General features: G+C 36.2%; 1 long non-coding RNA gene across 1 annotated transcript; it reads left to right on the forward strand.

The window, feature by feature from the left end:
* Window positions 1-6,189: 6,189 nt before the first annotated feature.
* LOC138740738 (uncharacterized) lies at window positions 6,190-34,708 on the forward strand. Its single transcript, XR_011343145.1, has 3 exons — window positions 6,190-6,527; window positions 8,911-9,040; window positions 34,313-34,708. It is a non-coding gene; the product is annotated as an uncharacterized lncRNA (long non-coding RNA).
* The last annotated feature ends 37,381 nt before the right edge of the window (window positions 34,709-72,089 follow it).

Here is a 72,089-nt window from a genome sequence, read left to right on the forward strand (position 1 = left end):
CAGAGTAAAATATATCCAACATTTAGGAGAAGCTCTCCTGATGTCTAATACAATAGACGACTTAAGCACTTTTGAGCCACTATGAACCTTTCCCTTAGCGAATTCATCTGACCTTTTATGAGTATATTATTATGAACTTGATGGCCTTTTTAAAACTGCCTTGTGAAAAATACAGAAATGAAGTAATGAAGACAGCTGCTTTCTATCATCCAGTTTTCCCAGGAATTTAAATTGTTTGCCCTTGTTAGAGCTGACATGATAGAAAAATAAATACTTATGCCCATACCAGAACTTTTTACATCTTGGGAGTGCTTACATAGATGCTACTGCAAAAGCTGCTGTTATAAATGGTCCCTTCACTGTTTATTCACAGAGTGATGAACTGCTTGAATAGAATGGTCTTGATTGATATGGGGATGAAGCACAAGTTCAGGGGGATGCCAGAAATCAAATTATGAACCACCCCTGCTGGACAATCTTTGTACCAAACTCAATTTCTTTTACTTGAACTACTTAATCGTATGTATATACATATAAATATATATATCTATATATATATACATATATCTTCAGCATGATGCTGAAACAAGCCATGAAAGACCTCAACAATGAAGACGCTGTTTACATCCAGTACCGCACGGATGGCAGTCTCTTCAATCTGAGGTGCCTGCAAGCTCACACCAAGACACAAAAGCAACTCGTCCGTGAATTACTCTTTGCAGATGATGCCGTTTTAGTTGCCCATTCAGAGCCAGCTCTTCAGCGCTTGACGTCCTGTTTTGCGGAAACTGCCAAAATGTTTGGCCTGGAAGTCAGCCTGAAGAAAACGGAGGTCCTCCATCAGCCAGCTCCCCACCATGACTACCAGCCCCCCCACATCTCCATCGGGCACACAAAACTCAAAACGGTCAACCAGTTTACCTATCTCAGCTGCACCATTTCATCGGATGCAAGGATTGACAACGAGATAGACAACAGACTCGCCAAGGCAAATAGCGCCTTTGGAAGACTACACAAAAGAGTCTGGAAAAACCAAATGAAAAACCTCACAAAGATTAGCATTTACAGAGCCGTTGTCATACCCACACTCCTGTTCAGCTCCGAATCATGGGTCCTCTACCGGCATCACCTACGGCACCTAGAACGCTTCCACCAGCGTTGTCTCCGCTCCATCCTCAACATTCATTGGAGCGACTTCATCTCCAACATTGAAGTACTCGAGATGGCAGAGGCCGACAGCATCAAATCCATGCTGCTGAAGATCAAACTGCGCTGGGTAGGTCATGTCTCCAAAATGGAGGACCATCGCCTTCCCAAGATCGTGTTATATGGCGAGCTCTCCACTGGCTACCGAGACAGAAGTGCACCAAAGAAGAGGTACAAGGACTGCCTAAAGAAATCTCTTGGTGCCTGCCACATTGAACACCGCCAGTGGGCTGATATCACCTCAAGCCATGCATCTTGGCGCCTCACAGTTCGGCGGGCAGCAACCTCCTTTGAAGAAGGCCGCAGAGCCCACCTCACTGTCAAAAGACAAAGGAGAAAAAACCCAACACCCAACCCCAACCAACGAATTTTCCCTTGCAACCACTGCAACCGTGTCTGCCTGACCCGCATCGGACTTGTCAGCCACAAACGAGCCTGCAGCTGACGTGGACATTATCCCTCCATAAATCTTCATCCGCGAAGCCAAGCCAAAGAAAAAGAAAGAAATATATATATCTATATATATATATCTATATATCTATATATATATATATAGATATATAGATATATATATATATGCAATAATATAGATTGGCTAAGGAGGAGTGGTATAGGAGGGGCACATCACTAATCTAAGAAAGTAGGATATTCCAAAGGAAGGAATTATTATGATCCTGCTAAAGAAATTGAATGCCTACCATTTGAGAGTATATGGATTGATTTTATAGAATTAAGTATATAACTATAAGTATAGTCTTATTATTATTAATTTGTCTGGATCCTTAAAGAACAAATTGACTAAGTTTTCAGCAGAAACTGGGTTGAATTGGATGAAGGAATTGGGGATTACAGTGGTTCCACTACTCCCATTAACCTCAGGCAGCTGGAATAGCGGAATGAGCAAATTAAAAAAACTACTATGGCCAAATTGACTGAGGAAACAGGGCTAAAGTTGGCTAAAAAGTGCTACCCCTAGCATTGTTTTAAATACAGATGACACCATAGGCTAAGTCAGGGCTATCTGCTGCAGAAATAGTCTACAGACAGCCAATAGGGATGGATTTATTATCATTAGATGAGGACATAAGCAAATATTTGACAAATCTCACTAAAATTTTTGAGAGATGCATTCACAGGTAAAACAAACACACCTAAAGGAGGCTGATCCAACAGATCAAAGTGGTGAACATCCTAATGTCAAACCTGAGAATTATGTTCTGGTAAAGAATTGGATCGGAGGAAATTGGGAACTCGCTGGAAAGGGCCATTCCAGGTCCCGGTAATAACACTGGCTACAGTAAAGCTTGAAGGGCAGCCTCACTAGATACTTCAAACAGACTTAAAGAAATTTTGGGTGACAGCATAATGCCTTTTATATGTGTATTACTTATATGTTGATAAGATGAATGTTTATAGCACCAATCAGAATTTAGGACTATTGGCTAATGAATCATCAAAGTGGTTCCAAGCAGCTAAAGGAAGGTGTATAGAAAGCCAGCCACATCTATTTGATCAGATAGGCAGTGTAACTAGAGGAGGTTGCCAGGGTACTCTCTTTACAATGCAATCACTTCTGAATTAACACAGCCAGCGTATTTCTTAAATAACAATTACCCCATGTGTTTTGATGGTCCAAGATGGGGATGTGGGATGGTAAAATTGAAAGATGACTTGCCTTGAACACTGCTGGGAACATGATAATGAGATTAAGGAAGGATACTTCTCATGCACTTGTTTAAGGAAGGAATGTTTGAATCTAACGAGAAACTCGGGTAGTTTGTGGGGATGCTGCTGAAAAAAGAAAAACAATGGGAAGAATAAAGTAAGGGTAGGAAAAATCACCCTTGAATTTGCTTAGAGAGACAAAGAGAGAGAGAGAGATCCCAGACAAATGTACTGAGACCCCACCACATGTTATTAGTTAAAGAAAGCCTACAGGAAATAGCCTCCCTGCCTTGTTTGCCATTGGGACGTTAGGACCTCTTGTCATCCCATGCCCAGAAAATGCGAGAGTCAGGAGATGGATCATCATCGAGGAGTGTCAAAGGTCCATAACAATCCTATTACCCTAGGATCTGACATTGGATGGCGAGTCCTCAGCTCCATATCCCTATGAAGATCAGCTGGGTTGGTGGCTACCAAGAATCGCAATCATCGCATCTGTGGCTTAACAGCATTGGGCAATAAGGCAGTGGCCTCAGTTCCCACCTACATGTTCCTGCCGAGTGCTGCAACGTACATGGTTCATATTCCGCCATCCCATAGAGGCAAACCCATTCAAAGGGCCATTGCTCACAGGTTTTCGTTAAATGTATCTTGAGAATCGAGGCTTTTCTCACAACAAACCAGATGTGCAGTGGATTATCAGTTTGCTACCTCGGGTGGGGTATACTCGATTAAAGGGGATAAGTGCATTACAAAGGATGCAGATTAATCTTTAGAGTTGATGCAAGATATCCATAATTAGACAATTTTAGACAGGGACCGAGGGACAGAATGGATGGCTTGCTTGAATATTTGGAGGGCCACGTGGGGGTCATATATCTTACATCAAATTGTGATGTTAGCTAATTAAAAATTATAAATCAAAAGACAAAACTAAGAAAAGGAATGTAGTATTAAAGTAAATAAAAACACAAAATGGAAGCCTGTTGTCGAGATTGAGAGAGGCTCCTTGAATGATATGAACTGGTATCAATATATGGCTTTGGAATGCAGGCAGTGCAGATAAAAAATACATGACAAGTTCTCTTTAGATTGCTTGGGAGACCGTGGTCCGACTCAAAGGGCAGAGGAGAGGGATGATCAGACAATCCCATTGGCAGATACTTGGTGACTTGGAGAGGCACGACGTAAAAGATACACAAGAGCAGTGCAGCACAGCTGAGAATAGTCTGTAAGGATTCCTGGGTCTTTTTTTCCCCCTGTCTCAGACATGAAGGGACAGGTTTTTGGCTCAGTGGCTTAGGGAGTGGAGAAGAGAATACTTTGAAGACTGAGCATGAAATTTTGCAAATAACCCAGTTTTAGGGATTTATGTGAGGCCATTTAGGTCTCAAAGGGGGAATATATGGAAAATATATCTATGTACTATTGATTATGTATTCATTAATCCATTACTATATAACAACTTCGAGTTCTTCGAGCAAATTTTCTGGTATCCAGTTTTTCATGGGGACTGGATAGATGAGAGAAACAAGATACATTCAACGAAAGCCTGTGAGCAATGGCCCTTTGAATGGGTTTGCCTCTATGAGATGGCAGAATATGAACCATGTACATTGCAGCACTCGGCAGGAACATCTAGATGGGAGCTGAGGCCAGAGACCAATATGGTTATTTCTGAGATCAGGAGAAATGCTGTTTGTATTTCAGGGATCTGTGCAGTCTATTTGGATGGGATTTTGCTTCAGCCCCTCTACATACCGTACGGTGCAAGGCATCCAGCACTTGGCACCCACAATGAATCTTCCAGCCTTACATCACCTGGTCACTGTTCACCAGGCATCCACTGTGCCACACACTTAAAAAAAACTAGATGGCTACAATCAAGAGGTTTGATTAAGCATATGCCCTTTCCCTGAGGGTTACCAACCCCCATATGATGATCAGGATATCTGCATTTAGAGATCAACAAGGGGGGAGATGTAGAAGAAAAATTATCTTATTATATTAAAAGTGTTGCATGTCTGTTTCTTTTGTAAACTGAAAGCCATTTTTAAAATCTTTTGTAAGTTAAGAAACCAGCCAGTTTCAACTGGTCTGCAAAACCCCTGAAATGGGCTACTTTGGAATGTGCTTTGAGTGTAGAGAGAGATAAGAGTTGCTTGCTTGCTCATTTGTATGAAAATGTGCTGTCTACCTTCTGGGGTCAGAGTCTGTGCCTGACACCAGTTAGGATGGTCTCTCCGTGATATCATGTAATAAATCTCTCGAAGTGAACTCTGAAGTCTCCGCCTGAGTTATTCTGCCAAGAGATTTCCCTGACAGACTCACTCAGGGCTACCTCCACAGCCCCTCTATCTGCCCCAGCCTAATCTACAGTTTCCAGTCAAATCGTCTCACCCCCCCCCCCCCACCTTTCCATGTCGATTGCCCATCACATCAAGGATGTCCTTATCCGTGGACAATCTGAGACCAATGTCTCTGAGGCTCTTCAGATACTAATGGATTTCCTTTGAGACAGGGGGTGGACCATTAATATGCATAAGATCCAGGGGCCCGCCCATGAAGCCCATTTTGTGGGCATTCAATGGCACTGGGGACACAGGCAGGTACTAGAGGCAACCAGGAACAAGATTTTAAACTCTGCTTCCCCACTGATAAAACCAGCACCCAGAGCTTTGTGGGTCTCCTGGGCTATTAGCGATGACATGTACCCCACCTCGCTATACCTGATACTATCAGCCAATGTGCTCAAAGCCTTTTTGACCCACCTGATACCACTTTAAAGGTACCATGTCCCTGTACTCCTGGAGCCCTCTGCTCTGCAACACTACACAGATCCTTTCCATTCAAGGTGCAGGTCCAACCCATGTTAGACCTCCCAAAATGCAACACCTCACATTTTTCTGTATTAATTTCCATCAACCATTCCTCTCCTCACCTGCCCGACTGAACAAGATCCTGCTGCAATCTTTGGCATCCATCTTCACTATCGACAATTCCAGACCCTTTAGTGCTGTCCACAAACTTGCTAATCATGCCATGTACGTTTTCATCTGAATAATTGCTCTATTGTAGAAATCCAACACCTATGGGCACCCCACAACCACACCTCCAGTCTGAAAAATAACCTTTCATCCTCTGCTTTCTGCCATGAAGCCAATTTTCTATCCATTCTGCGATCTGACCTTCCATACCATGCCATCTAGGTCAAAGCAGCCCACCCCCGTACAACCTTTTTAAACAAAACTCAATCAGAGGCGGGTGCCCAGCTCCGTTGCAACCAGTTGGTGTGAGAGTTGTCCACCAGATGGCAACCGTGACCGTGCGTGGCGACAGAGGGGGCAGGAGTATCCATGTTATTCAATGCAAGACCTGGAGCGGCCAACCTCTGGTCACTTCCACAGCAGAACACGTCCGGAGGCTGCAGTTCCCGGCAGCTCGTCTCGTCCCCGCGCCGGGAACACTGAGAGCAGCCTAACCTGCAGGGAACGGGGACGGATGATTGTCGTACATGTCCTCCAACCAAATCAAAGTGAACGGAGCGCCGGCCTATCGGGCAGCAGCGAGGCGTTTCAGGGTAGGTTGAAGTGCGAGGCTTTACTAAAGGAGAAGGAGGCGGCGCAGCGAGTGAGAGCAGCGGGGACAGAGCACAGGTGAGTAGGGATCTATCCCAGATGTCGATCAGCACCTTATACAGCTGTTTGCTGCTACATCCTCCTGGCAATATGGGGTTCTGAAGTCAACGATTGGCAAATGTGTTTCTGCGTGTCCCTGCGCCCGTGTCGGATCGCGGGGTGGGGGGGGTGAGGCCGTGTCGGATCGCGGGGTTTGGGGGGGGGGGGGGATGAGGCCGTGTCGGATCGCGGGGTTGGGGGGAGGTGAGGCCGTGTCGGATAGTGGGGTTGGTGGGGGGGGTGGGGGTGAGGCCATGTCGGATCGCGGGGTTGGGGGGGGTGAGGCCGTGTCGGATCGCGGGGTTTGGGGGGGGGGGGGGATGAGGCCGTGTCGGATCGCGGGGTTGGGGGGAGGTGAGGCCGTGTCGGATAGTGGGGTTGGTGGGGGGGGGTGGGGGTGAGGCCATGTCGGATCGCGGGGTTGGGTGGGGGGGGCTGCGTTGTGAAATATCACTGGCAGACTGACACAAACACGCAGGCACTTTAAACCTGACCCACCTTTCTTACAAAGAACTTTTTTTCAGGACTTAAAGTCATTGGGGAATTTTTATGGAAAGGTAAATTACCAAGGGTAGCATTAAAGTAAACTTACTTGGAAGTATGCGTTAGGTGGGTTGCAATTACCACATTTTCAGAACTATTATGAGCAGCCCAGTTTAATTTATAGGATAGGAGAGCTGTGGGATAGGAGAGCTGTAGGATAGGAGAGCACGGGAGAATAATTTAACTTTTGTTTTTCCTGAAGAATATAGGACGGATATGTGTCATGATAGTGTTACTAGATTGACGAATGCACAGTATGGAATGGTTAATTATAATTTTTTACATCATTTATATTTAACTCCTGAGAAATTGGAAAAAATATGGTTTCATTAATTCAAATTTCTGTTTTAGAATTGGTACATGTGTTGGAACTTTTTTATATGCTCTTTGGTCCTGTGGTACAACCATTTTGGGAAGAAATTTAGCTAATTTTGGAAAAATTGTATAAGTTATTAGATCCATCCATTTTTTTTATTGGGTTATGTAATTCCTTTAAAGGGATTGGGGTTGGATAAATTTCAAATTGCATTTGTAGATTTATGATTGTCCATAGCTCGAAAATGTGTAGCAAGTACATGGAAAGATAATACAGTGATTAACATAATGGGATAGGAGAGCTATCTGGGCTATTATTATGGAAAAAATTACCTATGTTTTGCATGATAATTTTTTTTGTTACTAGGTTACCATATTTGAAGTGTATGCATTTAGATGTACCTTGATTTATCTTATTTTTAGTTTTTCTTTATATATTTTTGTCTCTCCTTAAGAGAGCTTGCTGAAGGGGTGGGTGGGGATTTAATTTTGATATATTTTTTTTCTTTTTATTCTTAATTTTATTTTTATAAATATATATATGTTATTGTTAGTATTATTACTAACAATTTTTCAAATAAATACATTTTTTTAAAAAACCTGTCCCACTGCAGCAGGGAGATTAACATGTTAACTCATCCCCACCAAGAGCCGGAACCGGTTGACTTTTACCTGCCCTACCCGGCTGGGACTTTTCATATCGATAGATTACCTGCTATGGTCCCGCTAAATTGGCCGGTTGGATCGAGCTTTGGGAAGAACTCAGGTTGTTGACCAACTCCTCCGACAATGCTGCTTACAACTCAGGCCCTTCCAAATTCAAACCGACTGACACTGGCAAAGTTCTTGGTGTCTGTGGCAACACGAAGGGGAATTGTGTGGTGGTGGGGTGGCCACTCTCCTCGGGGAGGGGATCTCATTCTGCCCCATTGAAGAAAAGCAGCCTCGCGGGGCAGGAGGGTGGATAGTGATCGACCCCAGAAACTGGCCACTTCTCTCTGTGCTGTTGCCCTTCTGTGGGATTGGCCTGAGGGTGAGGAATGGCTCCAGCTCATGTGAGAGGAGGTATTTTGGAGACTGACAAACCAGGGGAGTCAGTGAAGGTGACACCCAAAGGTTTGCAGATGCTCATCCCCTTCCCCGCCCCAGACCACTCTCATGTCCCCCATGCCCATGCCCTTCCCCACCGCTCTTAGGTCCTCCTCCCCACCCCCCCCCCCCCACCCGGGGCAGCCTTCGGGTCCTGCCCCACCCCCCCTGGACTGCTCTCAGGTCCTTTTCCTCTCACCCCCTCCCCCGCCCTGGGACCACTCTCATGTCCCCACACCCTCCTCATCCTGGACCACTCTCACATTCCCCACCCCCCCTGCGTGTCCCCCCACAGACTGCTGTCAATGCCTGTGGATGCTGCGTGACCTGTTGAGATTCTCCAGCACATGTGCATTGCATCCAGCTTCTGCAGGTTTTCCTCTAAACCTCCAATTTATTTTCTCTTTTGTGCTAGTGAGCTGGAAAAATGCTGGACAAACCAAGCGAAGACACGAGACCCAACATGGCGGAGGTGAAGAATTTTAAGAGGGACAGCTTGAAGAAAGTTGAGACCAGAATAGAATCGCATATCCCTTCCCAACAAGGTGTGTATACTGTGTACTCTGATGGAGAGAGGGTGTTCCAGCTGAAGACCACATTGGGATTGACAGCTTGCTGAGCAACATCTTTGTGGAGAGAGTCCATGTTTCAGATCATGGACCTGCTGAATAGGCTCAGCACCCTCTGGTTATATTTCCGTCAACTGCCATCTCAACTATTTTGCCTTTTTACATTTACTCTGTATAGCCTGAATAAAAGCTCTCATGACTGGAGGGAGAACAAATGCTTTTATTAGCTAAAACTATGGGTGGGGTTTCACAGTTGTCTTCAGAAGGGTTCTGGGTTTAGGCGGGAAACCAGGGTTATATGGGAGCAGATGGGGCGGAGCATTCACCCCTTCGTGTAGAATTTAGGGTCTGAATGAAGACAGAGAACATGGGTTGAAAAATATACAGCTATTGACAAGTTTAAGTTATCTGGGGGTCTGGAGATCCTGGTGGAGCGCCTTAGCACCAGGGAGCTTTGGACTCCTAGGGTCTCCTGGTCCCCTTGTGAGGGAGGAGAGGCGGGCTGGGTCTCCGGCTCAATGGTGGAGGGGGATGCACTTTCCTCGTGAACCAGATCCCCCGAGGCCCTAACTGTGGGTGATGAGAATGAGCTCCATGACTCGCAGGGTACCTGAGGCACGGACCCTCTGTTCTGGCAGGTGCCAGGTCCCTGATGGAGATGGTGTCCACTCTGCCATCCGGGTACTCCACATAGGTGTACGTGGGATTGGCATGGAGCAGTTTCACCATTGGGTCAGTCTTGCTTCTTCTCACATGCTTCCTAAGAAGGATTGGACCAGGAGTGGTGAGCCATATTGGGATTGTAGTTCCCGATGTCAACCTTCTTTCAAAAGTGAATAGGAGCTCGTGAGAGTAAAGTTGGTCGCTGAAAATAGTAGCGACCAGATGGAAAGGCACATCTTAGGAAGAACTTCCTGTCTGTGTGAGTCTGGAAGGCCTTTTGATATCAGGGCTTGTTTGACAGCCTTCCAGACCGTGGCATTCTCCTTTTCAACCTGCCCATTCCACTTGGGGTTGTAGCTAGTGGTCCTGCTGGATGCGATGCCCCAACCAGCAGGTACTGACGAAGCTCGTCACTCATAAAGAATGAGCCCAGTTGCTATGAATATAGCTGGGATACCTGAACAGGGCGAATATGGCATCAAGGGCCTTTATGACATGTCTGGACATGGGATGGCGAATGGGAAGCAGGAGTACTTGTCATTAATTGAGAGGAAGACGTTCCAGTTCGTGGAAGGAAGAGGTCCCTTAAAATTGACATTGAGCCATTCGAAGGGCTTGAATGACTTGATCAGGTGAGCCTTTGTGGGGCGGTAGTAGTGAGGCTTGCACTCCGCACAGACTTGGCAAGACCTGGTCATTTTCCTGACATCTTCCATGGAGTAGCACAGATTGCGCGCCTTGACAAAATAAGCCATGCGGGTAACCCCTGGATGGCAGAGCTCACTGCAGTTGGCCGGTGTGTGCAGAAGCACAGCTTCTTCTGGATAAGGCACCTGGAGGGTCATTAAGGGCTCCTGGCTGATAGACAATGTCATAATTTAGGGAGAGAGCTTGATCCTCCACCAAGCAATTTTGACATTCTTGATTTTGCCCCTCTTGACATTATTGAACATGAATGCAACCGAGCGCTGGTCAGTGAGAAGCATATAATCTCCTACCAGCCAGGTAGTGTCTTCAGTGCCTCACGGCTTCTACAATGGCTTGAGCCTCCTTTTCCAACAATGGCCTTGTAATGTCCGCAAAAAATGCAACAGGCTTGCCCACCTGGTTGAGGGTAGCAGCCAGGGCTACATCCAAAGAGTCGCTTTCCACTTGGAAAGATGCATTCTCGTCCACCGCGTGCATGGCGGTTTTCGCAATGTGGTTCCGGAAGAAGTTAAAAGCTGTTTGGGCTTCAACCAAGAGTGGGAAATTAGTGGCTTTTAAGAACCAATTGAGGGATCCACTGGGCGTAATATGAAAAAAAACCCCAGGCACCTCAAAGCCTTTGTGGTTCTGAGGATGAGGAGCTCTAACTGGGGGAGCATCCTATCAAGATCGGGGCCAATGATGCCATTCTCCACCACGTAGCCAAGGATAGCCAGCCATTTAGTCCTGAACACGCACTTATTAGACTTATAAGTGAAATTCAGGGCTTTCGCCCCGTGGAGTAAACTCTGGAGGTTGGTGTCATGGTCCTCCAAGATGTGGCCACAGATGGTGACATTATTGAGGTAGGGAAAGGTAGCCTTCCACCCATGCTCATCCACCATTCCGTCCATCTGTCTCTGGAAGATAGAAACCCCATTAGTAATACTGAAAGTGACCCTCTGGAATTGTTAGAGATGACAGTTAGCCTCAAATGCCATATATGGACGGTCCTCAGAACGGATTGGCAGCTGGTGATAGGCACCTTTCAGGTCAATGGTTGAATAGACCCGATACTGCACAATATCATTCATAATGTCCAAAATTTGAGGAAGGGGGTAAGCGTCCAGGAGTGTGTACCGATTAATAGTATGGCTATAGTCAATTACTAGCCTGGAGTTGTTTTCCCCTTTTACCACTACCACTTTTCGTCGAGCAGATGTTGTGTCTCAGACTTTAAAATCTTGGTCTGCTGTACTGTATCTCCTGCTCTTGGTAGCAATGGGTTTGGAGTCAGAGGACAGATTCGGGAAGAGAGGAGGGGGATTGATGTTCAGTGTTGAGAGGCTACATGTGGATTCTGATTTTGGGGGCCCTCCGTTGCGAACCATTACAGGAGGAGGGGACCAGAATACTCCAAGGTCACGCTTTTAAGGTGACACAGGAAGTCCAGACCCAACAACTTGACACATATAAGCAAAATTTACAGAATTCCCCCCTTCAAATGACAAATGTACTATACAATGTTGTTGAAAACATGTAGAATGCTAGGAATATGTGATAATTGGGAGGATACATCTTTAGATTGTATTCGTGTACAATCCGTGAGTCTATGAAACTTTCAGTAGAGCCCGTGTCAATCAGGCATTTAGTGGAATGTACGTTTACCTTCATGGTCACTATGGAGTGTCTGAGCTGGTGAAGTCTGTCCTAATCTCATCTCCTCGCTCAAGTGTCCCCCACTGTTCTGGGTTGCTCCGAGTGGATAAGATGCATCAACCTCGTGGTGTGGCAAGATGGCCATTCTCCTTCCTCCAATGATGATGGCGCCGAGATAGAATTCGAGAATTTTCATGCTGTTTCCTCACCGCAACTCTCTGTCAGCATGTCGCGCAGCGTGGGTTTGGGTGAATTCAAGGCAGATGGCTTGGATTTGGAATTGGATCCAGGAGCTGTACAAGCTGCGGACTTCCCTGGGCTTCCCCTTGCACGACAAACCCTCATCCAATGCCTTTTCTTGCTATAGCTGGAACACACTGAGTCTTTAGCCGGGCAACAAGATCGGGGATGCTGGCTCTTGTCACAGAAAAAGCACTCTCTAGCATGGGAAGCGGCAGCCGTTAGGGCTGGAGTAGCGGGAGCAGCTAGTCCTTGGAAGGGGTCACCTGGGTGAGTGAGCTTGCTGGCTTGGAGTTCGTCGTACTCGAGCTTGGCCTGTTGCAGTGATTTGGCCAGCTCGACATACTCTTCAGGTTCTTTTTTCCTGACTTGAGCAGTCGCTGCCTCCTGTACCTTGAGCGGACTCCCATGACTAGAGTTCTCTGGTCTGTTCTTCCTCACAAACACGGCCCATAGCTGCTTCATACCTGCACTTCTTGGCAAGCGTCCACAGATCCAGCAGATAGTCATCAATGGTCTCCTGGCTGCTGGCGACGTAGGGCAAGTCAGTGCCGTCGGACCTCGTTTTGTGACTTCAACGCCTCGATGGCAGGGTCATATGTAGAACAGTCCCTGATGACTGCACACCCTTTCGTTCGTACCCTTGAAACGAGTGCAGACATCCTGAGTTCATCAGTGTGAAAGACGTCTCTGGTCATGTTCAGGTAGGCCTGGAAGCAGTCTAGCTAGTACGTGAACTCCTCAGCCACGTCCTGGCTTGAGTAGCGCTTCCATCATTAGGGAATAACCTAATAAAATTATAACATGAATAAAAGCTCTCACAACTGGAGGGAGAACAAATGCTTTTATTAGCTTATAGCTATGGATAGGGTTTCACAGTCGTCTTCAGAAGGGTTCTGGGTTGAACAATTACAAAAATAGACTGAGGGATGAAGACGGGTAATGTGAGTAAAAATGATCACGATTGATATGTATGTGGGTAAAGAGGTATAAGAGTGAATAGATAAAATGTGCATACGTGAAGGTATCTGTACTTAGAGGAAAATATAGATAGTATAGACAAGAATGAATAAGGAAAGGTAATGGAATAGAGAGAATAAGGAGGGAATTAAAAGAGTGACCTTTGTGACATATGAAAAGTGAAATCTTTTCTGGGGAGGGCTGGGTGGGGAGAAATAGCGGTCACTGCAAAATCAGTTGACGCTTGCGAGTGAATTTGCAAACCCAAATGGAGAGGGGAGATGTGGTTGTCCGACAAGGGATAAAGGACAACTCAGGAGGGGAAGGGGAGATTGGGGATAAAGAAGATATAAATAGGAGAATAAGGAAAATGTTGGATGTTGTAGGAATGTTGTCTTATAAAGACTTGAAAATAAGAAAACAGAAATGGAAAAGGAGGAAAGGTAATGATGGAAAAACGGAAGGAGAAGATAAACAAAGTATAAAATGGCTACGCTGAACTATATGACTTTAAATATTAATGGAATACATAACCAAATTAAAAGGAAGAAAGTACTAAATTTACTGAAAAAGGAAAAAATTGATATAGCATTTGTCCAAGAAACACACTTAACTGAATTGGAGCACAAGAAATTAAAGAGAGATTGGGTAGGACATGTAACAGCAGCATCATATAATTCAAAAGCAAGAGGAGTGGCTATATTAATAAGTAAAAATGTGCCATTTAAAATAGAAGAGGAAATAATAGATCCAGCAGGGAGATATGTTGTGATAAAATGTCAGATATATTCGGAGTTTTGGAATCTACTTAATGTATATTCACCTAACGAAGAAGATCAAAAGTTTATGCAAGATATCTTTTTGGAGGTAGCTAATACGCAAGGGAACATACTAATAGGAGGGGATTTCAACCTGAATTTGGATCCAAATATGGATAAAACGGGGGAAAAAAATTAACAGGAAGAACAAAGTAACCAAATTTATAATTAAATCAATGCAAGAAATGAAACTTTTGGATATATGGAGGAAACAAAACCCAAAAGAAAAGGAATACTCATACTACTCAGCTAGACATAAAACATACTCAAGAATAGACCTATTTTTGTTATCAGCTAGTATGCAGGATAGAGTAAGAAAAACAGAATATAAAGCGAGAATACTATCGGACCATTCACCCTTAATATTGACAGTAAAGCTAGAGGACATCCCTCCAAGAATATATAGATGGAGATTAAACCCCATGCTACCATGCTACTTAAAAGACAGGATTTTAGAGAATTTATTGAAAAACAATTAAAAATGTATTTTGAAGTAAATACGGAATCAGTGGAAGATAAGTTTATACTATGGGACGCAATGAAAGCATTCATTAGAGGGCAAATAATAAGCTATGTAACCAAGATGAAGAAGAACTATAATCAGTAAACAGAGCAGTTGGAAAGGGAAATAGTAAACATAGAAAAAAAATTAGCAATGAAGGAAGATACAACTAAAAGAAGAGAATTGGCGGATAAAAAAATAAAATATGAAACATTACAAACATATAAGGTAGAGAAGAATATAATGAAGACAAAACAGAAATATTATGAACTAGGGGAAAAAACGCACAAAATCCTAGCATGGCAGCTTAAGACAGAACAAGCTAACAAAATGGTATTGGCATCAAGGAAAAAAGACAAACAAATTACATATAATCCAAAAGAAATTAAGGAAAACTTTAGAGAATTCTATGAACAATTATACCGAACTGAAAACGAAGGGAAAGAAGGGAAAATAGATGAATTTTTGACTAAAATTGAACTACCAAACCTACAAATAGAGGAACAAAATAAATTAACAGAACCATTTGGAACAGTAGAAATACAAGAGATAATAAAAAAATTACCAAATAATAAGACACCTGGAGAGGATGGATTTCGAATAGAATTCTACAAAACATTTAAAGACTTATTAATACCACCCCTCCTGGATGTAATCAACCAGATTGATGAAACACAAAGCTTACCAGATTCATGTAAAAACAGCAATAATTACAGTAATACTAAAACAAGGGAAAGATCCACTCTTACCAGCATCATATAGACCAATATCTTTGCTAAACACAGACTATAAGATAATAGCTAAACTATTAGCAAACAGATTAGCAGAACAGGTACCGAAAATGGTAAATTTAGACCAAACTGGATTTATCAAAAAAAGACGCACAACAGACAATATTTGTAAATTTATTAACTTAATTCATGCAGTAGAAGGAAATAAAGCACCTGCAGTAGCAGTTGCTTTAGACGCAGAGAAGGCCTTCGACAGAGTAGAATTGAATTACTTGTTCAAAGTATTGCAAAAATTCAGTTTACCAGAGAAGTATATTAATTGGATTAAAGCATTATATAAGGGACCGTTAGCGAAAGTGACAGTAAATGGACATGTACCAAAGCAATTTAACTTAAGCAGGTCAACGCGGCAGGGATGCCCACTATCACCTTTATTGTTTGCGCTAGCTATAGAACCACTAGCAGAATTGATAAGAATAGATAATAATATAAAAGGAATAAAAATAAAAGACAGGGAATATAAAATCAGTCTATTTGCGGATGATGTTATAGTGTACTTAACAGAACCAGAACTATCAATAAAAGAATTATATAAGAAATTGAAGGAATATGGAGAAGTGTCGGGTTACAAGACAAACGTAAATAAAAGTGAAGCAATGCCTATGAATAATGCTGATTTCTCAAAATTTAAGAAGGAATCTCCATTCAGATGGCAAATGCAGGCAATAAGATACCTAGGTGTACAAATAAACAAAAATCTAGGCCAATTATATAAACTCAATTATAATCCACTAATGAAAAAATTACAGGACGATTTAGAGCATTGGAAAGATCTACCACTAACACTGATAGGAAGGATAAACTGTATTAAAATGAACATTTTTCTAAGGATATTATACTTATTTCAGGCACTGCCAATACAACTGACAGAAAAATTCTTCAAAGAGTTAAAGAAAATAATAAGGAAATTTTTATGGAGAGGGGGGAAACCGAGGATAGCACTAGATAAATTGACAGAATGGTATAAACAAGGAGGCTTACAATTGCCAAACTTTAAAAATTATTATAGAGCCGCACAATTAAGATACCTATCAGATTTTTATCAAACAAGGGAAAAACCAGACTGGACGAGATTAGAATTAGATAAAATAGGGGAAAAGATACCTGAACACATATTATATAAATGGGACGAAAAATTGGTACAACATAGAACTTCTCCAGTATTACATCATCTCCTCAATATTTGGAAGAAGATCCATGTAGAAAGAAATAAAACAAATTATCAATTACCAAAACTAATATTGACGCAAAATAAGCTACTCCCTTTTACAATAGACAACCTTTCCTTTAGAGAATGGGGAAAAAAAAGGGATTAAAAGAATAGAAAATTGTTTTTCAGGAAGTAGATTCTTATCCTTTGAACAAATGAGAGATAAGTACAATATAACTGGAGATACAGCGCTGGCATATTACAACTGAGATCCTACTTGAAGGATAAATTAGGAAGCAATTTGAGTTTACCAGAGGGAAGTAACCTTGAATATGTGATTACAGATACAATGTTAATCAAAAGATTTATAACAAATATGTATATTAAACTGCAAGAAAAGGAGAATGAGGAAACAAATGGTAAAACTAAACAAAAATGGGAACAAGATTTAAATATAAAGATAAAAAAGGAAACATGGGAGAAATTATGTTTTGGAACGATGAGAAATACAATAAATACGAGGCTACGTATGATACAATATAATTGGTTACACAGACTATACATTACACCGCAAAAGTTAAATAAATGGGACCCAACAGTATCTGATAGATGTTTTCGATGTAAAAAAGAAATGAGAACAACAATTCATGCAATCTGGACATGTGAGAGAGTAGAAAAATTTTGGGATGATCTCAATCAGATATTAAATAAAATAACAGAAAACAATATACCAAAGAATCCAGAGATCTTTCTCCTAAGTAACATAAAAAACAAAGAATTTGGAATTGATTTGGAGGATGCACAAAAAAGATTTGTTAAGATAGCCCTAGCCGTAGCAAAAAAATGTATTATGTCAACCTGGAAATTGGAAGATAATTTGAAAATACAACAATGGTATATAGAAATGAATAAATGTATTCCATTAGAAAAAATAACATATAGTTTAAGAAATAATATTGAAATATTCGAACAAGTATGGGAGCCTTACATTAAATACAATAGCAAAAACCTACCGGGGACAAACATTACCTAAGTTGATGGAAGGAGAAGGAAAGAAAAGAATGGACTCTGTAGAATTTCTGGTGTATTTTTGTTGAATGACAACATTGTCTGACTGAATTAATGCAACCTAGATTGTATACCTAAAATGGATGAGAGGGGGGGGGGGGGTGGGGGGGGTGGCGTGGGAGGAGGGAGGAGGGAGGGGGGAGGAGAAAAAGTCACTGTAAATGTGTGAAAAAGAAAAAGTGTATATCATGGCTAATGTGATTTATGGTGTGAAAAATAAAAAATTTAAAAAAAAAGGGTTCTGGGTTTAGGCGGGAAACCAGGGTTATAAGTGAGCAGATGGGGGTGGAGCCATTGGGTGGGGCCAGCCATCAGTACAACACCCTACCAGTGAATCCCAGTTCACTGCATACTGCATGCCCTGGGATCTGTCAGGGTCTGGTTGAGTGGACGTTCCAGAAGGGTGTTAGATTATGTTGAGGTTGAGGAAGCTGGAATTTACAATTATAGTTATGGGTTGCGTTCTTACCTGACACTGAGCAGCAACGATTTGGATATGCTTTGTTAAAAAGAAAGATTCCAGACCAGTTTGACTTCTGCATTTAGTTTGCACTAGGAGGTCACCCTGGTTCTGTAAATACAAAAAGTTGAGATTTAGAATACCCTGATGCACGAGTTTTTGAGTACTATGTTTGAAGGGAACTATGGCTGTGTGTATGGAGGTTAAGGATTGTGAAACAATATTGTCTAAAAGGGAGCAGGGAAGGTGGAATTGTGCTGCAGAAAGCAGTGCGCAAGAACTAATTACTGTTAAATGCATGTTTGATAAAGCAATAAGCTCTACTGGTCTTCACTGGAGGGCCAGAAAGAGGTGACTGAAGTTTGCACATTCACCAGCTAGAGGTAAAGATCTTGGCTCCGAAGTACTGTGTGATTCCAACGGTCTTTCCATAAATACACCTGCAAGTACAAAGACAACTGCATTAGTTCTTGAAAGGGGAAGAACATGACACAAAATATAGAGAAAAGACTGATTGATGTTGGATCAGAAAGTCAGGACATGCCATGGGGCTGAATTATCTTTTTCTGTAATGGGAGCTGCTAAGATTGTAAACAGCAGTGTAGGCAAATCTAAGAAAGCAATTTATTTTTACAGTGACGTTTAATTGCAGGCTAGAAACAGGGAAAGACACATTGATAATACTACCCTCTCTAGCCTGCAATAGTTCAATATTTGGGATGATGTGGCACAACATTTAGATCTTCACTCAAAAGAAGGAAGATGTGAAGACTATACCTGAAAATAGTTCCCAGGAAGCATGCCCAGACTTCAGGAGGGATTAGTTTTGAAGAAATGTTACTTCATCCAGGCTGATGGCAGGATTGATGAAGGTCTGGAATTGTAACTCCTGTTTGTACAGACTAGATTTTCTAACTGTTCTCTACTGACTGCAGCCACAGCAGGAAACCACAATTGTGGCTGATATGTCTCTGGTCTTGTCTCCTGCTCTAGTTCCCCAAAACCCTTAATTTCCTGATAATGTAAACATGAATCTACCTGGTCTAATTCCAGAAAAACTCTGTTATCTGGGATTCAACCAACCAGAAAAAAAAGTTGTGGAAAGTAAATAGGTAATGTTACACCATAGACCAACAGCAATAGAATTCACCAAGACAATGGATGTAAAACAATTTTTATTAATAACAATTACTTAATTAGGTGAGTCAGTGAGTCATCAGACCTCAAAACTCATGAATTCTTGTTGAGTTCCTTTCATAGAAATGATCCTTCATACAAGTGACTTATCACAACTTCCCCCCCCCCCCCCCCCTTTCTTTTGTAGGGGTTATGAAGCTTGTGACTTCTCCAGTGCTTTCAAAGACCCAGGCAAGAGTCAGATAAAGTAGCCATCAAAATGATCATGATCCAAATGCAAGAATGATCTTGCTTTCTTTACCCAGATATGGGTCAGTCACGTGACCATTTTAATGGCCACAGTATTCCCTTTTGATAAAGAGAAACAGCAGAAATGACCATCTTCTCCGAAGTTGCTTTGATTCTCTCCAGAGGACTCTGGTTGATGATAGTAAAATGTTGCTTTTTGAAGTGACTTAATGACATGACTTACTTTGATCAAATACTGGTTTTTAGTTTCAGTTTCTCAAAAATGAGTCTTCAAGCAGATGACCCCTTCCATTTAGACAAATATCTTCCTTAGTAAACTCTAATTGTTTCTGTATTTCAATTGGACTCTCTGTCTATTTCAAAATAGTATTATCAATGTGTCTTTCCCTGTTTCTAGCCTGCAAAGTAACTTGAAAAAAAACAGAAACCAACAACACTTCCTTCCAACAGAGAAAATTTTTGAGCTTTTTAAGAACAAAATTTTTAACTGCAATCTACAATTCTTTTAAAATACTGAATTCTAATGTTATGTAATATAACAAATATAACATTATTTAGCATATAGCAAATCTAACATCTTGAAAGGCTATCAGTAATAACATTTATTTTTCATTTTGCTCAAAAACACTAAAGGATTATGGTCTGTATAGACAACAACTTGTCTCCTAGCAGTGCAAAATGATGCAAAGCCAATACAAGGGACAATAATTCTTCCTCAATAGTAGAATTTTTTTTGATATTAATTGAATTTCTTGGTTAAGTAAGCCACTGGATGGTCAATATCCTCACAATCATTCTTTTGTACTAGCAATGCTCCTGTAACTTCATCTCTAGCATCAACTGCTAAAGAAAATGGCTTCTCAAAGTCAGGTGAAAAATTGACATGCCTCGCTGTTATCTCTCGAGCAAGCAGAAAATTCACTGCTCTGGATCTACCAATCCCAATAGGTGCCTGATTCCAGAGGTGTTACTGTACCATCAGTTATCCAGCCACTACCATACTTGGGGGCCAACAATTCCATATTCTCCTCTCTTGTGAGAAGCTCTTGCTCTCCTCAGTTGAAATGACCAATCCCGTGATTGTTTTCTTGTTCAAGACTTTACTATTGGTGGAATGCCTCTCTAGCCTATCCCCACAGGATCTTCAGTAAGATCATCTCTTCATTTTATGAATTCCAGATAATTCAGACCCATCTTCTTTAGCTGCTGGTGACAAGATACACCCCTCATCCCTGCAATTAGCCTGGAGAATCCCTTCTGGACCACAACCCATACTGGTTCACCCATTCTTAAATAGCAGCACCAGAACTCTATACAGACCCTTGGGGTGACCTCTCCAATATGTGTACCAAGACTTGACAACACTTCTGAATCACTTGTTGCCTTTGCCTGTGAACTATTAGTGATTAATCCAAGGTGAAAACCTTGAGCTCTCTGAACATAACTTATTTACAATTTCCCTCGACTCCAATTTAATTCACCTTACCAACATTATAGCACACCACAGGCCCTTTGGCCCATGATGTTGTGCTGACTGAGAGAGAGAGAGAGAGAGATACACACACATACAGTAAAAGTCTGAGAATCTGGATGTGGAAAATTCTGGCATAACATCCGGACCACCTGAGAATCTGGATTTCTCCAACTCTTGGCTTTTGCATGCATTGTGTCAGCACAATGTACTGAAAATCTGACTGACCCAACCCTGGAGTAGTATGAATTTTGTACTTTTATTCTTCATTCCCCTCAAAAAAATAACTAGACCTCTTCTACCTCGTAACCCTTTTTTTCTTTCATCCATGTGCCTAGAGTCTCTTAAATGACCCTTAATTTTCCAGCCTCCACCAACACCCTGACCAGGCATTCCAGGCACCCACAACCTTCACAGAACACACAAAAAAGAACTTACCCCTGATGTTCGCAGATATCTTCTGGTGATTGCTGATCCTGCCCTGGAAAACAGGTGCTGCCTATCCACCCTATTTATGCCTCTCATAATCTCGTAGACCTCTATCAAGTCTCTCATCCTTCTACGTGCCAAAGAGAAAAGACCAAGCTCTGCTAACCTTGCCTCATAAGGCTTACTTTGCATTCCAGGCAACATCCTGGTAAATTTCCTCCATAGCTTCCACATCCTTCCTGCAATGAGGTGACCAGAATTGAACACAATATTCTAGAGTGGTCTCGTGAGAGATATATGGAACTGCAACGTTACCTCACAACTGTTGAAGATCCTCTGACTAGCATACCATAGGCTAACTATCCTATCAAACTGCACAGCAACCTTGAGAGATCTATGGATTTGGATGCAAGGTTCCCATGTTCCTTCACACTCTTATGTATCTACACAACCATGCAACCTTCCTTCAAGTTTTACCTTCCAAAATGCATCATCTCACACTTATCCGGATTGAACCCCATCTGCCATATTTCTGCCCAACTCTGCATCCTGTCTACAGGTACTCCCCAACTTGCAACCTATGCAATTTGCATCTCTTCACACATACAACTGATTTTTTTTAAATATAAAGAAAAAATATAAAATTACATGGTTTATGTTGTATTTGACAACAGGGATATAGGACATGTAAGAGCCAAAATGTGTGTACTTGTTAGTCGGTGTCTCGGGGTCCATAGGCTGGGTGCGGCCATCTTGATTCCCATGCATGTGCACAAGTCTTGCGTTGACTCTTGGACAGTGGGTTCATGCATTGGTGTTCAGGGTGCAAATTCAATATTGTTAGGTCGCTTGTAAATCTTGAAAATGTGTAGGCACTGTGGTTGAAGTTAGGACACTTAATTCTTGCACATGCACCAACAAAGCTCCAATAAGCAAACCCGCTGTACATGTGCCTGCGTAAGACTTGTGTATGCGCACAGGAATCATGGCCATGCCCAGCCCAAAGACCCCAGTACGCCAACTAACAAGGTAAGTACGCAATTCTGACTTGTTTCTATTATGAGATATGTCTGATCTTTTGGGACAAATTACAGTGGTAAGTCGGGGAGTTCCTGTATATGTTTTTGTAACCTACGACAACTCTTCCAATCCACAACTCTTCCAACCTTCATATATCTACAAACAAACTGACCCATCCCTCTACTTCTTCATTCAGGTCATTTATAAAAATCATAACAAGCAGGGGTCTCACCAATATCTTATACAACTTCATAACATCCCAACTCCTGTACTCAATATTTTGATTTATAAAGGCTAAGATGCCAAAAGCCCTGTCTATACGGACCCTATACAACCCTGTCTACCTGCGACGCCATCCTCAGGGAACAATGTATCTATTTCCAGATCCCTTTGTTCCTCTGTACTCCTCTGTGCCTGATCAATTACTCTGTATGTCCTACCTTGGTTTGCCCTTCTAAAATGCATCACTTCACACTTGCTGCATTAAACTCCACCTACAATTTTTTGGCCCATTCTCCCCGTTGGTCCAGATCCCTCTACAATACTCTGGCATCTCCTCTGTGGTCAACAAGAATGCAAAGATAATTGCTAATGCCCCAGCAATCTTTTCCCTCCCTTCCCATAGAAACCTGGGGTATATTTCTTCTGGTCCCAGGGACTTATCAATCCCAATGATTTTAAAAAGATCAGTACTTCCTCTTTCTTAATCTCAACGTGGTCTAGCACATATGCTTGATCCATTTTGAACTCACCTTGACCAAGGTCCTTTTCTCTGATGAATTTTTTTTTTTTTAAATTTTTTATTTTTCACACCATAAATCACGTTAGCCATGATATACACTTTTTCTTTTTCACACATAAACAGTGACTTTTTCTCCCCCCCTCCCTCCTCCCAAGCCACCCCCCCACCCCCCCCTCTCATCCATTTTAGGTATACAATCTAGGTTGCATTAATGTTGTCATTCAACAAAAATACACCAGAAATTCTACTGAGTCCATTCTTTTCTTTTCTTCTCCTTCCATCAACTTAGGTAATGTTTGTTCCCGGTAGGTTTTCGCTATTGTATTTAATGTAAGGCTCCCATACTTGTTCGAATATTTCAATATTATTTCTTAACCTATATGTTATTTTTTCTAATGGGATACATTTATTCATTTCTATATACCATTGTATTTTCAAATTATCTTCCAATTTCCAGGTTGACATAATACATTTTTTTGCTACGGCTAAGGCTATCTTAACAAATCTTTTTTGTGCATCCTCCAAGTCAATTCCAAATTCTTTATTTTTTATGTTACTTAGGAGAAAGATCTCTGGATTCTTTGGTATATTGTTTTCTGTTATTTTATTTAATATCTGATTGAGATCATCCCAAAATTTTTCTACTCTCTCACATGTCCAGATTGCATGAATTGTTGTTCCCCTTTCTTTTTTACATCGAAAACATCTATCAGATACTGTTGGGTCCCATTTATTTAACTTTTGCGGTGTAATGTATAGTCTGTGTAACCAATTATATTGTATCATACGCAGCCTCGTATTTATTGTATTTCTCATCGTTCCAGAACATAATTTCTCCCATGTTTCCTTTTTTATCTTTATATTTAAATCTTGTTCCCATTTTTGTTTAGTTTTACCATTTGTTTCCTCATTCTCCTTTTCTTACAGTTTAATATACATATTTGTTATAAATCTTTTGATTAACATTGTATCTGTAATCACATATTCAAGGTTACTTCCCTCTGGTAAACTCAAATTGCTTCCTAATTTATCTTTCAAGTAGGATCTCAGTTGGTAATATGCCAGCGCTGTATCTCCAGTTATATTGTACTTATCTCTCATTTGTTCAAAGGATAAGAATCTACTTCCTGAAAAACAATTTTCTATTCTTTTAATCCCTTTTTTTCCCCATTTTCTAAAGGAAAGGTTGTCTATTGTAAAAGGGAGTAGCTTATTTTGCGTCAATATTAGTTTTGGTAATTGATAATTTGTTTTATTTCTTTCTACATGAATCTTCTTCCATATATTGAGGAGATGGTGTAATACTGGAGAAGTTCTATGTTGTACCAATTTTTCATCCCATTTGTATAATATGTGTTCAGGTATCTTTTCCCCTATTTTATCTAATTCTAATCTCGTCCAGTCTGGTTTTTCCCTTGTTTGATAAAAATCTGATAGGTACCTTAATTGTGTGGCTCTATAATAATTTTTGAAGTTTGGCAATTGTAAGCCTCCTTGTTTATACCATTCTGTTAATTTATCTAGTGCTATCCTCGGTTTCCCCCCTCTCCATAAAAATTTCCTTATTATTTTCTTTAACTCTTTGAAGAATTTTTCTGTCAGTTGTATTGGCAATGCCTGAAATAAGTATAGTATCCTTGGAAAAATGTTCATTTTAATAGTTTATCCTTCCTATCAGTGTTAGTGGTAGCTCTTTCCAATGCTCTAAATCGTCCTGTAATCTTTTCATTAGTGGATTGTAATTGAGTTTATATAATTGGCCTAGATTTTTGTTTATTTGTATACCTAGGTATCTTATTGCCTGCATTTGCCATCTGAATGGGGATTCCTTCTTAAATTTTGAGAAATCCGCGTTATTCATAGGCATTGCTTCACTTTTATTTACGTTTATCTTGTATCCCGACACTTCTCCATATTCCTTCAATTTCTTATATAATACTTTTATTGATAATTCTGGTTCTGTTAAGTACACTATAACATCATCCGCAAATAGACTGATTTTATATTCCCTGTCTTTTATTTTTATTCCTTTTATATTATTATCTATTCTTATCAATTCTGCTAGTGGTTCTATAGCTAGCGCAAACAATAATGGTGATAGTGGGCATCCCTGCCGCGTTGACCTGCTTAAGTTAAATTGCTTTGATACATGTCCATTTACTGTCACTTTCGCTAACGGTCCCTTATATAATGCTTTAATCCAATTAATATACTTCTCCGGTAAACTGAATTTTTGCAATACTTTGAACAAATAATTCCATTCTACTCTGTCGAAGGCCTTCTCTGCGTCTCAAGCAACTACTACTGCAGGTGCTTTATTTCCTTCTACTGCATGAATTAAGTTAATAAATTTACAAATATTGTCTGTTGTGCGTCTTTTTTTGATAAATCCAGTTTGGTCTAAATTTACCATTTTCGGTACCTGTTCTGCTAATCTGTTTGCTAATAGTTTAGCTATTATCTTATAATCTGTGTTTAGCAAAGATATTGGTCTATATGACGCTGGTGAGAGTGGATCTTTCCCTTGTTTTAGTATCACTGTAATTATTGCTGTTTTACATGAATCTGGTAAGTTTTGAGTCTCATCAATCTGGTTCATTACATCCAGGAGGGGCGGTATTATTAGGTCTTTAAATGTTTTGTAGAATTCTATTGGGAGTCCATCCTATCCTGGTGTCTTATTATTTGGTAATTTTTTTTATTATCTCTTGTATTTCTACTGTTCCAAATGGTTCTGTTAATTTATTTTGTTCCTCTATTTGTAGTTTTGGTAGTTCAATTTTAGTCAAAAATTCATCTATTTTCCCTTCTTTCCCTTCGTTTTCAGTTCGGTATAATTGTTCATAGAATTCTCTAAAGTTTTCCTTAATTTCTTTTGGATTATATGTAATTTGTTTGTCTTTTTTCCTTGTTGCCAGTACCATTTTCTTAGTTTGCTCTGTCTTAAGCTGGCTGCCATGCTAAGATTTTGTGTGTTTTTTCACCTAGTTCATAATATTTCTGTTTTGTCTTCATTATATTCTTCTCCACCTTATATGTTTGTAATGTTTCATATTTTATTTTTTTATCCGCCAATTCTCTTCTTTTGGTTGTATCTTCCTTCATTGCTAATTTTTTTTCTATGTTTACTATTTCCCTTTCCAACTGCTCTGTTTCCTGATTATAGTCCTTCTTCATCTTGGTTACATAGCTTATTATTTGCCCTCTAATGAATGCTTTCATTGCGTCCCATAGTATAAACTTATCTTCCACTGATTCCGTATTTACTTCAAAATACATTTTTAATTGTTTTTCAATAAATTCTCTAAAATCCTGTCTTTTAAGTAGCATGGTAGCATGGGGTTTAATCTCTATCTATATATTCTTGGAGGGATGTTCTCTAGCTTTACTGTCAGTATTAAGGGTGAATGGTCCGATAGCATTCTCGCTTTATATTCTGTTTTTCTTACTCTATCCTGCATACTAGCTGATAACAAAAATAGGTCTATTCTTGAGTATGTTTTATGTCTAGTCGAGTAGTATGAGTATTCCTTTTCTTTTGGGTTTTGTTTCCTCCATATGTCCACAAGTTTCATTTCTTGCATTGATTTAATTATAAATTTGATTACTTTGTTCTTCCTGTTAATTTTTTTCCCCGTTTTATCCATATTTGGATCCAAATTCAGGTTGAAATCCCCTCCTATTAGTATGTTCCCTTGCGTATTAGCTACCTTCAAAAAGATATCTTGCATAAACTTTTGATCTTCTTCGTTAGGTGAATATATATTAAGTAGATTCCAAAGCTCCGAATATATCTGACATTTTATCATAACATATCTCCCTGCTGGATCTATTATTTCCTCTTCTATTTTAAATGGCACATTTTTGCTAATTAATATAGCCACTCCTCTTGCTTTTGAATTATACGATGCTGCTGTTACATGTCCTACCCAATCTCTCTTTAATTTCTTGTGCTCCAATTCAGTTAAGTGTGTTTCTTGGACAAATGCTATATCTATTTTTTCCTTTTTCAGTAAATTTAGTAGTTTCTTCCTTTTAATTTGCTTATGTATTCCATTAATATTTAAAGTCATATAGTTCAGCGTAGCCATTTTATATTTTGTTTATCTTCTCTTCCCGTTTTTCCATCATTACCTTTCCTCCTTTTCCATTTCTGTTTTCTTATTTTCAACACTTTACAAGACAACATTCCTACAACATCCAACATTTTCCTTATTCTCCTATTTCTATCTTCTTTATCCCCAATCTCCCGTTCCCCTCCTGAGTTGTCCTTTATCCCTTGTCGGACAACCACATCTCCCCTCTCCATTTGGATTTGCGAATCCACTCGCAAGCGTCAACTGATTTTGCAGTGACCTCTATTTTCCCCCACCCAGAAAAGATTTCACTTTTCATATGTCACAAAGGTCAGTCTTTTAATTCCCTCCTTATTCTCTCTATGCCATTACCTTCCCTTATTAATTCTTGTCTATACTATCTATATTTTCCTCTAATTACAGATACATTCACGTATGCACATTGTCTCTATTCACTCTTATACCTCTTTACCCGCATACATATCAATCATGGTCATTTTTACCCTCATTACCCGTCTTCATCCCTCAGTCTATTTTTGTCTTTACCCACATACATATCAATCGTGATCATTTTTACTCTCATTACCCGTCTTCATCCCTCAGTCTATTTTTGTAATTGTTCTGCAAATTTTCGTGCTTCTTCTGGATCCGAGAATAGTCTGTTTTGTTGTCCTGGAATAAATATTTTCAATACCGCAGGATGCTTCAGTATAAATTTATACCCTTTCTTCCATAAAATCGCCTTTGCTGTATTGAACTCTTTTCTCTTCTTTAGGAGTTCAAAACGTATCTGGATAAATGAAGATTTTTTGCCCTTTATACTCCAATGGTTTGTTGCCCTCTCTTACTTTTTCCATTGTCTTCTCCAGTACCTTTTCTCTTGTAGTATATCTTAGGAATTTTACTACAATAGATCTTGGTTTTTGTTGTGGTTGTGGTTTAGAGGCCAATACTCTATGTGCCCTTTCTATTTCCATTTCTTGCTGTAGTTCTGGACATCCTAGGGTCTTAGGGATCCACTCTTTTATAAACTCCCTCATATTCTTGCCTTCTTCATCTTCCTTAAGGCCCACTATCTTTATGTTATTTCTTCTGTTATAATTTTCCATTGTATCTATTTTTTGAGCTAGTAGTTCTTGTGTCTCTTTAGTTTTTTTATTAGATTCCTCCAATTTCTTTTTTAAGTCTTCTACCTCCATTTCTGCTGCTACTGCCCGCTCTTCCATCTTGTCCATTTTCTTTCCCATTTCTGTTAAGGTCATCTCTATTTTATTCATTTTCTCTTCTGTGTTGTTTATTCTTTTTCTTAAATCCTTAAATTCCTGTGTTTGCCATTCTTTAAATGACTCCATGTATCCTTTAATAAGAGAAAATATATCCTTTATCTTGCCTTTCTTTTCTTCTTCTATTTCACTGTACTCTTCCTCTTCCTCTTCTTCTTCCTCTGGGTTGGCCATCTGTTGTTTCTTTGGTGCCCTTTCCTTCTCTTCTTTCTTGTTTCTATTGTCTTCTGTGCTCTCTTCTTGCTGCAGGTGTTCTGCAGCTGTCGTTGCCGGCTGTGGAGATCGACTCCCCAGCTGGTCCCCCCTCCCGTCGGTGTGTTTTTTTTTCATGCGCGGTTGCGCACTTTTACTCGGCTCTGCGAGCCATTGTTGTAGTTCTTTTTCTACCGACTGAGGTAGCGGGCTCCTCTCTCCACAGCAGGCCTCTTCGGACAGGTAAGGCCTTCACCTTTTTCCTCCGTTGTCTTCTCTTCCTCTCTTCTTACCGTTGATTTTGATTTTTCTTCTTTTGTCTCCATCTTCTTTCCACCTTTATACTCACTTTTCTTTAACTTTTATTTCTGTGCCTTTGTATTTTCTCTTGTTTTTCCCGACTTTTCTGGAGAGGGCTGGAGTTCTCCGTCCGGCCACTACTCCATCACGTGACTCCTCTTCTCTGGTGAATATTGAAGCAAAGTATTCATTTAAGACCTTCCCAACCTCCTTCACCTCCAGGCACACGTTTCCTTTGGTGGCTCCATCTTCACTTTCATTATCCTTTTGTTCTTCATGTACACATAGAATGCCTTAGGGTTCTCTTTACTCTGATATGCTATGGCATTCGCATGCCCCTTCTACCTCTCCTCAGTCTTTTCTGAAGTTCTTTCATGGCTACCATAAAATTCTCATGAATTTTACTTGTGCTTCCTCCTTCCTCTTAACTAGCGACCTCACCTGTTTTGTCAACCACAGTACCTTTATCTACTGTCTTTTCCCTGACTCAGTGGGATGAGCCTATCCAGAAGCCCACGCAAGTGGTCCCTAAACATCCTCCACATTAGTTTTGTACTTTCACCCTCGAACATCTGCTTCCTGCCTCATCTCATCACAATTAGCCCTTCCCCAATTAAACACTTACCCAGTTTGTCTGTTTTCATCCTTGTCCATAGCTATACTAAAGCTCAGGGATTTGTGATCACTCTCACTAAAGTGCACCCCCACTTAGAGGTCCACCACCTGAACAGGTTCATTACCCAGTACTAGATCCAGTATGGCCTCTCCTCTTGTCGGCCAGTCCACATACTGTGTCGGGAATCCTTCTTGTACACACCTGACAAATTTAGCCCCATCTATCCCTGTTGCAGTCAGGAGATGTCTGTCAATATTCAAGAAGTTGAAATGTACCTGCACCATTCCAATATCTGCTCCTCGATGTCCTGAGGGATATTTGAGGACCTATAGACTACTCCCAGCACAGTGATGGCTCCCTTCCTATTTCTGACATCCACCCACACAGAATCAGTGGACACTCCATCTGCAGCATCCTACCTTTCTATAGCCGTGATACTACCTCTGACCAGTAATGATACCCCCCCCCCGACTCTTGTCTACCTGCCATCCTATTTCTTTTAAAACATCTCTTATTCCTAATGCTCCTTGCATTGAAATAGACCACATTTCTGCTTCCTCCTCTTCATCACAAACCTACTGCCACTTTCCACTTTCTACCTTCTGCTCTATTCTTTGCACTCACATTCTGGTTTTCATCCTCCTGTAAAACTAGTTTAAACCCTCCCCAACAGCTATAGCAAACTGGTCTGACAGGATATTGGTCTCCCTCCAGTTCAGGTGCAGCCTGTCCTTTTTCTCCCTCCAGTTCAGATGTACAGGTCAGTCCTTCCCTAAAGGAGATCACAATAATCCACAAACTTTAACCCTGCACCAACTCTTCAGCCATGCATTCATCTGCCATTTAAAATCTGCCAATTAATTTAAAATTAAATTTAACCTATTCCTATCCTCTCTGGCGCATGGCACAGGCAGCAAGCCTGAGATTACCACCTGCTTTTTAACTTCCTTCCTAACTCCTAATATTCCCTCTTCAGGACCTCATCCCTGCTCATTGGTACCAACATGTACCACAACATCTGTCTGCTCACCTTTCTGTCTGAGAACACAGTGGACTTTATATGAGACGTCCTGACCTTGGCACATGGGCGGCATCTGGTAGTGTCAATCTTGTTCACAGAATCCAATCTATTTGCCTATCGTATCTTCAATCACTGTCACTCTCCTCTTCTCCCCCCTTCCATTGTTAGTCAAAGAGCCAGGCTCTGTGGTAGAGCCCTGATCACTGTTTTTTTATACTCCCCCCCCCCCCCCACCCCTCAAACAGTGTCCAAACATTTTATTTATTGTTGAGAGGAATGGCCCTGGGGGGCTCTGTGCTGACAGCCTATTTACCTTCCTTCTTCTAACTGGCAGTGTGACTATCAGTTATCAGTGTAACTATCTCCTTCCAACTCCACAGAACATAAAACACTGCAGCTCAGTACAGGCCCTTTGGCCCTTGATGTTGTGATGACCCAAAAAAAGAAACAAATATTAAACCCTTCCTGCCTCATAACCCTCCTTTCTTCTTTCATCCATGTGCCTGTCTAAGAATCTCTGAAGTGTCCCTATTAATCCATCCTCCACCACCACCCCTGACAATGCATTCCAGGCTACTACAACTCTTTGTGTATTTAAAAAATACACAAATGTCTCCTCTTTGTAGAGATGTCTCCTGGTGTTTGCTGATCCTGCCCTGGGAAAAAGGTGCTGGGTGTCCATGCTTCTCATAAACTCTCCTCTCATCCTTTGTTCCAAAAGGAAAATTCCCAGATCTGATGCCATGATAGAGATTGTTTTCCAAGCAGACATACTGTGTCAGTACATAGTACAAGATACAGAAGTGTAGAGTTGGTAGGGGGCAAAAGTTGCCAGTGTAAGGTTCCTTCAAGAGTCTGATAACGGTGGGAAAGATACTGCCCTTGAAACTGGTGGTACGCAATTTCACACATGAATCTCATAAGACTTATTTTCCAATTCCGGTAACATCCTCGTAAATCTCGTCTGCACCCTCTGCAAAACCTCCTTCCAATAATTAGATGACCAGAACTGAAAACGATATTCCAAGTGTAGTCTCACCAGAGATTTGTAGTGTTGCAACATGACCTCTCGACTCTTGGTCTCAATCCCCTGACCTATGAAGCCCAGTATCCCAGAAATAGACCTTCTTACCTATCCTATCAACCTGTGCGGCAACATTGAGGGATGTATGGATTTGGATCCCAAATTTCCTCTGTTCTTCCACACTGTTAAGTAACCGACCTTCTGGTTTGTCCTTCCAAAATGCATCACCTCATTGAAAGATGGGCTGGCAATTAGTTGGGAGGATTGGGGTGAAGGTGCATTGTTCATGATTTTGGGTTGGGGGGGTGAGGTGATAAGAGGTTTTCCCAGGACCTTCCCCCCCCCCCCCACCTTCGTCACATGCATTTGATCAAAGAGTGAAAGTTGCACACCTAAGGTCACTGACATCAATATGTTCATGGGCATCGTGTGGACAGGTTGAAGGAATCTGCAAAGGCCTGTGAACAAACTCCATAGGTGAAACTGTAGCAGGCGACAAGGGGTGAAGTTGTCCGGCTGAATGTCAGAAAGAAGTTGGAATGTTCTCAATAGAGATGCAGAGGATGAAAAGGAATTGCGTGTCATTCCAAGCGAACTCTTACAGGTACAAAGAGCCACAGTCCAATGGAGCACAGATATTTGCCTTGAAGGTTACAGCAGAAAGAAGAGGGACCCCAGTTTCAGTGACAACTCCAATGTGTGAACATTTCTATTTGCGGGTAGATCCACCATAAACCCAGAAGTCACTGTTGCAAACTGAAGTCTTTTGGAATCAATGCAATGTAAAACTGAGTGAAAACTGTATAAAATACAGAGGGAAGGGCAGAGAATGGTCTCAAGTTCATTGTCACATGGACCAAGATGCCATGATAGAGATTGTTTTCCAAGCAGACATACTGTGTTAGTACATAGTACAAGATACAGAAGTGTAGAATTGGTAGGGGGGGCAAAAGTTGCCAGTGTGAGGTTCCTTCAAGAGTCTAATAACGGTGGGAAAGATACTGCCCTTGAAACTGGTGGTACGCAATTTCACACATGAATCTTCTTTGTCGGGGGGAGGGGGTGAAGAGAGAATGACCAGCATTAATATGTTGGCTGCTTCTCTAAGGCAGTGAGAGTTATTGGTGGAGTGTCCATAACGTGTGTAGCATGGTTACTTGTGATGTAAATCTTTATTATTGGCTATTTGGAGCTCTTCAATGTGCTGAAACTTTAAGCTGATGTTTACAAAGTTGGTAGAGTTCTTCTGTGAACATTCTTTTGCTTGATTAGGCCGCTTAATGGCGGCCAGGGATCCCATTGTCTACTCCCAAGCATCCATTCAACATCCGTAAAAGACAAGCCATTCCTTCAGAAGACTTTGTGGGAACTGCTGGGGTTCTGTCCATCAACTGTCTGCTCTCTGCAACCTAGATCCTGGGTTGTCGGCACACCTGCAGCCCTCCTGAAGGGTGGGACTGAAGGAAAGACGAGACACATTTTCCTCCAGTTCCCTTCAGTTTAGAAATGTGTTGAGCATCCAAAACAATAAGGAAAGGTGGTTGACTGGGAGAAGCTAGAGGGGCTTCAGGACAGGGGAGGTGTTAAAATTCGAGGCAGCCTACAGTGCATGAACCCCTGAGATGTGTGCATTCCAAACACCTCCACTTGCAAAAATGTATAAAATTTTTGGCTGTACAGGTGAGATCAGGGTTCTTTGAGTTGGGTTCATGAGGAATGGCACATGATGCTCTATCCTGCTGGAATTAATGAAGGAACCCCCTCGAGGGGCTGAATGGCCTGTTCTTCCTGTCAGATCCCACATGTTCAGCCAGAGCCCTGATGGCATTGATCCTATATGTGTGGGAATTTGAGGAATTTTGAAGCTCTCTGCTTTCTGAATTTCCTCCCCTCATTCGGCTCTGGAGGAGGCTGTTCCCAGCAAGTCTCCTCACGTTCCCAGCAAGTCTCCTCACGTTCCCAGCAAGTCTCCTCGCGTTCCATGTTTCCACAATGCAACAGACCCGTACAATTAAAATGGGTGCTCTGCATGTATTTTGTTCACCAGTTCACTCTGTTATTTCAGATTTGGCTGTGGGATTAAGATGCTTTGCCCAATTGTGAAGTAACCTCAGTAACTAGTTCTTTCAAAGCAAAAAGTTGTGATACTTCCCTGGGCCATATCAGCAGGGTCTGGGTGCTAGGAGGATGGATTACAACCTCTCCAAAAGGCAATAGATTACCTGGGGTATTTCGGAAGCAATAGACAGACATGCTGGAGCAAGTCACTCAGTATCTGGGATGTGAAAGATAGATATCCGCGGCCTTTCCTTCATCAACTTTCCTGATATCCTCCTGAGGGGAAAAACTCCACAATATTGGTAAAACATGGCCAACCAGGCACAAAAGCCATGATGATGATCCATGTGTCTACCCAAATACTTGGACCCAATCTCTTAGAATACCTTCCACTATCTACTAACGTCGTGCTCACTGGCTGATGATTTGCAGGATGACAGTAGGTGTCTGAAAAAAAAATGTGGGGGACAGGGGCAGGGAGGAAGGGACAAGGGGGAGTGGCTCAGGCTAACAGGTCAGAGGTGGATACAGCAGGAGGGTAGAAGAGAGAGGAAGCATCCCCCGATACGACTACTGATTGTGATCTTCGAGAAGGAACTTGGCTGTTCAACTGGATTTTTTTTTTGTTGCAGTGATTGACCAAGAGAAGAAGGAGGCAAAGGAATCAACCTCGTCATAACCGTGCCAGACCAGCTCCTTCACTCCCAATACCAACCAGCTTGCTTTGCACCAATATTGCTGGCACACCAATAATCTGAGCATTCCTGCTTTCCATATTTGGGGACGGAGTCTTTGTATCTGGTGATTTTTTTCATTATTTTGCTGTTTCTTTTTTGTTTTTGACACTGCTTTGAGTGCAGCAAAGTAGAAGTGAGGGTGGAAGACATTAGGTTATTGCATGGAGGACCTGGCTGGGTTTAGACAATGCAATGGTGGTTTAAGCTGTTATCTTTTAGTTCCAATTTGGAAAAATAAACCTTTGCTCAATGTTTAATTGAAGAACAAAATAAAATCCACATTTGAAATAAGCCCATAGTGTTTTGTCTTTAGTATCAATTAGTACCTTGTTTGGCCTTTCCCTGGCAAAGATGAGGCAGAGAGCAGACATGTACGTGTGGGTATGTTCCAGCTTGCACCCACAGGTGGTGAGCTGGTGCTTAGTTCCTCACAGAAGCAAGGTGGGGGTGGGTCACTGAACCCTCAAAGTGCAGGACTCAATGTCAGTTGCTGTTCCTTCAGATTGATGACTGCCCTGATCTTTGATGCAACAGTTCTCGACTCCAGTTTACCCGGAGCCTCCTGGTTTTTTGTCTTTGTATGCCCATGGAACTGAAATAAAACTTGTGTAGTTGAATTAAAGGGAAAGGAAGAGAAGCTAGGAACCCAACATCTGGGTTAAAGTCCAATGGGCACCACATTACCAAGCTTCCTTAATCAAGAGAAACCAGGGGTTGGCCCAGCACATCCCCGTGTCTGGACCAGAATCCATATAGACGGACAGAGTCATACAGGCCCCTTGGTGAGACCTAGCCATGCCAACCAAAGTGTCCCATCTACACTGGTCCCACCTGCCTGCATTTGGCCCACATCCCTCTGAACCCATCCTATCTACATAACAAGTAAATGTTGCAATGGGACCGGTCTCAACCACCTTGTCCGGCAGCCTGTTCCTTATGTCATCCTTCCGCTGTTCAAATGTGTTCTGGTGTTTGAGTAACAGTAGCTCCCAGTACAGGTGGTTAAGGTTAGGCAGGCACTGATGAAGAGAGGGTCCTCACTTTGGCAAGGCCTGTGCTAAATGAATCATTGCTGCTGTTGCCCTTGGATTCCACAGATTTTGAAGGATTAACAGAGTTTGCTCAGCTCTTCCAAGACCTTCAGGATGGCAGCTGAGAAGAGACCTTTGATCATAAAACAGAAGGAAAATTATCCAACAAATAACCTCATCTATTGAATTGCCATTATATCTCACTGTACCTTTCGACATGTAATAACCATCTGGGACCAGTTGAATGAATTAAAATTTTGCTTTGCACAACAAAAGTTTTATTAAATTTTACATTTTTTAAATTTTTTAAAAAATTTAGACATACAGCACAGTAATGGGCCATTTCAGGCCATGGATCTGTGCTGCTCAATTTACACCCAATTAACCTACACCCCTGGTATATTTCGAATGGTGAGAGGAAACCGGATCCCTCAGGGAAAACACGCAGACACAGGAACATATAAACTCCTTACAGACAGTGTGGAATTCAAACATCGGTCCTGACCACAGGTGCTGTAAAGGAGTTGCGCTACCTGCTACGCCAAACTCCACAAGTAGTGATTTCAAACAGAGACGTTGGGAAAACCAGTGAGACACGAACTGGAGAGAAGCAAACTGACTATATCAGAGAGGGAGGGACCTACAAAGGGCTGAATTAGACAGTGCTCCCACGTCCCATCTGGAGAGAAACTCCACACTGAAAACAAGACGTTCTGAATGGCAGAAGTGTGAAATAAATACAGAATTCTAGAAACACTAAACAGCGATGCCAGCACCTGTGGACAGAGGAACTGCGAATGTATCAAGTCAATTACTTAATCAGAACAGGGAGAATTGAGGAGTCCAATAGGCTGAAGGAATATTTGTGATAGGATGGTGATCAAGGGAAACGGGATGAGACAAGTGAGATTGGTGCCCCTGGGAGGGGTGGGAAGGTATGTCAATCACAAGTAGTCTGGAGGGGTTGTAAATAATGAAATGAGTCAAAGAGAAGGGAACACGTCTCTGTGGAGATAGACGTGCTACTGCCAAATCCCATGACTAATGGAGGCTGATGCACCACACACTGCTTTAACCACCCCAAGAAGAGGCTCGAAACCCAAGCTGCTGAGATGTAAAGATTTAATTGGTGGCAGTATTGGAGGGGACAAAGACAAATCCTTGGTTGGGTCTAGAACTCCAGCCTGAAAGTGCAGGAGAGGCTGAATCCCTCATCCCATTGGGTGCTCAAGGGTCTGTGACCTGCAATGATGCAGTCCCAGTGCTGTAAGAGGTGATCTGACCACCACTGGCACAGAACAATGGGCTGAAAATGGCCTCCTTCTGCAGTGTGAATGAGTTTCAACCTTCATCCCCAACTGCACTTCTCAGCCCAGATTGACCCATTCACTTCCGCTGCAATTTCCAGCACCTACAACAGAATCACACCACCACATCTCTCCTCGCCGCTTCCACTTTCCGCAGGGACCACTCTCCCTGCAAGTCCCTCATCCCTTCCCAACAAGCACCCCTCAGTACCCCTGTGACAGCTGGAAATGCAACCATAAGATGTTGGAGCAGAATTGACAATTCAGCCCATCAAGTCTGCTCATCCATTCTATCACGAGCTGATCCAATTTCCCACTCAGCCATCCTGCCTGGCCTCCTCACCAGAATCTTTGGTGCACTGTCTAATCAAGAACCCATCAATCTCTCCCTGAAATACACCCAAAGACCTGGCCTTCACAACTGCCTGTGGCAAATTCCACAGATTTACCACCCTCTGGCTGAAGAAATTCCTGTGTTCTAAGTGAATGCCCTTTTATCCTGGAGTTGTGCCCTTTGTTCTCAAATCACACACTATGGGATACAACTTTTCCATATCTACCCTGTCTATGCTTTTCAACATTTGAAGTATTTCAATTAGGTCCCTCCTCATTCTCCTAAATTTGAACAAGTACCAGCAAGAGCTGTCAAACATTCCACATACGATAACTCTTTCATTCCCAGAACCATCCGAGTGAACCTCTTCTGAATCCTCTCCAATGTCACAACATCCTTTCTTAAATGAAGAGCCCAAAACTGCTCACAATGCTCCAAGTGAGGTCTCACCAGTGCTGTATAAAGCCTCCACATCACATCCTTGCTCATACTCATATTGAAATGAACGCCAGCATTGCATTTGCCTTCTTCATCACCAACTCAACCTGAAACAGGCCAAGAGCTATCAAACATTCCTCATACAATAACCCTTTCATTCCCAGAATTGTTCTTGTGAACCTCCTCTGAACCATAGAACACTACAGCGCAGAAAGCATGCCATTCGGCTCTTCTAGTCTGTATGTTTACCTTCAGGCTACCTTGTGAATTTGCAGGAGACATCTACTGCATCTGGTGCTCCCATTGTGGCCTCCTCACCATTGGAGAGACTGGATGCAGATTGGGAGATTGTTTCGTTGAGCACCTTCGCTCTGTCCGCTACAACAGTAAGGACCTCCTGGTGGTCGACCATGTTATTTCCACACACTACTCCCACACTAGTATGTTGATCAATGACCTCGTACTGCCAAGCCAAGGCCACTCACAAATCGGAGGAACAACACCTAGTAATCTGTCTGGGCACTCTCCAACCAGACGTCATTAATAGCGACTTCTCCAGGTTTTGTTTTAGCTCATGGCCTGACAGAGTACAGGCCTAAAACATTGGTCACCCTTTACTTACTGTAGATTCTGCATAACCAGCTGAGTTTCTCCAGCATTTTTGTGTATTGTTCTCGACCACAGCATCTGTAGATCTTTAAGTTTAATGCATCATTTGGGTTGCCAGGACTTGGTGTTGATTGCGAGCCTTTGAGAGAGTTGTTTCAGTCTTGTTCTGCACTCCAACCCCACCCCGCCCCCCCCCCCCCACCCCCCAGCCCTTGATACTCGTGCATCAGGTGCTGTTCCTGCTCTCTTGCATGAAACACTTCATTTTCGCGGTTATAGTTTCCATTCAATTGCTCTCACTTCCTCACAGTCAATATCTTGCCTTCTAGTTCATCACTCATTGAGCTCAGGATATAGGTTGATAGACAATATTACTTGCAATCCCACAACCAGTCCCCACCATGCTTTCTGTAAGATCCATTCACCTGGGTTGAATCCACCACTGTCTGTCAGGAGATTCTACCTTCTCCCCATGTTCTCATGGATTTCCTCCAGGTACCCTTGTTTCCTCCCACATTTCACACAATCAGGGTCAGAGGGTTAATTAGGTGTACATGGGCCATCTACTGTGATATGTCATTAAAGCTTTTTAAAAAATATTCTCCCAATTTCTACAGCTCCATTCTGCTTTCCACACCTATCTTCCTTGCACTTTCATCTACGGCTCTCAACTGCAGTTCCTCACCCTTCTGTTTGACACCGATCTACCCTTCAAAACAAGCAGAGGGATCCCATGGTCCTCACCTTCTACCCCACCAGCCTTCCATGTTCAACAGGTCATCCCCAAATTGGCCATGAAAGGCCCCCAATAGATGTAACTCTTCTCGTCCAAAAGGGGAAATTCTCTCCATGATCCTGGAATATTGTGTTCAGTTCTAGTTGCCTCATGATAAGGAGGATGGGGAAACGTTAGAGAGAATGCAGAGGAGACTTACATGGATGTTGCCATGATTGGAGAACATGTCATATAGAGTAAGGTTGACAGAGGCAGGACTTTTCTCCAAAGAGGCAACTTAACAGAAACATAGAACACTGCAGCACAATACAAGCCCTCAGCCCTCGATGTTGTGCTGACCCATATATCCCTTCCTGAAAAAAAGTATTAAACCCTCCCTAGCCCATAACCCTCTATTTTTCTTTCATCCATGTCTATGAATCTCTTAAATGCCCCAATGTTCCAGCCTCCACCACCATCCCTGCCAAGGCATTCCAGGCACCCACGACTCTCTGTGTAAAAAACTTACCCCTGATGTCTCCCCTAAACTTCCCTCCCTTCACTTTGTACAGATGTTCTGTAGTTTTTGCTATTCTCTCTTTCTCTTTCTCTTTGGATTAGCTTCACGGACGAAGATTTATGGAGGGGTAATGTCCACGTCAGCTGCAGGCTCGTTTGTGGCTGACAAGTCCGATGTGGGGCAGGCAGACACGGTTGCAGCGGTTGCAAGGGAAAATTGGTTGGTTGGGGTTGGGTGTTGGGTTTTTCCTCCTTTGTGTTTTGTCAGTGAGGTGGGCTCTGCGGTCTTCTTCAAAGGAGGTTGCTGCCCGCCGAACTGTGAGGCGCCAAGATGCACGGTTGGAGGCGATATCAGCCCATTGGCAGTGGTCAATGTGGCAGGCACCAAGAGATTTCATTAGGCAGTCCTTGTACCTCTTCTTTGGTGCACCTCTGTCACGGTGGCCAGTGGAGAGCTCGCCATATAACACGATCTTGGGAAGGCGATGGTCCTCCATTCTGTAGACGTGACCTACCCAGCGCAGTTGGATCTTCAGCAGCGTGGATTCGATGCTGTCGGTCTCTGCCATCTCGAGTACTTCGATGTTAGGGATGAAGTCGCTCCAATGAATGTTAAGGATGGAGCGGAGACAACGCATTCTAGGAGCCGTAGGTGATGCCAGTAGAGGACCCATGATTCGGAGCTGAACAGGAGTGTGGGTATAACAACGGCTCTGTATATGCTAATCTTTGTGAGATTTTTCAGTTGGTTGTTTTTCCAGACTCTTTTGAGTAGTCTTCCAAAGGCGCTATTTGCCTTGGCGAGTCTGTTGTCTATCTCGTTGTCGATCCTTGCATCCGATGAAATGGTGCAGCCGAGATAGGTAAACTGGTTGACCGTTTTGAGTTTTGTGTGCACGATGGAGATGTGGGGGGGCTGGTAGTCATGGTGGGGAGCTGGTTGATGGAGGTCCTCAGTTTTCTTCAGGCTGACTTCCAGGCCAAACATTTTGGCAGTTTCTGCAAAACAGGACGTCAACCGCTGGAGAGCTGGCTCTGAATGGGCAACTAAAGCGTCATCGTCTGCAAAGAGTAGTTCACGGACAAGATGCTCTTGTGTCTTGGTGTGAGCTTGCAGGCGCCTCAGATTGAAGAGGCTGCCATCCGTGCGGTACCAGATGTAAACAGCGTCTTCATTTTTGAGGTCTTTCATGGCTTGTTTCAGCATCATGCTGAAGAAGATTGAAAAGAGGGTTGGTGCGAGAACGCAGCCTTGCTTCACACCATTGTTAATGGAGAAGGGTTCAGAGAGGAGAGGAGTCCGTGATGGAGTAGTGGCTGGACGGTGAACTCCAGCCCTCTCCAGAAAAGTCGGGAAAAACAAAGGAAAACACAAAGGCACAGAAATAAAAGTTGCAGAAAAGTGAGTATAAAGGTGGAAAGAAGATGGCGACAAAAAAAGAAAAATCGAAAGCAACGGTAAGAAGAGAGGAAGAGAAGACAAAGGAGGAAAAAGGTGAAGGCCTTACCTGTCCGAAGAGGCCCACTGCGGAGAGAGAAACCTGCTCCCTCAGGTCGGTAAATAATGGACTTCAAAAATGGCTCGCTGAGCCGAGTAAAAGTGCGCAACCGCGAATGAAAAAAAACACACCGACGGGAGGGGGAACCAGCTGGGGAGTCGATCTCCACAGCCGGCAACGACAGCTGCAGAACACCTGCAGCAAGAAGAGAGCACAGAAGACAATAGAAACAAGAAAGAAGAGAAGGAAAGGGCACCAAAGAAACAACAGATGGCCAACCCAGAGGAAGAAGAAGAGGAAGAGGAAGAGTACAGTGAAATAGAAGAAGAAAAGAAAGGCAAGATAAAGGATATATTTTCTCTTATTAAAGGATACATGGAGTCATTTAAAGAATGGCAAACACAGGAATTTAAGGATTTAAGAAAAAGAATAAACAACACAGAAGAGAAAATGAATAAAATAGAGATGACCTTAACAGAAATGGGAAAGAAAATGGACAAGATGGAAGAGCGGGCAGTAGCAGCAGAAATGGAGGTAGAAGACTTAAAAAAGAAATTGGAGGAATCTAATAAAAAAACTAAAGAGACACAAGAACTACTAGCTCAAAAAATAGATACAATGGAAAATTATAACAGAAGAAATAACATAAAGATAGTGGGCCTTAAGGAAGATGAAGAAGGCAAGAATATGAGGGAGTTTATAAAAGAGTGGATCCCTAAGACCCTAGGATGTCCAGAACTACAGCAAGAAATGGAAATAGAAAGGGCACATAGAGTATTGGCCTCTAAACCACAACCACAACAAAAACCAAGATCTATTGTAGTAAAATTCCTAAGATATACTACAAGAGAAAAGGTACTGGAGAAGACAATGGAAAAAGTAATAGAGGGCAACAAACCACTGGAGTATAAAGGGCAAAAAATCTTCATTTATCCAGATATAAGTTTTGAACTCCTAAAGAAGAGAAAGGAGTTCAATACAGCAAAGGCGATTTTATGGAAGAAAGGGTATAAATTTATACTAAAGAACAGACTATTCTCGGATCCAGAAGAAGCACGAAAATTTGCAGAACAATTACAAAAATAGACTGAGAGAGGAAGACGGGTAATGAGAGTTAAAATTATCACGATTGATATGTATGTGGGTAAAGACAAAAATAGACTGAGGGATGAAGACGGGTAATGAGAGTAAAAATGACCACGATTGATATGTATGCGGGTAAAGAGGTATAAGAGTGAATAGAGACAATGTGCATACGTGAATGTATCTGTAATTAGAGGAAAATATAGATAGTATAGACAAGAATTAATAAGGGAAGGTAATGGAATAGAGAGAATAAGGAGGGAATTAAAAGAGTGACCTTTGTGACATATGAAAAGTGAAATCTTTTCGGGGGGGGCGGGGTGAGGGGAAATAGCGGTCACTGCAAAATCAGTTGACGCTTGCAAGTGGATTTGCAAATCCAAATGGAGAGGGGAGATGTGGTTGTCCGACAAGGGATAAAGGACAACTCAGGAGGGGAAGGGGAGATTGGGGATAAATAAGATAGAAATAGGAGAATAAGGAAAATGTTGGATGTTGTAGGAATGTTGTCTTATAAAGAGTTGAAAATAAGAAAACAGAAATGGAAAAGGAGGAAAGGTAATGATGGAAAAACGGAAAGAGAAGATAAACAAAATATAAAAGGGCTACGCTGAACTATATGACTTTAAATATTAATGGAATACATAACCAAATTAAAAGGAAGAAACTACTAAATTTAAATGAATAAATGTATTCCATTAGAAAAAATAACATATAGGTTAAGAAATAATATTGAAATATTCGAACAAGTATAGGAGCCTTACATTAAATACAATAGCGAAAACCTACTGGGGACAAACATTACCTAAGTTGATGGAAGGAGAAGGAAAGAAAAGAATGGACTCAGTAGAATTTCTGGTGTATTTTTGTTGAATGACAACATTGTATGACTGGCTTAATGCAACCTAGATTGTATACCTAAAATGGATGAGGGGGGGGGGTGGGGGGGTGGCTTGGGAGGAGGGGGGGGGGAGAAAAAGTCACTGTATATGTGTGAAAAAGAAATAGTGTATATCATGGCTAATGTGATTTATGGTGTGAAAAATAAAAAAATTTAAAAAAAAAAGGGAAGGGTTCAGAGAGCTCATTGCTGTATCTGACCCGACCTTGTTGGTTTTCGTGCAGTTGGATAACCATGTTGAGGAACTTTGGGGGGCATCCGAGGCGCTCTAGTATTTCCCAAAACCCTTTCCTGCTCACGGTGTCGAAGGCTTTGGTGAGGTCAACAAAGGTGATGTCGAGTCCTTTGTTTTGTTCTCTGCACTTTTCTTGGAGCTGTCTGAGGGCAAAGACCATGTCAGTAGTTCCTCTGTTTGCGTGAAAGCCGCACTGTGATTCTGGGAGAACATTCTCGGTGACACTAGGTATTATTCTATTTAGGAGAATCCTAGCAAAGATTTTGCCTGCAATGGAGACAGGCACTAGCACTGGCTGTGCATCCTATCGTTGCCTTTCATAATCTTGTAGACCTCAATCAAGTCTCCCGTAATCCTTCTATGTTCCAAAGTGAAAAGTCTAAGCTCTGCTAGCCTTGCCTCTTAAGACTTGTTTCCCAATCCAGGCAACATCCTGGTAAATCTCCTTTGCACCCTCTGCATAGCTATAATGAGATGACCAGAACTGAACACAATACTCCAAGTGTGGTCTCTCCAGAGATTTGTAGAGTTGTAACATGACCTCTATACTGAATTTAATCCCCCTATTAATGAATCCCAGCATCCCACAAGCCTTCTTAACTATCCTATCAAGCCGTGCGGCGACCTTGAGGGATGTATGGATTTCCCCCCGAGGCACCTCTGTTCATCCACACTCTTAAGTAACTGACCATTAACCCTGTTCTCAGTCTTCTAGTTGTCCTTCCAAAATATATCACCTCACACTTATCCAGATTGAACTCCAGCTGTGACTTCTCTGCATCCTGTCTATAACCTCTTGTAACCTTCAACAACCTTCAGCCCCTTCCACAACTCCTCTAATCTTTGTGTCATCCACTCAAATAAGATTATGTGGGGCATAGATAGGATAGACTGCCTGCACCTTTTTCCTGCAGTCACAATAATGAATACCTGAGGACATCCATTTAAGATGAATGGGGGAAAGATTTGGGGGAGATATCAGGTGTGTTCTTTACAGGGAGAGTAATGGATGCCTGGAATGCATTGCTGGGGGTGATAGTGGAGGCTGGTACTATGGGGACATTCAAAGCACTCTTAGAAAGCCACATAGGTGCAAGAAAAATAGAGCATTATGGGTGTGATGGAGGGAAGGTTTAGATTGTTGTGAAGTAGGTTTACATGGACACAACATCATGGGCTGAAGGGTTTATAATATATGTTCTCCATTAACATAAGTTGCTCCTTTAAATTTCCCCTGTCCCACCCCTCATGGTTTTATATGCTCGGAATAATGGGCAGACCAGAATGTTAAATAAAAGAACATTAGAAAGATCCAGGTTCAGGCCACTCAGTCCCTCATTCTACTGCATCATTGAACAAGATCATAGCCATTCTTCTAACTCAACACCACTCTCCCGCACTCTTGGTTGTCTACTTATTAGTAGTGCAAAAAAACTGCACTCAATAAAAAAATATGCAAACAAAGGAGAGAAATATAAACAAAGAAGGAAGTGCAACTAAACTGACCAATATAGGGAATATTCAATAATCAAGAAAATGTAAAAGTCAGTGTCCTTAAATGAGTCCCTGATTGAGTTTGTTGTTGAGGAGTTTGATGGTGGAGGGGGTGCAGCTGGCCCTCAACCTGGGGTATGAGTGTTATGGCACCTAGACCTCTTTCCTGGTGACAGCAGCGAGAACAGAGCGAGTGCTGGGTGGTGCGGGTCCTTGATTGCCGCTGCTCTCTGACAGCAGTGTTCTATGTAGATTTTCACAATGGTGGGGAGGGTTTTGCTTGTGGCGTTCTGGACAGTATCCACTAGCTTTTCCAGGGCTTTGCACTCAGAGCTATTGGTGCCCCCATACCAGGCCATAATGTAGCCGGTCAGCACACATTCCACTTACAGACCATCCAATAGAGGGAAATGGAGGCGAAAATCTGTCGAGAGATAGCAGATCTATGTAAGCAACAGAAAGTTGTGATAATAAAAGATTTTAACTTTCTGCATCTTGTGGGATTAACAGTATGATGTTTTTAGACACAGATAAGAAGGGCTGAATGGCCTGTTTTCTGTGTGTAGTCCTCTATGGCTCTATGGTTCTAGATTGACTGGGACTCATGCTGTAAAAGTGCTGGATGGTTTGGAGTTTGTTAAATGTGTTCAGGAAAATGTTCTCAATCAATATATGGAGTTACCAATGAGAGAGAGTGCAATACAGGATCTCCTATTGGGGAATAAGATAAGACAGGTGACAGAGGTATGTGTAGGGGAACATTTTGGGTCCAGTGGCCATAATGTCATTAGTTTCAAGTTAATTATGGAGAAGGATAGGTCTGGTCCTCGATCTGAGATTCTAAATTGGAGAAAGGTCAATTTTATGGAAATGAGAAAGGATCGAGGAAGAGTGGGTTGACATAAGTTGTTTCCTGTCAAGGATGTGTTCAGTAAGTCTAAGGCCTTCAAAAGCGAAATATAGAGAGGGCAGTGTTTGCATGTTCCTGTCAGGGTTAAAGGCAAAGTTAACATGCATAGGGAACCTTGGTTTTCAAAGTATATTGGCGATCTTGTTAAGTAGAAGAGAAAGGTGTTTCACATGTATAGGCATCAAGGAGCAAATGAGGCACTAGAAGACTTCAGAAAATGTGAGAAAAGAAGGAAATGAGGAAGGCAAAAAGAGACATGCTTTGGCAGATAATGTGAAGGAAAACCCGAAGGATTTCTACAAGTATATTAAGAGTAAAAGGATAAGAGGATAAAAGGATAAAGAGTAAGAGACAAAAGTGGTCCCCTAGAAGATCAGAGTGATCGACCAGGTGTGGAGCCTCACGAGATGGGGAAGATCTTAAATAGTTTATTTGAATCAGTATTGTGCATAAGGAAGGAAGGGGAACAAACAGAAGGATTATGGAACATGTGGAGATTAGGATGAGGAGAGGCTTGCTGCCAAGGTAGATACCTTGCTGACAAGGTAGATAAATCCCCCAGGCCTGACATGATATTCTCTCAGACCTTGAGGGAGACAAGTGTAGAAATTACAGGGGTCTGGCAGAAATATTTAAAATGTCCTTAGCCACAGGTGAGGGGAAAAGGAGTGGAGGGTAACTCACGTGGTTCTGAGGTCTAAAAAGACTCCAAAAGTAAATCAAGAAATTAAAGGCTGGTGAGCTTGACGTCAGTTGCAGGAAAATTATTAGTGGGCGTTCTGAGAGATTAGTTAAACATGAAAATTCATAGATGTGAAACTAGGTTTAAACATTTCTCAAAAAGGCATTTATTTTTATGTTTGTAATTTCATTATACCATTTATATTATTCTTTTATAAAATTGAAATCTGGACGCGAATTTCCAGATCAACATTTTATTTTCTTGGAGAAAAGTACTTTACAACCTCTGACAAAAGTTATACATATACTGTTTCTATATAAACAACTTAGTTCATAAATGGAAAAACTATCTTTTCCTCAAATGCATTTATTTCAATCTTTTCAGCTGCATATTAGCATTTATTCATACTTTGTAAAATTGAAATTGAAATACGAATTTATTTATCTAATTTGGTGTTCAGCTTGTAAGGTATATTTTTCAACTTGTTTTAAACGTTTTACAATCACTATTCATACTTCAACATGAACATTCATAGATGTGAACTAAAGTTTGAACATTTCTCAAAGAAGCCTGTATTTTAATGTTTGTTGTTTCATTTTAACATTTATGTTATTCTTTTTTAAAATTGAAATGTATGAGTGAATTTACGGATCGACATTTTATTTTCTTGTAGAAAAGTACTTTTAAAACCTCTGACAATCTATTTACATGTGCTGTTTCATAGATGTGAAAGCATTTAAACATTTTTTTAAAAAGCATTTATTTTTATGTTTGTAATTTCTTTTTACCAATTCCTTTCAAAATTGAAATGTGGACGTGAATTTCCAGATCTCCATTTTATTTGCTTGTAGAAAAGTGCTTGACCACCTCTGACAAACGTTTTAGATGTACTTTTAATATAGTAACAAATATGTACATAGATGAGAAAACTATGTTTAATCTTTTCCTCAAATGCATTTATTTCAATGTTTTCAGCTGCATATTAGCATTTATTCATACTTTGTAAAATTGAAATTTAAATACGAATTTATTTATCTAATTTGGTGTTCAGCTTGTAAGGTATATTTTTCAACATCTTTTAAACGTTTTACAATGGCTATTAATACTAAAATATGAAAATTCATAGATGTGAACTAAAGTTTGAACATTTCTCAAAGAAGCCTGTATTTTAATGTTTGTTGTTTCATTTTAACATTTATGTTATTCTTTTTTAAAATTGAAATGTATGAGTGAATTTACGGATCGACATTTTATTTTCTTGTAGAAATGTACTTTTAAAACCTCTGACAAACATTTACATGTGCTGTTAAACTATGTAAAATGTACTTCATAGCTGAGAAAACAGTTTACTATTTTGCAAAAAACATTTATTTCAACGTTTTGCAGCTTCATATTAGCATTTATTTATACTGTTTGAGATTGAAATTGAAAGGCGAATTTCTTTATCTACATTTTGCTTTCCGCTTGTAAAGTACATTTTCTACTTCTTTCAACTTTATAAAAGTGGTCTTAATATTTAAACATGAAAATTCATAGATGTGAAACTAGGTTTAAATTTCTCAAAAAGGCATTTATTTTTATGTTTGTAATTTCATTTCACCATTTATATTATTCTTTTTTAAAATTGAAATGTGGACGTGAATTTCCAGATCTCCATTTTATTTGCTTGTAGAAATGTGCTTGACCACCTCTGACAAACGTTTCACATGTACTTTTAATATATTAACAAAGAAGTACATAGATGAGAAAACTATGTTTAATCTTTTCCTAAAATGCATTTATTTCAATGTTCTCAGCTGCATATTAGCATTTATTCATACTATTTAAAATTGAAATTTGAAAACGAATTTCTTCAGTTTTTCAGTTTTCAGTTTGTAAAGTATGTTTTTCAACTTCTTTTAAAGTAGGCTATTAATACTAAAACATGAAAATTCATAGATGTGAAATAAAGTTTGAACATTTCTCAAAGAAGCCTGTATTTTAATGTTTGTTGTTTCATTTTAACATTTATGTTATTCTGTTTTAAAATTGAAATGTATGAGTGAATTTACGGATCGACATTTTATTGTTTTGTAGAAATGTACTTTTAAATCCTCTGACAATCTTTTTACATGTGCTGTTTCATAGACGTGAAAGCATTTAAACATTTTTTTAAAAAGCATTTATTTTATATGTTTGTAATTTCTTTTTACCAATTCCTTTCAAAATTGAAATGTGGACGTGAATTTCCAGATCTCCATTTTATTTGCTTGTAGAAAAGTGCTTGACCACCTCTGACAAACGTTTTAGATGTACTTTTAATATAGTAACAAATATGTACATAGATGAGAAAACTATGTTTAATCTTTTCCTCAAATGCATTTATTTCAATGTTTTCAGCTGCATATTAGCATTTATTCATACTTTGTAAAATTGAAATTTAAATACGAATTTATTTATCTAATTTGGTGTTCAGCTTGTAAGGTATATTTTTCAACATCTTTTCAACGTTTTACAATGGCTATTAATACTAAAATATGAAAATTCATAGATGTGAACTAAAGTTTGAACATTTCTCAAAGAAGCCTGTATTTTAATGTTTGTTGTTTCATTTTAACATTTATGTTATTCTTTTTTAAAATTGAAATGTATGAGTGAATTTACGGATCGACATTTTATTTTCTTGTAGAAATGTACTTTTAAAACCTCTGACAAACATTTACATGTGCTGTTAAACTATGTAAAATGTACTTCATAGCTGAGAAAACAGTTTACTATTTTGCAAAAAACATTTATTTCAACGTTTTGCAGCTTCATATTAGCATTTATTTATACTGTTTGAGATTGAAATTGAAAGGCGAATTTCTTTATCTACATTTTGCTTTCCGCTTGTAAAGTACATTTTCTACTTCTTTCAACTTTATAAAAGTGGTCTTAATATTTAAACATGAAAATTCATAGATGTGAAACTAGGTTTAAATTTCTCAAAAAGGCATTTATTTTTATGTTTGTAATTTCATTTCACCATTTATATTATTCTTTTTTAAAATTGAAATGTGGACGTGAATTTCCAGATCTCCATTTTATTTGCTTGTAGAAATGTGCTTGACCACCTCTGACAAACGTTTCACATGTACTTTTAATATATTAACAAAGAAGTACATAGATGAGAAAACTATGTTTAATCTTTTCCTAAAATGCATTTATTTCAATGTTCTCAGCTGCATATTAGCATTTATTCATACTATTTAAAATTGAAATTTGAAAACGAATTTCTTCAGTTTTTCAGTTTTCAGTTTGTAAAGTATGTTTTTCAACTTCTTTTAAAGTAGGCTATTAATACTAAAACATGAAAATTCATAGATGTGAAATAAAGTTTGAACATTTCTCAAAGAAGCCTGTATTTTAATGTTTGTTGTTTCATTTTAACATTTATGTTATTCTGTTTTAAAATTGAAATGTATGAGTGAATTTACGGATCGACATTTTATTGTTTTGTAGAAATGTACTTTTAAATCCTCTGACAATCTTTTTACATGTGCTGTTTCATAGACGTGAAAGCATTTAAACATTTTTTTAAAAAGCATTTATTTTATATGTTTGTAATTTCTTTTTACCAATTCCTTTCAAAATTGAAATGTGGACGTGAATTTCCAGATCTCCATTTTATTTGCTTGTAGAAAAGTGCTTGACCACCTCTGACAAACGTTTTAGATGTACTTTTAATATAGTAACAAATATGTACATAGATGAGAAAACTATGTTTAATCTTTTCCTCAAATGCATTTATTTCAATGTTTTCAGCTGCATATTAGCATTTATTCATACTTTGTAAAATTGAAATTTAAATACGAATTTATTTATCTAATTTGGTGTTCAGCTTGTAAGGTATATTTTTCAACATCTTTTCAACGTTTTACAATGGCTATTAATACTAAAATATGAAAATTCATAGATGTGAACTAAAGTTTGAACATTTCTCAAAGAAGCCTGTATTTTAATGTTTGTTGTTTCATTTTAACATTTATGTTATTCTTTTTTAAAATTGAAATGTATGAGTGAATTTACGGATCGACATTTTATTTTCTTGTAGAAATGTACTTTTAAAACCTCTGACAAACATTTACATGTGCTGTTAAACTATGTAAAATTTACTTCATAGCTGAGAAAACAGTTTACTATTTTGCAAAAAACATTTATTTCAACGTTTTGCAGCTTCATATTAGCATTTATTTATACTGTTTGAGATTGAAATTGAAAGGCGAATTTCTTTATCTACATTTTGCTTTCCGCTTGTAAAGTACATTTTCTACTTCTTTCAACTTTATAAAAGTGGTCTTAATATTTAAACATGAAAATTCATAGATGTGAAACTAGGTTTAAATTTCTCAAAAAGGCATTTATTTTTATGTTTGTAATTTCATTTCACCATTTATATTATTCTTTTTTAAAATTGAAATGTGGACGTGAATTTCCAGATCTCCATTTTATTTGCTTGTAGAAATGTGCTTGACCACCTCTGACAAACGTTTCACATGTACTTTTAATATATTAACAAAGAAGTACATAGATGAGAAAACTATGTTTAATCTTTTCCTAAAATGCATTTATTTCAATGTTCTCAGCTGCATATTAGCATTTATTCATACTATTTAAAATTGAAATTTGAAAACGAATTTCTTCAGTTTTTCAGTTTTCAGTTTGTAAAGTATGTTTTTCAACTTCTTTTAAAGTAGGCTATTAATACTAAAACATGAAAATTCATAGATGTGAAATAAAGTTTGAACATTTCTCAAAGAAGCCTGTATTTTAATGTTTGTTGTTTCATTTTAACATTTATGTTATTCTGTTTTAAAATTGAAATGTATGAGTGAATTTACGGATCGACATTTTATTGTTTTGTAGAAATGTACTTTTAAATCCTCTGACAATCTTTTTACATGTGCTGTTTCATAGACGTGAAAGCATTTAAACATTTTTTTAAAAAGCATTTATTTTATATGTTTGTAATTTCTTTTTACCAATTCCTTTCAAAATTGAAATGTGGACGTGAATTTCCAGATCTCCATTTTATTTGCTTGTAGAAAAGTGCTTGACCACCTCTGACAAACGTTTTAGATGTACTTTTAATATAGTAACAAATATGTACATAGATGAGAAAACTATGTTTAATCTTTTCCTCAAATGCATTTATTTCAATGTTTTCAGCTGCATATTAGCATTTATAAATACTTTGTAAAATTGAAATTTAAATACGAATTTATTTATCTAATTTGGTGTTCAGCTTGTAAGGTATATTTTTCAACTTCTTTTAAACGTTTTACAATCACTATTCACACTTCAACATGAAAATTCATAGATGTGAACTAAAGTTTGAACATTTCTCAAAGAAGCCTCTATTTTAATGTTTGTTGTTTCATTTTAACATTTATGTTATTCATTTTTAAAATTGAAATGTATGAGTGAATTTACGGATCGACATTTTATTTTCTTGTAGAAAAGTACTTTTAAAACCTCTGACAATCTATTTACAGGTGCTGTTTCATAGATGTGAAAGCATTTAAACATTTTTTTAAAAAGCATTTATTTTATATGTTTGTAATTTCTTTTTACCAATTCCTTTCAAAATTGCAATGTGGACGTGAATTTCCAGATCTCCATTTTATTTGCTTGTAGAAAAGTGCTTGACCACCTCTGACAAACGTTTTAGATGTACTTTTAATATAGTAACAAATATGTACATAGATGAGAAAACTATGTTTAATCTTTTCCTCAAATGCATTTATTTCAATGTTTTCAGCTGCATATTAGCATTTATTCATACTTTGTAAAATTGAAATTTAAATACGAATTTATTTATCTAATTTGGTGTTCAGCTTGTAAGGTATATTTTTCAACATCTTTTCAACGTTTTACAATGGCTATTAATACTAAAATATGAAAATTCATAGATGTGAACTAAAGTTTGAACATTTCTCAAAGAAGCCAGTATTTTAATGTTTGTTGTTTCATTTTAACATTTATGTTATTCTTTTTTAAAATTGAAATGTGGAAGTGAATTTACAGATCTACATTTTATTTTCTTGTAGAAATGTACTTTTAAAACCTCTGACAAACATTTACATGTGCTGTTAAACTATGTAAAATGTACTTCATAGCTGAGAAAACAGTTTAATATTTTGCAAAAAACATTATTTCAACGTTTTGCAGCTTCATATTAGCATTTATTTATACTGTTTGAGATTGAAATTGAAAGGCGAATTTCTTTATCTACATTTTGCTTTCTGCTTGTAAAGTACATTTTCTACTTCTTTCAACTTTATAAAAGTGGTCTTAATATTTAAACATGAAAATTCATAGATGTGAAACTAGGTTTAAACATTTCTCAAAAAGGCATTTATTTTTATGTTTGTAATTTCATTATACCATTTATATTATTCTTTTATAAAATTGAAATCTGGACGCGAATTTCCAGATCAACATTTTATTTTCTTGGAGAAAAGTACTTTACAACCTCTGACAAAAGTTATACATATACTGTTTCTATATAAACAACTTAGTTCATAAATGGAAAAACTATCTTTTCCTCAAATGCATTTATTTCAATCTTTTCAGCTGCATATTAGCATTTATTCATACTTTGTAAAATTGAAATTGAAATACGAATTTATTTATCTAATTTGGTGTTCAGCTTGTAAGGTATATTTTTCAACTTGTTTTAAACGTTTTACAATCACTATTCATACTTCAACATGAACATTCATAGATGTGAACTAAAGTTTGAACATTTCTCAAAGAAGCCTGTATTTTAATGTTTGTTGTTTCATTTTAACATTTATGTTATTCTTTTTTAAAATTGAAATGTATGAGTGAATTTACGGATCGACATTTTATTTTCTTGTAGAAAAGTACTTTTAAAACCTCTGACAATCTTTTTATATGTGCTGTTTCATAGATGTGAAAGCATTTAAACATTTTTTTAAAAAGCATTTATTTTTATGTTTGTAATTTCTTTTTACCAATTCCTTTCAAAATTGAAATGTGGACGTGAATTTCCAGATCTCCATTTTATTTGCTTGTAGAAAAGTGCTTGACCACCTCTGACAAACGTTTTAGATGTACTTTTAATATAGTAACAAATATGTACATAGATGAGAAAACTATGTTTAATCTTTTCCTCAAATGCATTTATTTCAATGTTTTCAGCTGCATATTAGCATTTATAAATACTTTGTAAAATTGAAATTTAAATACGAATTTATTTATCTAATTTGGTGTTCAGCTTGTAAGGTATATTTTTCAACTTCTTTTAAACGTTTTACAATCACTATTCACACTTCAACATGAAAATTCATAGATGTGAACTAAAGTTTGAACATTTCTCAAAGAAGCCTGTATTTTAATGTTTGTTGTTTCATATTAACATTTATGTTATTCATTTTTAAAATTGAAATGTATGAGTGAATTTACGGATCGACATTTTATTTTCTTGTAGAAAAGTACTTTTAAATCCTCTGACAATCTATTTACATGTGCTGTTTCATAGATGTGAAAGCATTTAAACATTTTTTTAAAAAGCATTTATTTTATATGTTTGTAATTTCTTTTTACCAATTCCTTTCAAAATTGCAATGTGGACGTGAATTTCCAGATCTCCATTTTATTTGCTTGTAGAAAAGTGCTTGACCACCTCTGACAAACGTTTTAGATGTACTTTTAATATAGTAACAAATATGTACATAGATGAGAAAACTATGTTTAATCTTTTCCTCAAATGCATTTATTTCAATGTTTTCAGCTGCATATTAGCATTTATTCATACTTTGTAAAATTGAAATTTAAATACGAATTTATTTATCTAATTTGGTGTTCAGCTTGTAAGGTATATTTTTCAACATCTTTTCAACGTTTTACAATGGCTATTAATACTAAAATATGAAAATTCATAGATGTGAACTAAAGTTTGAACATTTCTCAAAGAAGCCTGTATTTTAATGTTTGTTGTTTCATTTTAACATTTATGTTATTCTTTTTTAAAATTGAAATGTGGAAGTGAATTTACAGATCTACATTTTATTTTCTTGTAGAAATGTACTTTTAAAACCTCTGACAAACATTTACATGTGCTGTTAAACTATGTAAAATGTACTTCATAGCTGAGAAAACAGTTTAATATTTTGCAAAAAACATTATTTCAACGTTTTGCAGCTTCATATTAGCATTTATTTATACTGTTTGAGATTGAAATTGAAAGGCGAATTTCTTTATCTACATTTTGATTTCCGCTTGTAAAGTACATTTTCTACTTCTTTCAACTTTATAAAAGTGGTCTTAATATTTAAACATGAAAATTCATAGATGTGAAACTAGGTTTAAACATTTCTCAAAAAGGCATTTATTTTTATGTTTGTAATTTCATTATACCATTTATATTATTCTTTTATAAAATTGAAATCTGGACGCGAATTTCCAGATCAACATTTTATTTTCTTGGAGAAAAGTACTTTACAACCTCTGACAAAAGTTATACATATACTGTTTCTATATAAACAACTTAGTTCATAAATGGAAAAACTATCTTTTCCTCAAATGCATTTATTTCAATCTTTTCAGCTGCATATTAGCATTTATTCATACTTTGTAAAATTGAAATTGAAATACGAATTTATTTATCTAATTTGGTGTTCAGCTTGTAAGGTATATTTTTCAACTTGTTTTAAACGTTTTACAATCACTATTCATACTTCAACATGAACATTCATAGATGTGAACTAAAGTTTGAACATTTCTCAAAGAAGCCTGTATTTTAATGTTTGTTGTTTCATTTTAACATTTATGTTATTCTTTTTTAAAATTGAAATGTATGAGTGAATTTACGGATCGACATTTTATTTTCTTGTAGAAAAGTACTTTTAAAACCTCTGACAATCTTTTTATATGTGCTGTTTCATAGATGTGAAAGCATTTAAACATTTTTTTAAAAAGCATTTATTTTTATGTTTGTAATTTCTTTTTACCAATTCCTTTCAAAATTGAAATGTGGACGTGAATTTCCAGATCTCCATTTTATTTGCTTGTAGAAAAGTGCTTGACCACCTCTGACAAACGTTTTAGATGTACTTTTAATATAGTAACAAATATGTACATAGATGAGAAAACTATGTTTAATCTTTTCCTCAAATGCATTTATTTCAATGTTTTCAGCTGCATATTAGCATTTATAAATACTTTGTAAAATTGAAATTTAAATACGAATTTATTTATCTAATTTGGTGTTCAGCTTGTAAGGTATATTTTTCAACTTCTTTTAAACGTTTTACAATCACTATTCACACTTCAACATGAAAATTCATAGATGTGAACTAAAGTTTGAACATTTCTCAAAGAAGCCTGTATTTTAATGTTTGTTGTTTCATATTAACATTTATGTTATTCATTTTTAAAATTGAAATGTATGAGTGAATTTACGGATCGACATTTTATTTTCTTGTAGAAAAGTACTTTTAAATCCTCTGACAATCTATTTACATGTGCTGTTTCATAGATGTGAAAGCATTTAAACATTTTTTTAAAAAGCATTTATTTTATATGTTTGTAATTTCTTTTTACCAATTCCTTTCAAAATTGCAATGTGGACGTGAATTTCCAGATCTCCATTTTATTTGCTTGTAGAAAAGTGCTTGACCACCTCTGACAAACGTTTTAGATGTACTTTTAATATAGTAACAAATATGTACATAGATGAGAAAACTATGTTTAATCTTTTCCTCAAATGCATTTATTTCAATGTTTTCAGCTGCATATTAGCATTTATTCATACTTTGTAAAATTGAAATTTAAATACGAATTTATTTATCTAATTTGGTGTTCAGCTTGTAAGGTATATTTTTCAACATCTTTTCAACGTTTTACAATGGCTATTAATACTAAAATATGAAAATTCATAGATGTGAACTAAAGTTTGAACATTTCTCAAAGAAGCCTGTATTTTAATGTTTGTTGTTTCATTTTAACATTTATGTTATTCTTTTTTAAAATTGAAATGTATGAGTGAATTTACGGATCGACATTTTATTTTCTTGTAGAAATGTACTTTTAAAACCTCTGACAAACATTTACATGTGCTGTTAAACTATGTAAAATGTACTTCATAGCTGAGAAAACAGTTTACTATTTTGCAAAAAACATTTATTTCAACGTTTTGCAGCTTCATATTAGCATTTATTTATACTGTTTGAGATTGAAATTGAAAGGCGAATTTCTTTATCTACATTTTGCTTTCCGCTTGTAAAGTACATTTTCTACTTCTTTCAACTTTATAAAAGTGGTCTTAATATTTAAACATGAAAATTCATAGATGTGAAACTAGGTTTAAATTTCTCAAAAAGGCATTTATTTTTATGTTTGTAATTTCATTTCACCATTTATATTATTCTTTTTTAAAATTGAAATGTGGACGTGAATTTCCAGATCTCCATTTTATTTGCTTGTAGAAATGTGCTTGACCACCTCTGACAAACGTTTCACATGTACTTTTAATATATTAACAAAGAAGTACATAGATGAGAAAACTATGTTTAATCTTTTCCTAAAATGCATTTATTTCAATGTTCTCAGCTGCATATTAGCATTTATTCATACTATTTAAAATTGAAATTTGAAAACGAATTTCTTCAGTTTTTCAGTTTTCAGTTTGTAAAGTATGTTTTTCAACTTCTTTTAAAGTAGGCTATTAATACTAAAACATGAAAATTCATAGATGTGAAATAAAGTTTGAACATTTCTCAAAGAAGCCTGTATTTTAATGTTTGTTGTTTCATTTTAACATTTATGTTATTCTGTTTTAAAATTGAAATGTATGAGTGAATTTACGGATCGACATTTTATTGTTTTGTAGAAATGTACTTTTAAATCCTCTGACAATCTTTTTACATGTGCTGTTTCATAGACGTGAAAGCATTTAAACATTTTTTTAAAAAGCATTTATTTTATATGTTTGTAATTTCTTTTTACCAATTCCTTTCAAAATTGAAATGTGGACGTGAATTTCCAGATCTCCATTTTATTTGCTTGTAGAAAAGTGCTTGACCACCTCTGACAAACGTTTTAGATGTACTTTTAATATAGTAACAAATATGTACATAGATGAGAAAACTATGTTTAATCTTTTCCTCAAATCCATTTATTTCAATGTTTTCAGCTGCATATTAGCATTTATTCATACTTTGTAAAATTGAAATTTAAATACGAATTTATTTATCTAATTTGGTGTTCAGCTTGTAAGGTATATTTTTCAACATCTTTTCAACGTTTTACAATGGCTATTAATACTAAAATATGAAAATTCATAGATGTGAACTAAAGTTTGAACATTTCTCAAAGAAGCCTGTATTTTAATGTTTGTTGTTTCATTTTAACATTTATGTTATTCTTTTTTAAAATTGAAATGTATGAGTGAATTTACGGATCGACATTTTATTTTCTTGTAGAAATGTACTTTTAAAACCTCTGACAAACATTTACATGTGCTGTTAAACTATGTAAAATGTACTTCATAGCTGAGAAAACAGTTTACTATTTTGCAAAAAACATTATTTCAACGTTTTGCAGCTTCATATTAGCATTTATTTATACTGTTTGAGATTGAAATTGAAAGGCGAATTTCTTTATCTACATTTTGCTTTCCGCTTGTAAAGTACATTTTCTACTTCTTTCAACTTTATAAAAGTGGTCTTAATATTTAAACATGAAAATTCATAGATGTGAAACTAGGTTTAAATTTCTCAAAAAGGCATTTATTTTTATGTTTGTAATTTCATTTCACCATTTATATTATTCTTTTTTAAAATTGAAATGTGGACGTGAATTTCCAGATCTCCATTTTATTTGCTTGTAGAAATGTGCTTGACCACCTCTGACAAACGTTTCACATGTACTTTTAATATATTAACAAAGAAGTACATAGATGAGAAAACTATGTTTAATCTTTTCCTAAAATGCATTTATTTCAATGTTCTCAGCTGCATATTTATTCATACTATTTAAAATTGAAATTTGAAAACGAATTTCTTCAGTTTTTCAGTTTTCAGTTTGTAAAGTATGTTTTTCAACTTCTTTTAAAGTAGGCTATTAATACTAAAACATGAAAATTCATAGATGTGAAATAAAGTTTGAACATTTCTCAAAGAAGCCTGTATTTTAATGTTTGTTGTTTCATTTTAACATTTATGTTATTCTGTTTTAAAATTGAAATGTATGAGTGAATTTACGGATCGACATTTTATTGTTTTGTAGAAATGTACTTTTAAATCCTCTGACAATCTTTTTACATGTGCTGTTTCATAGACGTGAAAGCATTTAAACATTTTTTTAAAAAGCATTTATTTTATATGTTTGTAATTTCTTTTTACCAATTCCTTTCAAAATTGAAATGTGGACGTGAATTTCCAGATCTCCATTTTATTTGCTTGTAGAAAAGTGCTTGACCACCTCTGACAAACGTTTTAGATGTACTTTTAATATAGTAACAAATATGTACATAGATGAGAAAACTATGTTTAATCTTTTCCTCAAATGCATTTATTTCAATGTTTTCAGCTGCATATTAGCATTTATAAATACTTTGTAAAATTGAAATTTAAATACGAATTTATTTATCTAATTTGGTGTTCAGCTTGTAAGGTATATTTTTCAACTTCTTTTAAACGTTTTACAATCACTATTCACACTTCAACATGAAAATTCATAGATGTGAACTAAAGTTTGAACATTTCTCAAAGAAGCCTCTATTTTAATGTTTGTTGTTTCATATTAACATTTATGTTATTCATTTTTAAAATTGAAATGTATGAGTGAATTTACGGATCGACATTTTATTTTCTTGTAGAAAAGTACTTTTAAAACCTCTGACAATCTATTTACATGTGCTGTTTCATAGATGTGAAAGCATTTAAACATTTTTTTAAAAAGCATTTATTTTATATGTTTGTAATTTCTTTTTACCAATTCCTTTCAAAATTGCAATGTGGACGTGAATTTCCAGATCTCCATTTTATTTGCTTGTAGAAAAGTGCTTGACCACCTCTGACAAACGTTTTAGATGTACTTTTAATATAGTAAGAAATATGTACATAGATGAGAAAACTATGTTTAATCTTTTCCTCAAATGCATTTATTTCAATGTTTTCAGCTGCATATTAGCATTTATAAATACTTTGTAAAATTGAAATTTAAATACGAATTTATTTATCTAATTTGGTGTTCAGCTTGTAAGGTATATTTTTCAACATCTTTTCAACGTTTTACAATGGCTATTAATACTAAAATATGAAAATTCATAGATGTGAACTAAAGTTTGAACATTTCTCAAAGAAGCCTGTATTTTAATGTTTGTTGTTTCATTTTAACATTTATGTTATTCTTTTTTAAAATTGAAATGTATGAGTGAATTTACGGATCGACATTTTATTTTCTTGTAGAAATGTACTTTTAAAACCTCTGACAAACATTTACATGTGCTGTTAAACTATGTAAAATGTACTTCATAGCTGAGAAAACAGTTTACTATTTTGCAAAAAACATTTATTTCAACGTTTTGCAGCTTCATATTAGCATTTATTTATACTGTTTGAGATTGAAATTGAAAGGCGAATTTCTTTATCTACATTTTGCTTTCCGCTTGTAAAGTACATTTTCTACTTCTTTCAACTTTATAAAAGTGGTCTTAATATTTAAACATGAAAATTCATAGATGTGAAACTAGGTTTAAATTTCTCAAAAAGGCATTTATTTTTATGTTTGTAATTTCATTTCACCATTTATATTATTCTTTTTTAAAATTGAAATGTGGACGTGAATTTCCAGATCTCCATTTTATTTGCTTGTAGAAATGTGCTTGACCACCTCTGACAAACGTTTCACATGTACTTTTAATATATTAACAAAGAAGTACATAGATGAGAAAACTATGTTTAATCTTTTCCTAAAATGCATTTATTTCAATGTTCTCAGCTGCATATTAGCATTTATTCATACTATTTAAAATTGAAATTTGAAAACGAATTTCTTCAGTTTTTCAGTTTTCAGTTTGTAAAGTATGTTTTTCAACTTCTTTTAAAGTAGGCTATTAATACTAAAACATGAAAATTCATAGATGTGAAATAAAGTTTGAACATTTCTCAAAGAAGCCTGTATTTTAATGTTTGTTGTTTCATTTTAACATTTATGTTATTCTGTTTTAAAATTGAAATGTATGAGTGAATTTACGGATCGACATTTTATTGTTTTGTAGAAATGTACTTTTAAATCCTCTGACAATCTTTTTACATGTGCTGTTTCATAGACGTGAAAGCATTTAAACATTTTTTTAAAAAGCATTTATTTTATATGTTTGTAATTTCTTTTTACCAATTCCTTTCAAAATTGCAATGTGGACGTGAATTTCCAGATCTCCATTTTATTTGCTTGTAGAAAAGTGCTTGACCACCTCTGACAAACGTTTTAGATGTACTTTTAATATAGTAACAAATATGTACATAGATGAGAAAACTATGTTTAATCTTTTCCTCAAATGCATTTATTTCAATGTTTTCAGCTGCATATTAGCATTTATAAATACTTTGTAAAATTGAAATTTAAATACGAATTTATTTATCTAATTTGGTGTTCAGCTTGTAAGGTATATTTTTCAACATCTTTTAAACGTTTTACAATCACTATTCACACTTCAACATGAAAATTCATAGATGTGAACTAAAGTTTGAACATTTCTCAAAGAAGCCTCTATTTTAATGTTTGTTGTTTCATTTTAACATTTATGTTATTCATTTTTAAAATTGAAATGTATGAGTGAATTTACGGATCGACATTTTATTTTCTTGTAGAAAAGTACTTTTAAAACCTCTGACAATCTATTTACAGGTGCTGTTTCATAGATGTGAAAGCATTTAAACATTTTTTTAAAAAGCATTTATTTTATATGTTTGTAATTTCTTTTTACCAATTCCTTTCAAAATTGCAATGTGGACGTGAATTTCCAGATCTCCATTTTATTTGCTTGTAGAAAAGTGCTTGACCACCTCTGACAAACGTTTTAGATGTACTTTTAATATAGTAACAAATATGTACATAGATGAGAAAACTATGTTTAATCTTTTCCTCAAATGCATTTATTTCAATGTTTTCAGCTGCATATTAGCATTTATTCATACTTTGTAAAATTGAAATTTAAATACGAATTTATTTATCTAATTTGGTGTTCAGCTTGTAAGGTATATTTTTCAACTTGTTTTAAACGTTTTACAATCACTATTCATACTTCAACATGAACATTCATAGATGTGAACTAAAGTTTGAACATTTCTCAAAGAAGCCTGTATTTTAATGTTTGTTGTTTCATTTTAACATTTATGTTATTCTTTTTTAAAATTGAAATGTATGAGTGAATTTACGGATCGACATTTTATTTTCTTGTAGAAAAGTACTTTTAAAACCTCTGACAATCTTTTTATATGTGCTGTTTCATAGATGTGAAAGCATTTAAACATTTTTTTAAAAAGCATTTATTTTATATGTTTGTAATTTCTTTTTACCAATTCCTTTCAAAATTGCAATGTGGACGTGAATTTCCAGATCTCCATTTTATTTGCTTGTAGAAAAGTGCTTGACCACCTCTGACAAACGTTTTAGATGTACTTTTAATATAGTAACAAATATGTACATAGATGAGAAAACTATGTTTAATCTTTTCCTCAAATGCATTTATTTCAATGTTTTCAGCTGCATATTAGCATTTATTCATACTTTGTAAAATTGAAATTTAAATACGAATTTATTTATCTAATTTGGTGTTCAGCTTGTAAGGTATATTTTTCAACATCTTTTCAACGTTTTACAATGGCTATTAATACTAAAATATGAAAATTCATAGATGTGAACTAAAGTTTGAACATTTCTCAAAGAAGCCTGTATTTTAATGTTTGTTGTTTCATTTTAACATTTATGTTATTCTTTTTTAAAATTGAAATGTGGAAGTGAATTTACAGATCTACATTTTATTTTCTTGTAGAAATGTACTTTTAAAACCTCTGACAAACATTTACATGTGCTGTTAAACTATGTAAAATGTACTTCATAGCTGAGAAAACAGTTTACTATTTTGCAAAAAACATTTATTTCAACGTTTTGCAGCTTCATATTAGCATTTATTTATACTGTTTGAGATTGAAATTGAAAGGCGAATTTCTTTATCTACATTTTGCTTTCCGCTTGTAAAGTACATTTTCTACTTCTTTCAACTTTATAAAAGTGGTCTTAATATTTAAACATGAAAATTCATAGATGTGAAACTAGGTTTAAATTTCTCAAAAAGGCATTTATTTTTATGTTTGTAATTTCATTTCACCATTTATATTATTCTTTTTTAAAATTGAAATGTGGACGTGAATTTCCAGATCTCCATTTTATTTGCTTGTAGAAATGTGCTTGACCACCTCTGACAAACGTTTCACATGTACTTTTAATATATTAACAAAGAAGTACATAGATGAGAAAACTATGTTTAATCTTTTCCTAAAATGCATTTATTTCAATGTTCTCAGCTGCATATTAGCATTTATTCATACTATTTAAAATTGAAATTTGAAAACGAATTTCTTCAGTTTTTCAGTTTTCAGTTTGTAAAGTATGTTTTTCAACTTCTTTTAAAGTAGGCTATTAATACTAAAACATGAAAATTCATAGATGTGAAATAAAGTTTGAACATTTCTCAAAGAAGCCTGTATTTTAATGTTTGTTGTTTCATTTTAACATTTATGTTATTCTGTTTTAAAATTGAAATGTATGAGTGAATTTACGGATCGACATTTTATTGTTTTGTAGAAATGTACTTTTAAATCCTCTGACAATCTTTTTACATGTGCTGTTTCATAGACGTGAAAGCATTTAAACATTTTTTTAAAAAGCATTTATTTTATATGTTTGTAATTTCTTTTTACCAATTCCTTTCAAAATTGCAATGTGGACGTGAATTTCCAGATCTCCATTTTATTTGCTTGTAGAAAAGTGCTTGACCACCTCTGACAAACGTTTTAGATGTACTTTTAATATAGTAACAAATATGTACATAGATGAGAAAACTATGTTTAATCTTTTCCTCAAATGCATTTATTTCAATGTTTTCAGCTGCATATTAGCATTTATTCATACTTTGTAAAATTGAAATTTAAATACGAATTTATTTATCTAATTTGGTGTTCAGCTTGTAAGGTATATTTTTCAACATCTTTTCAACGTTTTACAATGGCTATTAATACTAAAATATGAAAATTCATAGATGTGAACTAAAGTTTGAACATTTCTCAAAGAAGCCTGTATTTTAATGTTTGTTGTTTCATTTTAACATTTATGTTATTCTTTTTTAAAATTGAAATGTGGAAGTGAATTTACAGATCTACATTTTATTTTCTTGTAGAAATGTACTTTTAAAACCTCTGACAAACATTTACATGTGCTGTTAAACTATGTAAAATGTACTTCATAGCTGAGAAAACAGTTTACTATTTTGCAAAAAACATTTATTTCAACGTTTTGCAGCTTCATATTAGCATTTATTTATACTGTTTGAGATTGAAATTGAAAGGCGAATTTCTTTATCTACATTTTGCTTTCCGCTTGTAAAGTACATTTTCTACTTCTTTCAACTTTATAAAAGTGGTCTTAATATTTAAACATGAAAATTCATAGATGTGAAACTAGGTTTAAATTTCTCAAAAAGGCATTTATTTTTATGTTTGTAATTTCATTTCACCATTTATATTATTCTTTTTTAAAATTGAAATGTGGACGTGAATTTCCAGATCTCCATTTTATTTGCTTGTAGAAATGTGCTTGACCACCTCTGACAAACGTTTCACATGTACTTTTAATATATTAACAAAGAAGTACATAGATGAGAAAACTATGTTTAATCTTTTCCTAAAATGCATTTATTTCAATGTTCTCTGCTGCATATTAGCATTTATTCATACTATTTAAAATTGAAATTTGAAAACGAATTTCTTCAGTTTTTCAGTTTTCAGTTTGTAAAGTATGTTTTTCAACTTCTTTTAAAGTAGGCTATTAATACTAAAACATGAAAATTCATAGATGTGAAATAAAGTTTGAACATTTCTCAAAGAAGCCTGTATTTTAATGTTTGTTGTTTCATTTTAACATTTATGTTATTCTTTTTTAAAATTGAAATGTGGAAGTGAATTTACAGATCTACATTTTATTTTCTTGTAGAAATGTACTTTTAAAACCTCTGACAAACATTTACATGTGCTGTTAAACTATGTAAAATGTACTTCATAGCTGAGAAAACAGTTTACTATTTTGCAAAAAACATTTATTTCAACGTTTTGCAGCTTCATATTAGCATTTATTTATACTGTTTGAGATTGAAATTGAAAGGCGAATTTCTTTATCTACATTTTGCTTTCCGCTTGTAAAGTACATTTTCTACTTCTTTCAACTTTATAAAAGTGGTCTTAATATTTAAACATGAAAATTCATAGATGTGAAACTAGGTTTAAATTTCTCAAAAAGGCATTTATTTTTATGTTTGTAATTTCATTTCACCATTTATATTATTCTTTTTTAAAATTGAAATGTGGACGTGAATTTCCAGATCTCCATTTTATTTGCTTGTAGAAATGTGCTTGACCACCTCTGACAAACGTTTCACATGTACTTTTAATATATTAACAAAGAAGTACATAGATGAGAAAACTATGTTTAATCTTTTCCTAAAATGCATTTATTTCAATGTTCTCAGCTGCATATTAGCATTTATTCATACTATTTAAAATTGAAATTTGAAAACGAATTTCTTCAGTTTTTCAGTTTTCAGTTTGTAAAGTATGTTTTTCAACTTCTTTTAAAGTAGGCTATTAATACTAAAACATGAAAATTCATAGATGTGAAATAAAGTTTGAACATTTCTCAAAGAAGCCTGTATTTTAATGTTTGTTGTTTCATTTTAACATTTATGTTATTCTGTTTTAAAATTGAAATGTATGAGTGAATTTACGGATCGACATTTTATTGTTTTGTAGAAATGTACTTTTAAATCCTCTGACAATCTTTTTACATGTGCTGTTTCATAGACGTGAAAGCATTTAAACATTTTTTTAAAAAGCATTTATTTTATATGTTTGTAATTTCTTTTTACCAATTCCTTTCAAAATTGAAATGTGGACGTGAATTTCCAGATCTCCATTTTATTTGCTTGTAGAAAAGTGCTTGACCACCTCTGACAAACGTTTTAGATGTACTTTTAATATAGTAACAAATATGTACATAGATGAGAAAACTATGTTTAATCTTTTCCTCAAATGCATTTATTTCAATGTTTTCAGCTGCATATTAGCATTTATTCATACTTTGTAAAATTGAAATTTAAATACGAATTTATTTATCTAATTTGGTGTTCAGCTTGTAAGGTATATTTTTCAACATCTTTTCAACGTTTTACAATGGCTATTAATACTAAAATATGAAAATTCATAGATGTGAACTAAAGTTTGAACATTTCTCAAAGAAGCCTGTATTTTAATGTTTGTTGTTTCATTTTAACATTTATGTTATTCTTTTTTAAAATTGAAATGTATGAGTGAATTTACGGATCGACATTTTATTTTCTTGTAGAAATGTACTTTTAAAACCTCTGACAAACATTTACATGTGCTGTTAAACTATGTAAAATGTACTTCATAGCTGAGAAAACAGTTTACTATTTTGCAAAAAACATTTATTTCAACGTTTTGCAGCTTCATATTAGCATTTATTTATACTGTTTGAGATTGAAATTGAAAGGCGAATTTCTTTATCTACATTTTGCTTTCCGCTTGTAAAGTACATTTTCTACTTCTTTCAACTTTATAAAAGTGGTCTTAATATTTAAACATGAAAATTCATAGATGTGAAACTAGGTTTAAATTTCTCAAAAAGGCATTTATTTTTATGTTTGTAATTTCATTTCACCATTTATATTATTCTTTTTTAAAATTGAAATGTGGACGTGAATTTCCAGATCTCCATTTTATTTGCTTGTAGAAATGTGCTTGACCACCTCTGACAAACGTTTCACATGTACTTTTAATATATTAACAAAGAAGTACATAGATGAGAAAACTATGTTTAATCTTTTCCTAAAATGCATTTATTTCAATGTTCTCAGCTGCATATTAGCATTTATTCATACTATTTAAAATTGAAATTTGAAAACGAATTTCTTCAGTTTTTCAGTTTTCAGTTTGTAAAGTATGTTTTTCAACTTCTTTTAAAGTAGGCTATTAATACTAAAACATGAAAATTCATAGATGTGAAATAAAGTTTGAACATTTCTCAAAGAAGCCTGTATTTTAATGTTTGTTGTTTCATTTTAACATTTATGTTATTCTGTTTTAAAATTGAAATGTATGAGTGAATTTACGGATCGACATTTTATTGTTTTGTAGAAATGTACTTTTAAATCCTCTGACAATCTTTTTACATGTGCTGTTTCATAGACGTGAAAGCATTTAAACATTTTTTTAAAAAGCATTTATTTTATATGTTTGTAATTTCTTTTTACCAATTCCTTTCAAAATTGCAATGTGGACGTGAATTTCCAGATCTCCATTTTATTTGCTTGTAGAAAAGTGCTTGACCACCTCTGACAAACGTTTTAGATGTACTTTTAATATAGTAACAAATATGTACATAGATGAGAAAACTATGTTTAATCTTTTCCTCAAATGCATTTATTTCAATGTTTTCAGCTGCATATTAGCATTTATAAATACTTTGTAAAATTGAAATTTAAATACGAATTTATTTATCTAATTTGGTGTTCAGCTTGTAAGGTATATTTTTCAACTTCTTTTAAACGTTTTACAATCACTATTCACACTTCAACATGAAAATTCATAGATGTGAACTAAAGTTTGAACATTTCTCAAAGAAGCCTCTATTTTAATGTTTGTTGTTTCATATTAACATTTATGTTATTCATTTTTAAAATTGAAATGTATGAGTGAATTTACGGATCGACATTTTATTTTCTTGTAGAAAAGTACTTTTAAAACCTCTGACAATCTATTTACATGTGCTGTTTCATAGATGTGAAAGCATTTAAACATTTTTTTAAAAAGCATTTATTTTATATGTTTGTAATTTCTTTTTACCAATTCCTTTCAAAATTGCAATGTGGACGTGAATTTCCAGATCTCCATTTTATTTGCTTGTAGAAAAGTGCTTGACCACCTCTGACAAACGTTTTAGATGTACTTTTAATATAGTAAGAAATATGTACATAGATGAGAAAACTATGTTTAATCTTTTCCTCAAATGCATTTATTTCAATGTTTTCAGCTGCATATTAGCATTTATAAATACTTTGTAAAATTGAAATTTAAATACGAATTTATTTATCTAATTTGGTGTTCAGCTTGTAAGGTATATTTTTCAACATCTTTTCAACGTTTTACAATGGCTATTAATACTAAAATATGAAAATTCATAGATGTGAACTAAAGTTTGAACATTTCTCAAAGAAGCCTGTATTTTAATGTTTGTTGTTTCATTTTAACATTTATGTTATTCTTTTTTAAAATTGAAATGTATGAGTGAATTTACGGATCGACATTTTATTTTCTTGTAGAAAAGTACTTTTAAAACCTCTGACAATCTTTTTATATGTGCTGTTTCATAGATGTGAAAGCATTTAAACATTTTTTTAAAAAGCATTTATTTTTATGTTTGTAATTTCTTTTTACCAATTCCTTTCAAAATTGAAATGTGGACGTGAATTTCCAGATCTCCATTTTATTTGCTTGTAGAAAAGTGCTTGACCACCTCTGACAAACGTTTTAGATGTACTTTTAATATAGTAACAAATATGTACATAGATGAGAAAACTATGTTTAATCTTTTCCTCAAATGCATTTATTTCAATGTTTTCAGCTGCATATTAGCATTTATAAATACTTTGTAAAATTGAAATTTAAATACGAATTTATTTATCTAATTTGGTGTTCAGCTTGTAAGGTATATTTTTCAACTTCTTTTAAACGTTTTACAATCACTATTCACACTTCAACATGAAAATTCATAGATGTGAACTAAAGTTTGAACATTTCTCAAAGAAGCCTGTATTTTAATGTTTGTTGTTTCATATTAACATTTATGTTATTCATTTTTAAAATTGAAATGTATGAGTGAATTTACGGATCGACATTTTATTTTCTTGTAGAAAAGTACTTTTAAAACCTCTGACAATCTATTTACATGTGCTGTTTCATAGATGTGAAAGCATTTAAACATTTTTTTAAAAAGCATTTATTTTATATGTTTGTAATTTCTTTTTACCAATTCCTTTCAAAATTGCAATGTGGACGTGAATTTCCAGATCTCCATTTTATTTGCTTGTAGAAAAGTGCTTGACCACCTCTGACAAACGTTTTAGATGTACTTTTAATATAGTAAGAAATATGTACATAGATGAGAAAACTATGTTTAATCTTTTCCTCAAATGCATTTATTTCAATGTTTTCAGCTGCATATTAGCATTTATAAATACTTTGTAAAATTGAAATTTAAATACGAATTTATTTATCTAATTTGGTGTTCAGCTTGTAAGGTATATTTTTCAACATCTTTTCAACGTTTTACAATGGCTATTAATACTAAAATATGAAAATTCATAGATGTGAACTAAAGTTTGAACATTTCTCAAAGAAGCCTGTATTTTAATGTTTGTTGTTTCATTTTAACATTTATGTTATTCTTTTTTAAAATTGAAATGTATGAGTGAATTTACGGATCGACATTTTATTTTCTTGTAGAAATGTACTTTTAAAACCTCTGACAAACATTTACATGTGCTGTTAAACTATGTAAAATGTACTTCATAGCTGAGAAAACAGTTTACTATTTTGCAAAAAACATTTATTTCAACGTTTTGCAGCTTCATATTAGCATTTATTTATACTGTTTGAGATTGAAATTGAAAGGCGAATTTCTTTATCTACATTTTGCTTTCCGCTTGTAAAGTACATTTTCTACTTCTTTCAACTTTATAAAAGTGGTCTTAATATTTAAACATGAAAATTCATAGATGTGAAACTAGGTTTAAATTTCTCAAAAAGGCATTTATTTTTATGTTTGTAATTTCATTTCACCATTTATATTATTCTTTTTTAAAATTGAAATGTGGACGTGAATTTCCAGATCTCCATTTTATTTGCTTGTAGAAATGTGCTTGACCACCTCTGACAAACGTTTCACATGTACTTTTAATATATTAACAAAGAAGTACATAGATGAGAAAACTATGTTTAATCTTTTCCTAAAATGCATTTATTTCAATGTTCTCAGCTGCATATTAGCATTTATTCATACTATTTAAAATTGAAATTTGAAAACGAATTTCTTCAGTTTTTCAGTTTTCAGTTTGTAAAGTATGTTTTTCAACTTCTTTTAAAGTAGGCTATTAATACTAAAACATGAAAATTCATAGATGTGAAATAAAGTTTGAACATTTCTCAAAGAAGCCTGTATTTTAATGTTTGTTGTTTCATTTTAACATTTATGTTATTCTGTTTTAAAATTGAAATGTATGAGTGAATTTACGGATCGACATTTTATTGTTTTGTAGAAATGTACTTTTAAATCCTCTGACAATCTTTTTACATGTGCTGTTTCATAGACGTGAAAGCATTTAAACATTTTTTTAAAAAGCATTTATTTTATATGTTTGTAATTTCTTTTTACCAATTCCTTTCAAAATTGAAATGTGGACGTGAATTTCCAGATCTCCATTTTATTTGCTTGTAGAAAAGTGCTTGACCACCTCTGACAAACGTTTTAGATGTACTTTTAATATAGTAACAAATATGTACATAGATGAGAAAACTATGTTTAATCTTTTCCTCAAATGCATTTATTTCAATGTTTTCAGCTGCATATTAGCATTTATTCATACTTTGTAAAATTGAAATTTAAATACGAATTTATTTATCTAATTTGGTGTTCAGCTTGTAAGGTATATTTTTCAACATCTTTTCAACGTTTTACAATGGCTATTAATACTAAAATATGAAAATTCATAGATGTGAACTAAAGTTTGAACATTTCTCAAAGAAGCCTGTATTTTAATGTTTGTTGTTTCATTTTAACATTTATGTTATTCTTTTTTAAAATTGAAATGTGGAAGTGAATTTACAGATCTACATTTTATTTTCTTGTAGAAATGTACTTTTAAAACCTCTGACAAACATTTACATGTGCTGTTAAACTATGTAAAATGTACTTCATAGCTGAGAAAACAGTTTAATATTTTGCAAAAAACATTATTTCAACGTTTTGCAGCTTCATATTAGCATTTATTTATACTGTTTGAGATTGAAATTGAAAGGCGAATTTCTTTATCTACATTTTGCTTTCCGCTTGTAAAGTACATTTTCTACTTCTTTCAACTTTATAAAAGTGGTCTTAATATTTAAACATGAAAATTCATAGATGTGAAACTAGGTTTAAACATTTCTCAAAAAGGCATTTATTTTTATGTTTGTAATTTCATTATACCATTTATATTATTCTTTTATAAAATTGAAATCTGGACGCGAATTTCCAGATCAACATTTTATTTTCTTGGAGAAAAGTACTTTACAACCTCTGACAAAAGTTATACATATACTGTTTCTATATAAACAACTTAGTTCATAAATGGAAAAACTATCTTTTCCTCAAATGCATTTATTTCAATCTTTTCAGCTGCATATTAGCATTTATTCATACTTTGTAAAATTGAAATTGAAATACGAATTTATTTATCTAATTTGGTGTTCAGCTTGTAAGGTATATTTTTCAACTTGTTTTAAACGTTTTACAATCACTATTCATACTTCAACATGAACATTCATAGATGTGAACTAAAGTTTGAACATTTCTCAAAGAAGCCTGTATTTTAATGTTTGTTGTTTCATTTTAACATTTATGTTATTCTTTTTTAAAATTGAAATGTATGAGTGAATTTACGGATCGACATTTTATTTTCTTGTAGAAAAGTACTTTTAAAACCTCTGACAAACATTTACATGTGCTGTTAAACTATGTAAAATGTACTTCATAGCTGAGAAAACAGTTTAATATTTTGCAAAAAACATTATTTCAACGTTTTGCAGCTTCATATTAGCATTTATTAAAACTGTTTGAGATTGAAATTGAAAGGCGAATTTCTTTATCTACATTTTGCTTTCCGCTTGTAAAGTACATTTTCTACTTCTTTCAACTTTATAAAAGTGGTCTTAATATTTAAACATGAAAATTCATAGATGTGAAACTAGGTTTAAACATTTCTCAAAAAGGCATTTATTTTTATGTTTGTAATTTCATTATACCATTTATATTATTCTTTTATAAAATTGAAATCTGGGCGCGAATTTCCAGATCAACATTTTATTTTCTTGGAGAAAAGTACTTTACAACCTCTGACAAAAGTTATACATATACTGTTTCTATATAAACAACTTAGTTCACAAATGGAAAAACTATCTTTTCCTCAAATGCATTTATTTCAATCTTTTCAGCTGCATATTAGCATTTATTCATACTTTGTAAAATTGAAATTGAAATACGAATTTATTTATCTAATTTGGTGTTCAGCTTGTAAGGTATATTTTTCAACTTGTTTTAAACGTTTTACAATCACTATTCATACTTCAACATGAACATTCATAGATGTGAACTAAAGTTTGAACATTTCTCAAAGAAGCCTGTATTTTAATGTTTGTTGTTTCATTTTAACATTTATGTTATTCTTTTTTAAAATTGAAATGTATGAGTGAATTTACGGATCGACATTTTATTTTCTTGTAGAAAAGTACTTTTAAAACCTCTGACAATCTTTTTATAT

The sequence above is a fragment of the Narcine bancroftii genome, chromosome 8 (assembly GCF_036971445.1).
Source record: "Narcine bancroftii isolate sNarBan1 chromosome 8, sNarBan1.hap1, whole genome shotgun sequence".
Classification (NCBI taxonomy): Eukaryota; Metazoa; Chordata; class Chondrichthyes; order Torpediniformes; family Narcinidae; genus Narcine; species Narcine bancroftii.